The sequence below is a fragment of the Bidens hawaiensis genome, unplaced genomic scaffold (assembly GCF_021521415.1).
Source record: "Bidens hawaiensis isolate Kalapana, Puna unplaced genomic scaffold, B.hawaiensis_p1.1 tig00015256_1, whole genome shotgun sequence".
Classification (NCBI taxonomy): domain Eukaryota; kingdom Viridiplantae; phylum Streptophyta; class Magnoliopsida; order Asterales; family Asteraceae; genus Bidens; species Bidens hawaiensis.
Window position 1 is genome coordinate 341399 of NW_027492361.1, and position 72089 is coordinate 413487.

Below are 72089 nucleotides of genomic sequence, written 5' to 3' on the forward strand. Positions count from 1 at the left end.
TTTTGTATTACAAGAATTTCTTCTGAAGAAGAACCCCCCCCCTCCAAGGGATGGAATGTTTAAAGGTACCGCTTTCCATCAAATTTGCTTGCTACATCAACATCCCATGCTACAAAAGTTTTCTAGAAAGAAGAAAAAACCCCGTCTAGACGGGGATGACACACGTGAAAGGTCAATTCCACTTAGAAAAAACACCTTCCCTACATCAACATGGAGCTGGGGGACTAATTTGACAGTGCACCATTGTGTCGTGGGTTTTCGTCATTAAAGTCTCTTTACTAAGGCAAGGGGGACCCCATACATCAGCTTTTATGCATAAAGACGTATCTCATAAAGAAATCGCCATCTTAAAGAGACTTCCAAGAAAAATAGTCCCTTTCCAATGAAAGAGGTATTGGAAAGTCCTTTCCAAAGAATGAAAGTCTTCTACAGCAATGCCTCATGTTTCAAGAGTTGTCCTTTTAAAGAAGAAGAGTCCCATTCTGAAGAGTGACAAAGTCTCTATGAAAGGAAAAAGCCTCCTGTAATAGCACTTAACATCCCAAGAATTTTGCAAGGGGAAGAAACCTTCACATCAATATTAACTTTTGTCATAAAAGAGTGGGCCCCTCCCATTAGCCACTTCCATTAGCCCATTCCATCAGCCCTTTTCATCATGTAAGACTCCTAACGTATATTAAAAATATGTTTTTATATTTATGGCTAACAAATATAATTGGTCGATCATTACTTATGATTCCCCCATGTGGGATAAAGCCCTCTTTAAGAGGCATAATACTTATAATTCCTCCATGTGGGATAAAGCCCTCTTTAAGAGGTACAATACTTATAATTCCCCCATGTGGGATAAAGCCCTCTTTAAGAGGCATAATACTTATAATTCCCCCATGTGGGATAAAGCCCTCTTTAAGAGGCATAATACTTATAATTCCCCCAAAATGGGATAAATCCCTCTTTAAGAGGCATACATATAATTCCCCATAATGGGAAAATGACATAAATTCTCCTTCACGAGTGTGAAAGGAAGGCCCGGCTGAGGGGCTTGGATCCATATACAAAAATAACCCCATCCATGAGACTCAATACTTGTAATTTTGCCTCGGGAAAATAGCCCTATGCATGAGGCTCGGTAATTGTAACTTCCCCAGAGGGAAATAGCTCATTCTAAAAGATTTGGAACTTCCACCCCCTCCGCAAGAAAGAGGTATAGCCCAAATTGTGCTCAAATGCACCGTAGAGTCGAAATGCAATATCCACTCACATCTTTAGCACGATTTATTCACCTTAACCGACAAGAACTTGCATAAGAAACATATAGAAAGAATTAAAATCACCATGATTAATGCTAGTGGTTTGATACATTCTCATCATTTATTATCACATTGGAAATTGTCAACGCTTTAGTTATGGGGATGATTTTGGGCTTAAAAGTCCCTTATCCCAATCATAAATAATTAGCACAAGGGACTGGGGGACTTGAAGAGGTGATTCCAGGATTGGGCCCATTGTATGGGAATGATTTTAGAAATGTGTAATCTTTGTCTCATCCATGACTTCTCTATCTCGGCTATACTGGGTCCAAATTTGATAAGTCAAAATAGAAGAAGGACCGCGTGTTTCTATCAAGGTAGATTTAAATTATCAAGAGAATTGGATCAAGAACATGTGAACTACATATCATTTACCTCAACCAAAATATCAAAGGAGGATCTCACTCGAAACTGGTCCAATGAGTGGGTTTAAAAGCGATGAACCTATCCCATATGTGATAGATAAGCTAGGACTACATTAGTCTCTTGTCCAATCAGAATAAGGACTAGGGGGACTTCCAAAGCCTACTGTGAAAATAGGCCTCCGTCCCATGATGAGGTCCAAGTCAGAAAAGCCCAGAAGAAATCAAAATACTTAGGGAGTTCTAGTTACTCTAACCAAACATCCTACCAACCAGATAAGAAGGAGATAGGAAATGCAACTTTGAAAGTAAGAAAAGGGAGCAAGTAGTTATGAGAAAGGCTGGCGAGTCAAAAGGTGTTATCACATCTTTAGGGGAGCGTAAAGAGCTTTTTCAGAACTATCGCCAGTCTAGGTATGGGCCTGACGATGGTTTGAAAAGATAAAAGGGGGGTTGGATAATTTATGTCAATGAAAAGTCCGAGTTGGTTCATCACCCTTACCACAGATGGGGGAGACCTGATGAAGCTACCCTAAAAAGGAAGCCCAAAAGAAAGAGTAACCAATAGACCTCCCCAAGTAACTAAATAAAATTAAAGGTTCCAGAAGGAGTAAGGGCCTGTCCGACTAGTCTAAAGAAGTGGTGATATCAACCCGAAAGAAAGGATTAAAATAACACATGTTGCTAGAATGGATGGGGCCTAAGTTAAAGAGAACAATGGCTCAGAGGAAAGCTCGTAAGTCAAGAACCAGCATATAATAGTTCTGTGGATATTCTTTTGGTATCAAAGATACCCCTGGCCATATAAAGGTCAATCGAAGAATAAGGAGGATCACACAAGAGGTCAAGACGGAGGAAAAATAGAGACTTGTTGTGGTCCATTGTACTCGTCATAAATAACGAGCATAATAGACTGGGGGACTTGAAGAGCCTACCCATGAGATGGACCTCATGAGCAAGCTCCAACCCAGTAACAACAAGCCCAATAGTCCGAACGAGGCCCAATGAAGACAGGCCCAATAGCACAAGATATTCTAGAAGATGGTTTGGAGGGAAACCCTTTGCGAGGGAAACTCCATATAGCATGTCCGATCTAATGGGTGGCCCAAGGCACGCATAATCCGGGATAGGAGACAAGAACCAGGAGGTAAAGATCTTCCAGCCAGCAAGGCCCAAAGGAAATGAGGCCGGACCAAAGGACCTAGCCGGAATAGATAAACCGATATACAATATGTATTAATATATTCTCCTATAAATAAAGGAGAGATGGACAATGTATATTCATTCACATTGAAGACCAAGCACCTTTACTATATACTCTCACTTGATCTCAATTCTTGTAATTGTTAGGGACCTTCCCCCTCACTCGGAATAGGTTCCAATAGTCGGATTTGAAGAGATTGTGAGAATTGTTCTGTGAAGGGTTTGTTTGTTTGTGTTAACAGTGGATATAGGTTAGTTTGATGAAGGTGATACAAAACTGAAAGAATAAGTTTCATGGCTGTGGGATTTTATTTTATTTGGTGAAAAGACCCTTTGTCCATCATTTTAACGGTGTTAATAACGGAAAGATAACAGAGGGACTCATCCGGTTCACTTTTGGAACCATGGGAATTCAACCCGTTCAATTTTTTTTTTCGAGGACTCAATGTGACTCCGTCCTCATACCAAAGGGACGAAAATAGTAATTTCTCTTTGTTTTTATATGATGAAAATACCCCAAAAACAAACTTACAAAATTAATATCTTTAAATCAACGGGCCATTTATAACAACAGAAGGGTCCTCGAAGACTAACCCACAAAAATGTGATCTAGAGGCTAGATCCATAACTTACACAATAAGTACTAATAATAAAAAAAAAGAAAGAAAGAAAGAAAGAAGTAATTTACTCACATATAATCACATCTTTGTTGAAATCAGAATATACCAGATCTCCAACCGAAATTGGTTAGAAATTCCGTTATCGTTTAATTCTAAAGTTACGTTTGATAAATACAGATAACTCTTGGATAGAGTATTAGAATGAAAAGCTCCAGATCATGTTCACCAAGAAATGACCTGAAATTGAGTCTTGGTCTTTTTGGAAGGAACTCGACAGAAGGTTGGTTTGCAAGAAAGGTCTACCTATCCAAGTGTCAAGGTAATCGCAATGAATAGTTATCGACTTCGAGGAAAGGCTTCTTTTGCCGGTTGGTCTAACCAAGAAAGACATGGGAATTTTGGGCGTTGGATTCTTCTTTTATCTATGATTTGGTTACTTTATTTCTTATCCCTAAAATTCTATTCTAGACAGATTAATAATTAGAATAAATAAATAGGATTTGATGATGAAATAAATCTTAGACGACATAGAGGATATCGAGCTCTTGTTTGTGAGTCATTAGCCTGTTATCCCCGGCGTTCACCTCTACATAGAATATAAGGGGGGGGGGGGGTCCTCTCCTGTTTGCTCGACCTCCTAGTAGGGTGAAAAAAGTTATAACTCATACTTGAATCATAACTTTCAATTTTTGGTTAGTGAAATAGCAAATCAGGCTTGGTTAATTGTTTATTTGTTTAATGTTTAATTATGTGAAAGAGTTTGGTTAGAATTTGGTTAATTGGCCTCAATTTTTTGGCTTGACTTTTGGGTCGAGTTTTATATCCCTAGATGTTCAGTCAACTGTTGCGTCTTTGAGTTTTAACAAACGTAAAAGCCTTCAACACATTTAGTACATACTTATGCCTTGATACATATTGAAATTCCGGGTTCTCTCCCCTGAATCATAGTAATTTTGTGAAGAAAAAAAATAGAATTATCTCGTTATCTAATATACCTATGTATTGTAAGTTCAATTTTGTATATGTATGTAACCAAAATCATATTGATATACTTGATTACTAGAATTATTAAAACCGAACCATAAGTATTGAATTTTCTTTGATTATTCGACGTGCCTTATGATTCATTTAATCAATTTTTCTATGACATGATTGAAATCATTAAAATTATCTCCAAGAACGGATGTTGATATATATATTTTTGTTTATAAATTTGTTGTAAAATAAGTTATCATCTAATAATGAGTCTTGCATTATCTGTTAAACTATAAATTACGTTGTCAACTTATGTCATCAACAAACTATTTAACAATATATCGAACGCACGTCATTTTCATCATTACAATATTAGATTATTAGGCGCCGTTTGCAATTTTTGTTTATCGTTGCTTGACCTACTTCAAATAGTGGACCTCACTTTTTGACATAACATATGATATTATTATTTTTTTAAACAGTTATTTGAAATATTTACGGGCCACTGACTCGCTCAATTAGGGGTGTGCAAAGCATAAAACCAGACCCGAAACCGTCATAGACCGACCCGACCCGATGACCGAAACAATTGAATTTCTGAGACCGAAATCAGACCTCATGGAAATGGTCGGGTATTGGTCTGACATACTGTCGGTCTATCGGTTATTTGATGCAAACCCGAAACCGACATAGAACACTATCCAATCCTTCCTTCTCTACTTGATTACAGTAATCTTGTATCCTCTTTGTTCAGTTTTCTCTTGCTTGATTGAAGTTAACAATTGATGGAATACGTGCTGAATGAATTGGTTGATTGTATTGTATTAATAAAGAAGGCAACAGGGTTGAGTTGAATGGTTGATCGAATACAAAATACTCAATTTAATTTGTTTCCATACCTCCGATTTACGATGTTATTGATAATATAGTTTGTTACCAAGTTAATTAGGGTTTTAGGAATTGATTTGAGCTGGGCTTGCAGTTTGAACTTGATCAGGTTAATATGGTTTTCGTATCCGCGGCCAGATATTGTTTTATGTAGAGTTCGGTTCTATCGGTTCTCCATATGTTAAACCCAAGACCAACCCGAACCCGACCCGAGACCGATTATCTCCAAAATATAGGACCGAAATTAAACAGGGAATTTTAGGTTCGGTCCGGTTCGGGTTATTTAGGGTCGGTTTTGTCGGGTTTTTTGGTCCGGACCTAAATATGCTCACCCCTACACTCAATCATCTCCTACCACTTCTTAAACATTAGATTTCTATATTTGTTGATTAATTTGAAGCTAGTCTACTTGTATTTTCCAAAGACTTTTACGTTTTATAGCAATGATAAAGACTAAAAACATCATATAAATTGTTACATCATCATCGATTTTTAAATTTACTTTTGATAACCAAGTTATTATTATAATAAATTATTTTTTAATTTGTATAAATTTGACAAAATATATTAAAGATTAAATAGTTTATTAGCTCTTTTTAGAAAAGTAAACAGTTAGTTTATATATATTCGAAACCTAAAAACTTGTTATCTCTGTCGGAGAATTTCAATTTCCAAGTGGAAACCTTCAAATGTATTAGGCTGTAAAAGTAAAAAATAACTAGGCATAGGTATCCCTTAACTGGGTCTTTCGACCATGTTCCTCCACAATAACGAAAGTTCCCCAAAACCGGTTGAAATCTTCAATTTCAAACACGCACGTGTCTCTAAGGTTGGGAAGTGAAAACTGGATGAAATCGACATGGTTGAGGTGTAAGTGTGGTGACAAGGCATGAACACAACCCACCTACAAGCAAGTGTTGCAAAAACTACACTAAATTGATAGACCTATCACGAATTAGATTTACAACAAAGAATCAAAGTGGCATCATGATATGAAGCAGGAACACCGAACACTACATCCACCCCACCTCCATTTTCGAGACGAGTGGGATGACAGCTTTCAGCCTAATGCAGCATTCTTAGTGTGTATTATACACACACATCCTTTCGTATAATGTCTCAATTACTAAAGAAAACTCTGTAAATAATATACTTAGAAACATTCTAACTTAAATTACCGTGGGTAAAGTGTTAATAGTTTTCATACTCCACCACAAGTGGTTCCCGTTTTAAAAAAACATGTTAACAATTAGGCTAATTGATAAATGATCGAATTGTTTTGACCGGGTAAAAACAATCACGACTGGTTTAATTAGACATGTTGATCATGAAGTTGAGCTGACATTAACCCAAACCCGTTTAAACTAAATTCAAACCTATAGTTTATATATTATTACTTTGTATGTTGACAGACATAAATAACAAAATAAAAAAAGAGAATATTTATAGTTGTGTAGGCAGCCAACATATTTATGAAGAGAAGAGAAGAGAAGAACGAATCCAACAAAACCCACCAAATGAAGCTACCCTCTCTCTCTCTCCTCTATTTAGTTGATGTAATCTGACAATATCCTAGATCACCTTTGGAGCTATTATTAATTGCTCCAAAATCAATCAAATCAAACCGTTGTCATGGTGGGTCTGTTTTCAAGATTTTCTGTAAGCAGAAACAACGGCCATCGTCGTTCCCAGAGTGCACTCGTAAGAACCCACCCACATCTTTTCTTCTTCATTGTTTTCTCTTTCTTGCTTGCTTGCTTTACCAACTACTCAGTTTCTCTTCTTTCCGCAACTCGTTTTCATTCATATTATTATTTAACTTATTGTCTTATTGGAGCTCTTTTATTTGGAATATGTATGTGGGTCTGGATGGATTGTTTGTTTGTTTTTGAGCAATTTGCGTTGACATTTAAGATTTGGAAATTGTGGGTTTGACTTCTGATGCTCAAATCACTCTAAATCTGAAATCAAAATTGATAATAAATGTTTCTTTATACAAAAAAGATAAAAAGCTGCATGTAGCTATGCAAAAATATAACATTTTAAGGTAAAACAAACACTGAAAAAATAAAAATTTCATCTCAAATTTGACTTTTGGAAGCGTTGACTTTTACTGCCTGAACTCAAAATTTGGTTCTCTACTACTCTGTTTCAAGCTATTGGTTATCTGATTATTATCATTGACAAACAATTTTTTTAACGTTTGAATAAATCTATTTGTTGACTTTGTTTCCGGTTGTGTGTTTGTTTGTTTGGTTAATCCGGTGAAGGACGAAAGGGATGTTGTTCCAACCGATACAGTTGCAATAGAACCCACAGGAGTTATGTCATCTTCTCATCATGGAATTGAAATAGCAGTTGAGTTTAAACCGGTTGAGCATCCTACCGAGCCAGTTGACATAGATCAACCCATTCGGTGCCCGTTGCCCGAACCCTCAATTCTCAATGTAAGTGATCATTAATCTGGTTTTCTTGCATTTTTGATTACACAAGTGTTTAGTTTTCTTGATATGAGAAAGATGATGAAGAACCATTATGAACACTAGTAGTTGTATGTGTTTCTCTTGATATCATTTGGTTGGATTTTAAAGGTTTTATTCTTTTATATGTTTTTTCTTGAAAAAAATATCCATTTATAGATTAATTTACTAATTGAGGCTCAATATTTTGTTTAATTGATTTTTATTTTGTTAACATTGCAAATCAACACCAAACGATAAAGTAGTTTCGTATCTTGTTTAAACTGGAACAAAGCCAGAGCAAGAATCATAAAATAAATCATTAATTTTAAATAAGTAAATTATAGGAAAATGTTTGAAATGCAATGTTTATTTATCGCTTCTAGTAGTCTAAAAAATAGTCAACTTTTGTTTATTTATAGAAACCACACATGTATAGTTAAATGTTTAAAAATTAAAAGAAAAACACATAAACAAATTAGTTTAATGGTTTTTTATGCACATTACATACGTATTTGTATGTAAGAGGTGGTAATATTAAAAATATGAACCACTGATGATAAATTAAACGATTTAAGTATGTTATTTTTGCTCTCAATAACTAAGTGTTTTGTGATGAACCTTATCAGATGTACGCATCTTTGAAAACTACATCCCTATATATGTGTGTGTGAGTGTGTCAGTATATGTAATTTTTTAAATTATTTATGACTCTATCCAAACGGGTCCAACTGGAAGACAGCTGGTCCTGTTGTGAAATATTTGTACCTATGTCTGCTTGGAATTTCATTACTGGATTGTATTTGCTGACCTATTTGTTTTGTGACATAAAAAGGACGGTAGAATATGGAAAGAGCGTGTGACTGCTGGGGCGCAAAGGAGGGCTGACTTGCCAATAATGCAGGAAGAAGCGGGGGCCCCACCTGGACCCGAGACACCTAGAACAAAGTCACGACCTCGAACCAATCGGATGATATTGCCATCAATCAGTGCACCTGAGCATAACATTCTTAAACTCCTTGAAGAGTCCGGGATGTAATGTTATGTCATAGGTTGCTCAAATCCCTAAAGCATTTACTGTGTTTAAGATTTCCAACATTGGTGTACATTTGTTCGATATTGTTTCTATATATAGTATGAAGACATGAACACAAGGCATTGTATGTATGTACATACTATAAAGGATCTTTACTGCTCTTTACATATAGCTTTCCATGCTAGTAATCCACACATTCATACTTACTAAAGCGAGTACTTTTGGGTGAAATTAGGTAAAATCGAGATGCAATTTATTCATCGGTTCTTGGCAATACGTACCAAGTTTTGAATTCCTAACAATGGGGCTCTTCTTTAATGTTTTCATTAGTCGATTATTAAACAATTTTTTGAGAATATTTATTTGTGTTATCTTTTAAGCTTATGCTCCGCATCAAGGATCTACATATAGAGTTTAATAGTACATAATATCTATAAGACTATGATAATTATAGTTAAGTATATAACGAGTTTAATACGTCAGCACAACCAAGAACGAGGAATGACCTATATTTGGATCACATAAAGAGACATCTAAGAGTTCAATTCACACAAAAAAACTCCCTACGTAACCTTTTCTCTAATGAAATGAAAATCTATTTCCACATGCTTTTGTCCCAACATGTAAGATAAAACAAAGATGCACCTAGATTGCCCTCGAACAATTAGGGGTCATTCATGCAAGGAAGTTGATTTTATCGTGAGTTACGACGGTTATGTGCGGATGCACATCGAATGCAATTATTGTTTAATCTTTTAGACTTAGGTTGGCTTCACATACAACCCGAATGGTGTTGTCGTTGCTCTTTGTTAGCATGTAGTTGCCATGATCAAACACACAAAAACTATTGTAAACATATAGTAGGCAGTTGCAGTTTAGACCATTTGTATCTCGTTTTAATAGGCGACTAAGGTTATGGCATGTTATATATATATATACGACTTGTGTAGGTTTTGCTATCAAATTGGCTATAATAGGAGCTCCATATAGAGTTTGATATTATACGCGCAAATCTTTTTAAACTATGATGCTTATAACTAATTACATAAACCATTGCTCCACTGAGCTTCAAAGATCCCTAATATTCCTCCTAATCACAACGTCGCATCTTAAACCTGTCCGACATCCCGACCAGTTGATTCATATAATATCCATCGAGTTCTACATTTTATGAGAGTTCTCGTTTATGATCACTGTATGGGTGTTAACATACGTGTTCTTCACATTGATCTCTTCTTCATAGTCACCAACCATCACACAGACTAAGATTTACGCGATAGTGGATGGGATGTGAGGTAAAGAGGCTGCCAGATGAAGAAAATGGTGACATTTACGGTTTATACGGGTGGAGCTTATTACTATTGTTAGTGCACTTAGATGTATCTTAGTGATTACAAAGGTTTAGTTGTAATAATTCTTGTCGATCATGTGAAGATTTCACAAAAATGAAAGTGTAGTAAAAGCAAACGTAACTTTATAAGTTTAAATGATTAAATGGCATAACAAAAACCATATACTGAAAAGGTAAAAAGGTAAAAGTATGGGTGTACAAACGGGTTAGACCCGTGAGATCCAATCCGGACCCATTTAATAGTATTCTCAGGACCAGAGGCAAAACCTTATTGTATATAACTGGGTTTGATCGGTTCGGTCTTACCCCGATTTATATAAAGAGAAAATGGTCGACCTGTGTAATGGTATTATAGAACCCGAGACCCGACCCCTTTATAAATAGCCGGGCCGAGTTTCGTGGGTTTTACCCGGTTTATGCAAAGAGAAAATGGTCATACCCATGAGACCCGACCCCGAACCGTGTAATGGTATTCTTAAGACTCAGGAATTGACCCTATTGTAAAATAATCGGGTTTGATCTGGGCCGGGCCTCAGTGTTACCCGGTTTATGTAAAGAGAAAATGGCCAGAGCCGCAATACCCATCCCAGACTGATTTAGTGGGTGTTTGTTTACCACTTTATAGAACCATTTAGATGCACCCGTGTGAATCACATAGACATAAGGGTGTTTGGTTGTTTTAAAAATTGCATCTGAATCTGAATGGAAAATAGAACCTGTTAATCATCGGTCAGTGGGTTTTTTAAGCTGAATGAAAAAGAGGAACCTAATCGATCCTTCCTCAACCGAGCTGCCCTTCTATCAGATCTGCAACCTAATCGATCCCTACCCGGGTAATAATTTCTCTTCTCTCCAAGGTGCTATATCTCTTCATCTGATATGTTAATTTCAGTCTATGTCCCATATTTCTTAGATTTTGAATGCCATTAAAGATTTGATAAACTTTTATGTAATGTTATAGTCATATTGAATGATTAACATAACAAAAAAACTCATGAACTGCATGTTTAGTTTCGCAATCTGTTGGTTATCTAACTTCAAACAACTTTAAATTATCAAATTTGTTCTCCACTGTATCATTTTATTGGTATAAATTTTCAATTAGGGGTGTTAATGGTATAGGGTTACACCAAAAAGTCCCGTTTTCGCCCGTCTGGTCTACTGAAAGCAGGGATTGCGTATAATCCATGGTTGGCCGGGGCAAAATTCTTCCGTCTGTTCTAATGAAAGAAGAAAGTATAATTCACCAGTTGGAAATGCTTATAATCCACCAAGTGAAAATAGGGATGAGCAAATTCAGTACCGGTACCGAAATCGGTATCGATTTGGTACCGTCAGTATCGAATCGGTATTAAAGTTTTGAGTTTCGGTACAGTACCGTACTGTACCGTACCAGTACCGAAACGAGTATTTCGGTACCGGTACCGGTTCTAGAATTTTGTAGTTTTCGGGATCGGTATTTTCGGTACCGGTGCCGGTCAGCTCATCCCTAGTTGGAAATGCTGCCTGAGGTAACAGATACAAATCAACCTGCAAGAAATTGTTTTTTCTTAATCTTCGTAGCATAATATTTAACAATCTTGTAAAAAACAAGGCACCTTGAATGAATGATTCACATATTCAAAGGCCAATTGTAAGCATGTTGATCATTAGATTTCTTTGCTCATGGTTGAATTTGTAGCTCTTCAATCCACTTTTTGATAACTAACTTTGCATCTGCTGTTAAATGCATGTATATCAAGCAGTTGCAAATATAAGTCTGTCCTTTTTTTCCCTTGGTGCTGGTAGGGCATCCGGGTGGTCCAGCGGTTTCACCTGGTCATAACTAGCAAATGATCATACTGACCCATGTATTCATAATTAGTATATCACATGAAACTAAGCAAAAATAATTCTTACAGCAAGCATGTCATCCATAAAGTACACATCAAGGTTTCCTTTAAGGTAGGGAAATGGATTAGCCAAGCAGACCATATCAGCATCATGTACATCACATTATATCCAAGCTCTAGTATTTTAAGTAAATGGCGAGGTCTTCTGGAAGTGAAGTTAAAGAATCGCTGCAAATGAAACCAAAAGCTGAAATTAATAATACAAATATACATGCCATAGGATAGTGGCATACTGTGTTAGAGTTGAGAGGTGTCAATTTTGTTTCGAGTCAAAAGTGTTTCCGACCAAAATATTTCATCACTAGACATTTTAGGGGAAAAAAATGTGTCGGTGAGTTCACGCGTTATAGTTACTTAACGTGCCTAAGCAGATTATTTCAGCTTATTAAATATGATTAAAAAAAGTATATAACTAAAGTTATAATCTACATATAAATGTATGCATAAAAAATAGACTTTTGACATCTTTGATCTCATTTGGCCCGTTTGAGGCAAAACACAACCCGAATATACTCTTACCCAATGGCACTAGGTTGTAGGATTTATTATCTCATTTTTGTGTTTATAGAATTATAGTGACGTGCAGGACAATATTATTATGATTGAGGATGTTTGTATGTTATGTTCATTTTTGTGCTTGTAATATCCCCTAAGTTGTTGGTTGTTTACCTTCGTTGTGGTAATTTGTTTTTTTAGAAATGGCTCAAAAAGAAATGGCACGAAAAAAGGGTAGAACCCATTGGAGTCACGAGGGTATTGACAAAACATTTCTTGAAGCATGTCTTTATGAAATAACACTCCATAGAGTTCAAGGAAGCAGCCTTAAACCAATATCATAGAAGAATGTAGTGGAGAAATTGAAAATAGAACACAACTTTATTGTGGATCAAAAACAAATGAAGAACCATTATGATTATTTTAAATCAAAATTTGTTGCTTGGTCAAAGTTAAAAAACAAAACCGGCAACGTTTATGATCCCGTAACAAACAGTTTTAACTTGTCGGAAGAAGAATGACAAATTGAGATAAAGGTATTTTCTTTGTATAAACAATAATTATTATTACATTTTATTAATCTTAGTATTTTATAATATTTTCACACAGACCAGCAAAGTCGTAGAATCTTTGAGAAGTGTGCCACTTCTTTATCCCGAGCTTTGTATTCAGTTGTTTGAGGGCAATACTTCAAATGGCTTTGACAGTTGGGGGCCATCTTCTACACTTCCTCATCCTTCTGAGGAAGTGTCTACCCAAAATTTAAATGATCTGGAGGATTTCGAATTCACTCAAATGGAACCCCCGACTCAAGGTGTTAGTGAGGAGTCATCCAATCGGTCGAGGGAAAACGTAAAGTTAAGGAAACATTTAATTCAAAGCTAATAGAAGTTGGGGACCATATTACCAAGGTGGCAAAGATGTTGATTGAAAAACACAATCTTTCTAATGACATGGATGCATGCATGGAGAAGTTGGAGACATTGGGATGGGGAGAGCTTGATGCCAAATATCAAACGGCGCTTTTGCTTTTTGGTGAAAGTGCTGATTTGAGGAAAGTGTGGCTACGAATTCCACCACACATTTGTGAGCTATGGGTTAAGAATGCGGGATCGAAGCATGGATTGTTTTAATTTCACGTGTCATGGATAGGATTTTATTTGGATGTTATGTTATGCTATATAGGATTTTATTTGGATGTTATGTTATTGTTATGTAGGATTTTGTAATGTGATGATGTTATGCTAGGATTATTTGGATGTTATCTTATGGATTTTATTCAAATGTTGGTAATTTTTATGACAGGTTGCTTATGGATTTGGACGATGAGATTATAGTGTTCATATTCCTTTGTTGGCATTGGCTAGGGTTAAGCCTCGAGAAGACTTGAAAGGATAAGAGACCTGAATTCGGCATTGACCGGTTATGCATACATGCAAGAATTGTTGCATGGATCTTCTACACAATGTTATGAGATGATGCGTCTTTCACGTGATGCATTTGTACTATTGTGCAATCATTTTAAGCAAAGAAATTGGTTGCAAAGTAGTAGGTCAATAAGTTTGGTAGAAAAGGTGGCTATGTTTTTTATTGTTATAGGGAATAATGAGCGTTTTCTAGTGGTTAAACGAAGGTTTCAACACTCAACGGAAACGATCCATAGATGTTTTCATGAAGTCCTAAACGCAGTGATGAATTTCGCAAGAGAAGTTATAATCCCAACCTCTTCTAATGAATTAGCAAATACTTCAGAGCGACATAGAAAGCTAAAACAAATATTTCCTAGAGCAATAGGTGCATTAGATGGAACTCTTATACATGCGGTTGTGCCTGCTGATCAACAAACTCGTTATAGAGGAAGAGGAAAAGGTGAATGCTTTCAAAATGTCTTAGCAATTTGTGATTTTGATATGATATTCACATTTGTATGGTCGGATGGGAGGGCGTTTCACATGATTCCCGAGTTTTAAAAGAAGTTTTATTTCCAAATTCCGCCTTCCCTTTCCGCCCACCAGGTAATTAATTATTCTTCAACTTTTATTATTACACTACATATTTTTTTTATAATAGTTTTGATACCAATGTTACAGATAAATACTACCTTTGCGACGCTGCATACACAAACACTCGTGGATTTATGGTACCCTATCGTAATACAAAGTAATACAAGGTATTGGTTAGCCGATTTTTGACGGCAACGTGCGTTAACTAGGGAAGAAAAATTCAATCATGCTCACGCACAACTCAGAAATGTTATTGAGCGCTCATATGGTGTTTTGAAGGCTAGATTCCCAATTCTAAAGCAAATGGCTCCCTTTTCTTTTCCAATACAAAGAGACATAGTGATTGCTTGTTTCGTTGTCCATAATTTTATAAAGAAATGCAATATTCATGATCAGTTATTTATTTATGGACTACGATGAGAACACTATCTTTTCTGATATACAAGGTGGAGAAAGTGATGGCCAGTTAGTTCATGACATAGAATGGGGTTCACAAGGCATTCAGTATATGACTACTTTGCGTGACGAGATTGCTAGTCAACTAATTTCAAATTAATAAAATTAATTTTGTATGTGAAGTATTAACTTCTATATGGATTTTAAAGTAATAATGTGTAATTTGGATTTTCTGTGATGTTTTGTATTTTCTTTTATACTTATTTATCATTCGGGGTTTTAAACAAACTAGGGCTGTAAACGAACCGAACGAACACGAACAATGCCTTGTTCATGTTCGTTCGTTAAGTAAATAATGTCTTCACGAACGGTTTACGAACACTTACCGAACGAGATTTTATGTTCGTGTATGTTCATTAAGGAAATTAATGTGTTCACGAACGGTTCACGAACACAAACGAACACAAATAAAATCGGCAGAGCCTAGAGAGTGAGACCGATGTATCCATCAATGTGAATAATGAAAGCCTGTAAACGAATCGAATGTACAGAACAAGGGCATGTTCGTGTTCGTTCATTTAACTTTAAAAGAATACAGACACTTAATCGAATAAATATTTATGTTCATGTTCGTTTATTTAAAAATAGACATTTGTGTTCGTTTGTTTAAAATCTAAACTAACAGAACTGAATAAAGATAAACGAACATGTATGAACAAACGTAAATGAACACAAAATATAAACGAACTTAAATGAAAACACATAAATAAACACAAATTAACAAATATAAAACCTTTAAAAGGATGACTTATCCAGATAATATTTAATTATTTTCTATTAATATTAATACATAAATAAACATAAATAAACAGACATAAACGAACATAAATGAACGTTCATGTTCGTTCGTTTATTAAATAAACGAACATAAACGAACTTCCTGCCGAACGGTTCACGATAGTTCACCGATTGTTTGGTTCGTTTACAGGCCTAAAATAAACAGATACATTTCATTCGGCATAAATTAGTTAAGAGGGTAATATAGTCATTTTGTATAGTTATTCAGATGTTTAACCAAACAGACTTTAGCTTGTTCAAATCATACTGGCACAGACTCTCTTAATCATTCAGACCTATTTATGATTCAACACTTAATGATTCAGTAATTGCCAAACAGCCCCTTAATGTTATTCTTAGGACCCGCCTGTAATATGGGTTTGAGGGGGTCCAATTTTCAGTAACCGGGTCGGGTGAATATCATTATCAATATTTAAACTTAAAACAAATGGATTCATCCCAAATCGATCCTTGGTTTCTTTGAGGAAAAGAAACCTCAGGCTTTGAATCAAACACACACACAAATCCTCAATCCTCAACACAGTCGCCGTGAATCAGTGTGGCGATGGCAGCTCTGGAGTACCTGGATTCTCTTCGTAGCTCTCACCCGGAGCTATCCGATTGGTACAACACGCTTGCAGATCTCTACCAAAGGAAGCTATGGCACCAACTCACTCTTAAGCTCGAGCAATTCGTCGCACTCGCTGTTTTCCAGGTCCTTTTTCATATATTGTTTCTTTGATTATTAATTGAGCTTATTCACTGTTTGTATTACGTCATCCAGGATTTTATTTTGGTGAGATTTGTGGTAGTGTGTATAAATTTAGGGCTTATATGGTGTGTTTGTTTGACTTCGGTGTGCTTTATTTTAGGTTTTTGGCACTATAATTGATATTAGTTTTCGAGTATTAGATGTAAATTTCATAACTTGATCATACTTAGGGCCAGTGTTGTAGAAATCGCTAGTCGGGCGAACTAGCGATTATTCGGATTGAAGTTTATATGTAAATATACATATATATACCAAATTTTATATATAAAATTTTCGGTTTTGACCGATATTGAGCAGATAGCGATTAATCGGTGGGGCACCGACTAGTGATTAAACGGAACCTACATGGGATTTTTACAACAATGCTTAGCTTGGGGCATATAGTAAAGAAGAATGCTCGAATCAACTCTATGCTGTAATGAAGTATATGAATGCTTGATTCCAAAATGCCATGATTTGATGATTTTTAAGATTTAAGAACAGAGGTTGAGTTTCTGTTTTAGCGTTAAAGCCAAGTCGACAACCCAATGAAAGAAGAAAAGTATCTTGTTCATATATTAAATGTTTTATGTGGAAAATATTAAAAGGTTATACATTATGCTTTATTCCTTTATCTGGTATATCTAATTATCTATACGCATATAAAACTTCTTTGTGAAAACGTAAGACAAATATACCTGTTACTATACTTATTTTGGTATAAGAAATTAAGAATTAGTTTTGCATTGTTAATAAAGTGAAAAAGGTTCCTTTGATTTGGGAATGTGGGTGTATGATAATTCCTGTGATATGATATATCTTCTATGTAGCTCAGGAGTTGTAGCAACCTTACATCTAAAGCTTCAACAAGTTGCTTAAATTATAGAGATCCTAGATACAATATAGGGGAGTTGGGAAAATTGAATACGAGGCTGTCACACATTGTAGCTTAGATGCAAAACATGTCAAAACAGCATAGTTTGATTAAGTTACATCAAACTATGGGATTTAATATAGTGTGTGCAAACTAACTTGCTCATTTCACTTGCGGTTGATTGCAATCTATGCAATTGATATATTTTCTTTGTTGATGTTTTATAACCTAAAAGTGTCGTCTTGCTTTTTCATAGCACTCAAAGTTTCATTTCTTATTAACCACCTTCATGAATGAAAATGTACAAACACCATTGTACAAGATACTAAGAAAAGATGCAAGAAAGTGCAATTAGGGTTGCATCATGCATGCACACCAGTAGCTGGAAGTTTTTGTATTGGGTAGTGGTCGCATAATTGGCCTGCATATATATCATTTCTGACTTGATTTTGAAGAAGAGTATATATGATTTGGAAGACAGCTTGACTTTTTATTTGAAGAAATTTAATTAAAACTATGTAGTTCTGATTTACTTTAACCAAAACAATGTTTTACCTTCAAGTAATAAACATATCCATATGCAAGTCCATATGCTAAAACAATGTTTTTACTTTCAACAAAACCTCCTTCATCCTATTTCTTCTTATATTTTGGGTTTGGTTGCACTAAATGTTCATAACCATGGGAACAACCAACCAATCAATTTTAAACAGTTACAATTCATTGTAAGCTTATTTGTAGCGTTTGGGTATCATTATATTCTAAAATCAAATCAATATTATTAAAGTTAGTACTTGGTAGTTAGTAATGCATACTCATGTACTTCTTGCACTTTCTTCTTTGATTTTTTAGGTTGACAGTTAACTGTTAGCAGCTTTAAAAAAAAAAATACAAATAAGCTTTATTTCTCTCTCTTTTTTTTAATTTCACATTTATGCTCATGAACTCCTTTGTTATTTGTATTTCAGGCTGGCGATGCTCTCATACAGCTATATAATAATTTTATCACTGACTTTGAGACTAAGATCAATCTTCTCAAGCTTGCACATTTTGCTGTTATAGTGTCTCGTCAGTACTCAGATAAAGTTGATGCCATCAGCTATCTTGAAGGAGTGATTGAAAAGCTCAGAGCTACAAAAGAGTCGCGCATAGAGGAACCAATCCTTTATATTAAGATGCAAATAGCAGCTTTTAATCTTGAAAAGGGCGATCAAAAGGAGTGCAAGAATCTTCTAGATGATGGGAAGAGTACACTTGATAGCATGACTGACATTGACCCATCTGTGTATGCTAATTACTATTGGGTGTCGTCTCAGTTCCATAAATCTCGCCAAGAGTTTGCTGAGTTTTACAAGAGTTCTCTACTTTATTTGGCCTACACCTCAGTGGAATCTCTCTCAGATTCATTTAAACTGGTATGTTTCAATGAAATTAGTTACTTAAACATTTGATTCTTAACTTTTAGTTTACTGATTTATGTTTGTGTTTACAGGATCTTGCATTTGATCTGTCTTTATCTGCTTTATTGGGAGATAACATTTACAACTTTGGAGAACTACTTGCACATCCAATAGTGAGTACCACTTGTTACCTTTTGACATGATATTGTCCTTTTCTTATGTGCTCCACAACTTGGTTTTCTTCAAACCACATTTATTTAGATTGATGATTTATGAATACAGCTATCCAAAAGCTTGGTTTTCTTCAAACCATGATATTGTCCTTTTCTTATTGTCCTTTTCCTATGGTCTATGATAAATTTTATATACATGCTATCCAAAAGCTTACATATTATGTTTATATGTGATTAGGATATAAACCCTCATTGTAGCTTCTAAAGTCTCAAGGAGAAATCCTATTTGTTTGTGTATATGTGTGTGTGTGTATTGGCAACTTATGCATTCAACCGCAATGTACATGTGTGCATATGCAATTATTAGCTCAAGAAAACCCTCTGAGTAAAAACCTGACCTGGAAGTTTCAAGGAGGTTATTTTATTTACTCACATGATGTAACGAAATTCCTTTACGAGCTCAAAAGGTAATTACATTAATTTGAACATGTGCAGATTAAAAGTCTACTTGGGACAAAGGTTGAATGGCTCTACTATATTCTTGAAGCATTCAACGCTGGAGATCTTGTTCGCTATCAAGAATTATGCCGTGTTCATGCAGCGTCACTGAACGCCCAGCCTGCTTTGGTGGCGAATGAGAAGAAGCTTCTAGAAAAGATTAACATTCTCTGCTTGATGGAAATTATCTTCAGGTTTCTAATCTCTTTGCAAACTTCTTGCATATTTTAACTACAGAAGCTGTTTTTAATACATTCTTTGTGTGCATGCAGTCGGCCATCAGATGACAGAACCATTCCATTGACCATCATTGCAGAGCGGACTAAACTGACAGTTGAAGATGTTGAATATCTTCTCATGAAGAGTTTATCCGTAAGTCTGTTTTTTCTTAATTTATAGAATATCATTCTTGTCCAACCTAAAAATGGCAATTGATAATGAATAGAATAGGCTGTTGCGACACATGTACTAAGTGTGGGTATCAACGAGCCGAGCCACTTGTGAGCTGCTAGAGACTGGCTTGCTAAAAGCTCTTTTAATAAACAAGCTCGAGCCAGAGCTTCATATACCGAGCTTGGTTATGTTTGCGGGCTTAAATGGGCTTATTTTGTACATAATAGTATTATAGTAACAATTTTGTTTAATATAATATAATTTATTTTTACATAATAAATGCTATTACATAATATAATATTATGTTTATTGAATCATGTATATACTTAAAATTATAAAAATAGATTATATACATATATATGTTTGTGTGTGTGTGTATGTATATGCAATAAAGCAGTTAACTAGTAGTAAAACTATCTGAGCTGGGCTCGAGCCTGTAAAATTAATCACGAACATAACTATTAAAAATAGTAGATGCTTGGATGGTAAATGATGGGTATAGGCCTATAGAGCATAGGTTGAGGCGACACAAAAAAAATAAATAATGAGTTTGTGAATGAGTATAGATACATGGTCTTATAAATGGGAATTTTAAGTTTATTATTCATTATGGATATGGATTATGTATATTTTGCAGGTGCATCTTATTGAGGGGATAATTGATCAAGTTGAAGGAACAGTTTACGTGTCATGGGTGCAACCTCGAGTTTTGGGAATAAGTCAAATCAAATCTTTGCGTGATCGGTTGGACAACTGGGTTGGGAAAGTACACACTGCTCTGGTATCTGTTGAAGCAGAAACACCGGATTTAGTTGCATCTTAAGTTTTGTATTTCGACAATATTGTTTCTTGTTTTGTAATACTTATGAGGATAGTTTGTTACTGTGTCGATGATGATGATGAAGTTATTGTGTGGTGGGTTAATTTTGTGTAAGATACCTATTTGTTTTCGTTTTTGCTTTGATGCCAGACTGCAAGCACAAAGAATCGTTGTGGAACGTTTGTTGGACCCAAATCGTTTTAAGCTTATCAATGATCTACTGTTTCACTTTGTTGCATTTTTATTGTAGAAATAATGCACCACCTAGGGACGTACTATAACATGTACTTATGCAGTATAGTTGAAATGTAAATAAACGAGTTCAGGTTTGTTTAAACCTGAATCTGGCTTGCTTAATTTTAAAAGATGTTGACGTCATCTGGTTAAGAGCATCTTATTGACCTGTTTCTCTCATTTGGATGTGGGGTATTTGTAGGGCCTATTATAAGAGTATTTTTTTGATTGAGAGAGAGCTCTGAAAAGATAGATTACCTGCCTTTTTCTTTTATCTCGGGGGAAATACGATATGGAGGGGTTAATTCAAAATCGTCTGGTACATTAAGGTAGTGCTTGGTATGCAGGAATGACATGAGGAATAAAATGATTTATTGCGTGGGAATGAAAAAAGTGGTGTTTGGTTGCTCAAAAGAATGGAATCATTCATTACGCATGGAATTCCATTCCATCAAAACCATTTCTTCTCACCCCCTTCTATTTTTTTCATTCCATTTCTCCTTCACCCCACTTTCTCAACAACACCATCACCTAACAAGAACTACCATCGGCACCACTACCTCCACTGCCGCCACCGCCACCTTACCACCGGTGTTACCACCGTCACCGCCGCTGCCAACAACGTCGTCATAACCATCGCTGCCTGACCATCACCGCCACCACCAATGTCGTTGCCTGACCACCACCACCATACCATACTACCATTGCCATCACTATCAATTCTACCACCATCACCCCTGCCGCCTAACCACCACCACCATTTTTGTTGCCGGAGCTATCACCATCGCCATTATAGTTTTTTTTTTTGATTTTTTTGTAAAAAGTATTTTGAGATAGAATGGTTTTTATTATTTCCATTTCATTCCTACAATTCTTTTTTTATTCCAAACAAAATAAACTAATAATTCATTTTATTTCCGTATGTTAACCAAACAAGACAAAAGAATGAAATAATCTTTTTCGTTTCATAGTCCAAAAAATAATGAAAACACTAGAGTGAAATTCACCCCAGGCTTGTGCCCAGAGAGGCTCGAGCTCTCGAGTCTCACCTCAGCATAACAGCAAAGTAACATTAATTAATTTTATAATTTTAAAATAACATTAATTAATTTTAACAAGAATTATGATAACCACCGAGCCTGGCCTCCTCCAGAGTTTAAACCTGACTTAACTTTCTGCCTCCTTAAACCCCCCTACCACCACCACCACCACCACCACCACCACAAATCTATCTGCTCACCGTCATGGAATCCAACCTCCAACTCCAACCACCACCACCACGCCAACCAAAACGCTTCATCAAAAACCAAATCCCAGAGTCCATCACCAACAACCCAGCCCTCAACGCCGCCATCTCCCTCCTCCCTTCCAACTACAACTTCGAGATCCACAAATCCCTCTGGCGCGTCCAATCCACCCGCGCCAAGCGCGTCGCCCTCCAGTTCCCCGAAGGCCTCTTGATGTACTCCTTAGTCATCTCCGACATCCTCACCACCTTCGCCGACATCGAAGCCTGTTTCATCCTCGGTGACGTCACCTACGGTGCATGCTGCGTCGACGACCTCTCCGCAGCCGCTCTCTCTGCCGACTTATTAATCCATCACGGCCACAGCTGCCTCGTCCCCGTCGACCACACCGTCATCCCCTGCCTTTACGTCTTCGTCGATATTAAAATCGACGTCCAACGCTTAATCGAAACCGTAAAATTAAACTTCAAAGCTTTTGATTCGGTTCAGGTTGTGCTCGCCGGCACGATACAGTTTGGGACAGCGATTCGAGCTGCGAAAGCGGAATTGGAAGGTTGTGGGTTTAGGGTTTTGGTTCCGCAGTCGAAGCCGTTGTCGGCTGGGGAGGTGTTGGGGTGTACTGCACCTACTATACCAATTATACCAATGAGTCAGTTTAATAATGTAAGGGAAGTTGTTTTAGTATTTGTGGCGGACGGTCGGTTTCATTTGGAAGCGTTTATGATTGCGAACCCGAGGATTAAGGCGTTCCGGTACGATCCGTACATTGGGTCGTTGTTTTTGGAAGAGTATGATCACAAGGGGATGAAAGAGTGTAGGAAGAATGCGATATTGAGGGCGAAAAACGCGAGAAATTGGGGGATTGTGTTGGGGACGTTAGGGAGGCAAGGGAACCCGAGGATTCTCGATCGGTTGGAGAAGAAGATGGAGGAAAGGGGTTTCTCGTGGACGATTATTTTAATGTCGGAGCTATCGCCTGCGAGAATTTCTTTGTTTGGTGAGTCGGTTGATGCGTGGATTCAAATTGCGTGCCCTCGGTTATCGATTGATTGGGGAGACGCGTTTGTGAAGCCGTTGTTGACTCCGTTTGAAGCGGAAATTGCTCTTGGTGATCTTCCGGGTTGGTGGGAAAAAGAAGATAATAAGAAACATGTGGTTAATGAGAACTCCGGTTGCGGTGAAGGTGGTGATTGTTGCGGGAAGATGGGAAATTGTTGTGGTAACAATAATAATAGTTTGAAGGGTTTAGAGGAGAATGTTGCGGATTATCCCAATGGATTATTATTCTCAAGACGGAGGAGAGTGGAACTCTTGCTACTCAAGAAAGCCAACGCGCCCTTTGCGTAGGAACACTGTTTTGAAGTGATAAGTTATCGATTACATGTTTTGATTTTGTTATATACAAGAAATGCAGTCTTGGATGCGGATGGTGGACTAAATCGAGGCGGTTTCTTTATAAGTTTTTGCCTTGCATCTACATCCATGTGAGTTCTCTCCACTTTGTGCTGATATTATTAGGTGGTTCTGTATGTTTTTGTTCTTTTTATTATATTAGTAATTCATTGTAGCCTTTAAATTTTGTTCCTTTAATATGTGGCTTTACTACCAAGATTTTGATTGTTTGATAGTATTACTAGGAAGTCACAAATTATTTACGGAACCTTTATTCTGTTTCGTAACTATAGTTATCAAAGTATAAGGTGTAAAATGAAGGATTGTATCTGTGATCAGTTTTAGCGGCATTTTAATGAATATTATGAGATCGGTCGTTTTTCAATCTTGTAGCCTAAAATGGTTTAGGCTTTTCGTGTTCTCGGTCGTAGAATGAATTTAAATTCTTTTATCTTGTTTGCTTTGGAAATTAAGGGAGTTGATATGGAGTAAGTTCTAACAAATTACTTCAACCAAAGGAATTTAGCATTCGATTAGAGTACGAGCCTATGCTGTTTACTAAAATGCCTTTAAAACTAATAATATTCCCATCTTCATATTTCTCCTGACATCCCTCCTCCCTTAGTTTTGCAACTAGACCTTTTGAAATTAAACGATAACTGATTAAACCGACATACCCATCTACGATTCAGGTAGATCGGGTTTCGGGTATGAAAAATTGAGTAACCTGCGTTATTTTTGGTTTGGGTATATGTATGAATTTTACATTTTTTACTTGAATACCCCTTTTTAAATGTAAGTATAACCCACATAACTTGGTTTATTCCCAAAACATCGGTTCAATTCAACCCGATTCCTTTCCTATGTCGCTTATTATCAAAACAAGTTGATACCTTCGCATTCCCCAAAACAATCAATTCTCATTCAACAATCAGTCACTCTCAAATCTCAATTAATTGATTTATTTCCAAATTTAGGGGTGGTGTTTGATTATTTTAATTGGGTTTTGGGTTTCAGGGGGTTAATCGGGTCAGGTTATTTGGGTAAATTATCTGAAAATGTCACCCCAAACCGAATAACAACTTTGATGTTCGGGTTTCAGGTTAATCGATTATCAAGTTTAAAAACCATAAAAAATACAATCCGTATTTCGTAATTTAGATCTACAATTGCTTCAAAAGGATACATTGCCTTGCATAATGTAAGTTCATACACAACCAATATCAAATCAAACCAAATATGTAAATACAAGTCAAATCAAACCATTAAACATATCTAGGCTTCATATTGAGATGAAATGAATCATTATTTTGTGTTGTTTGATAGACGGGTAAAGACGAAAGAATGGAATGCAATTCATTTAAATGACAAAAATACACCACCCTTGAAATAAAGAAACTTTACCAAATTCGACAACATTATCCAATTAAAGTTTATATTATTGAAAATAAAAGATTTTAAAATAATAAAGTTTATAAATTACATAAAGGATTCCAACTAAACAAATTCATCCAAAATTCACCGCTAAAAATTAAAAATAATCCAAAATTCGTCATATATCATGTCAAACAGAGTCGACAACCGTATTTTCTACTCATCCAAGTTTGTGGTCTTTTAACAACCTTAAAAAGCATTACCATCGCTTCCTCATTCCGTTCGAGCTTACTTACGATATTGTCACACTCACGAATAGTCAAATCCTCAACTTTGTTCATCTCTGTCACACAATTCCTCTCTATTGCTCTATGTTCCATAACTTTGTTGAGTGTATTTGTAGCCTCGACAATACGCATACGCGTACCAGTTATTTCCGCCGACTCTATCTCTATTCATTAAAGGATCACATCTACTACATCTTGTTTTCTTTTGTTGTGTACTAGAAGCATATATATGAAGGGTTGTTTAGTTGTTGATTAACATCTATATAATCTCATTCATCTTCGGTAACCTCTTGTGCTTTTCTGCTTAACTCGGATTTAGCAGTTGTTTAACCATCTTTTTCACTTATATGATCTTGGCGAAATTCAATACACAAGTTCTAATAGTGGGTGGTTTCTTTTCTATCCATTTGCTACAATTTTGTGCACATAGCAAGCCACAACATCATGATCAAAGTTAAAAAGAATATAAAAAATAATAATATAGAAATAAAGTATTCACATCTCGCAAAATAAACCAAAAAGTGTTGCATTTTATAGGATTTTGACTAGAAGTCTTTTCTATACTTGTATATAAGCTTGCCCAATAGGTTGGTGAGCGTCAGTCATGCTTATTGTTGTATAAGCCAAACTTGCTTGGATTGTTTTGACGTTATTTTACTAATCTCGTGAAAATAACGTTATATGTGTGAACCCTTGGGTGGGCAAAAGTAAAATTGCACTAATTTTGACGTTATTTTACTAATCTCGTGAAAATAACGTTAAAAGTGGCGGAAGGTTAATCAGGCATCATGTGGTGGCGTTGATAGCCGAAAGACAACGGTACATGCACCAATCAGCCGGTGTCCCGATGATTGTGTCTTATGTGTCTTATGTCCAAGGCTTGATGCAAAACTACTATCGAGTCGGGGGTCTCACCGGAAGCAGCCTCTCTATCCCTATGGGGTTGAGGTAAGGTTGTCTACATCTTACCCTCCTCAGACCCTACCATAGCTTTGCTATTGGTGGGATATACTGAGTACGATGATGATGATGATGATGATGATGCTTGGATTGTTTTCTTGATAGGATATCATGCACGACAGACTAGTCACTCATCATTGTTTTTGTATGTGACACATATATTGTTTTTTATATGTGACTCTATATGCGGTTCTTCTTTTATTCTAGTTTTGAGAAGTGATTGATAGTTTATCGAAGCTAGATAATGAGTTTGAACATGTCTTCTTTAATGTTGTGGGTTTGAACATGACTTTTTCAATGCGGGAGAGTAACAACCAGCAATCTTATTTGTCGAAATTGGCATAAATGCAAAGCCACATATAATGTCACGATTAAAGACAATGAATAGCGATGGGTCTCGAGTGCATGATATCCTAGGCTCCTAGCATAGAACAATAAAAGTGGTTTTAGCTAGTATTACAATAAGGACATGCAAATGCTTCCCAACCTATTTGACAAGCTTATATACAACTACTTTGTAAATCACATATGTTTGTAGCTTTTTATTTGAGATATAGAAAAGACTTTTGCCAAAATCATATGAATTGCAACATTTTTTGGTTTATTTTGCGATTTGTGGATGCTTTGTTTCTATTTTATTATTTTATGAACCTCGATCATGGTGATGTGGCTTGTTAGGTGCACAAAAATGCAGCTAAATGGAGAAGAAATTTCATCACTGCTAGGTCTTGTCTATTGTATTTAGTAAGGATCTAATAAATGTTAGGATTAAACGCGCAAACGAAACCGAACACACACACGAAAGCAATAAACGAACACGAGGATTTAACGTGGTTCGGTCTAAACTGACCTACGTCCACGGGTGGCAACTAGGTATATCTTTATTGAGTGACCGAATATTACAAGTACATAATGTTGTTTATATAGAGACTGAACTAGGGTTAGTAAATTATTATGCAAGAAATCTAAACCGGGCCGGGCTTGGGCCCGACCGCCCACACCCGTCTCCTCTTTTGACTTCATATAATAAACCGGGCCAACAAGGCCTACGAACCCAACAATCTCCCACTCGGAGGCCTTGAGTACTCTCGTCTGCACTCCTGATTGTACTTCTGTAATCTGAACATTAAACTTCTTCTAGTTGCCACCGCCTTCTCATCAATTAACCTGAAGGCCCGTTGAAGCTCCCCGGAGCTCCAACACGTCAGTCATGGCTGAAACTGCCCCTGACCCGTTCTCTGTCCCTACCGGCTCCCACTGTAACGAACTACCGGATCCTGAGATAACCTGAGAACAAACACTCTCCATATTCAGCAAGTAATTCATTGGAGAGACTTTTACAGCTGGAATACTGGTTTTCTTAATCCACTGTCGACCTGGAACTGTAACTGAAACACGACCTGTGCTCCCACTGTCACGATGTCCCCCAACTGATTTAACCTTCCTAGCTCGTTCATCCTGAATCTTCACTTTGGCTCTGGGTTTGTTACTTGCAAAACGAACCTTCTTCTGCCCACGAGATTCTGTGAACCGGATTTTGTCTTTCACCAAAACTGGATCCACTCCTTTCGATGACATATCGACCATATACAACGAACCCATTTTCTTGCCACGAGCAACAACGAGATTCCCTTTGACTACTTTCCACTGCCCATTCCCGAACTTAACATCGTGCCCCTGGTCATCCAACTGCCCAACTGAAATCAAACGTTTCTTCAAACTTGGAATAACCCTCACGTCTTTCAAAGTCCAAGAAGTACCGGCTGAAGTTATCAAATCAACGTCTCCCATACCCGTAACCTCTAAAATATCATCATTCGCTAGTCGAACCTTTCCAAAATCCCCAAATTTAAGACTCTTCATCGTTTCACTACAGTGAGTGGCATGAAACGATGCACCAGAATCCATCACCCAAGCATCAACGCTACTCTCAACACTACAAACCAAAGCCTCATCACTACTGACCCCGTCATCTGTGTCGTCTTCTGTAACGTTCACCTCTTTCTTACCATTCGGACACTGATTCCTGAAGTGTCCTTTCTCTTTACAACCCCAACATTCAATATCCTTACGAGTCTTAGACTGACTCCTCTTCCTGCTCCCACTGCCTCTACCTTCTGTGACTAGCATATTGCCTGATGATTCACCTGAATTTCTGCGTCTTGAATCTTCTCCCAGAATCAGATCTCGAATCCCATCGAAAGTAATATTTGTAGACGAACTACAAACTGCAGTCACTGTTTGCGACCAACTGTCGGGCAAAGAGGATAATAACAAGAGGCCTTGAACTTCATCATCAAACTTAATGTCAACTGACACTAAGCGGGACAAGATCGAATTAAGATTATTGATATGAGTTGTAACTGACCCACCCTCTTTCATTCTTGTTGTCACTAGCTCTCGGATAAGATAGACCTTATTCGCTGCCGAAGGCTTCTCATACATGTTGGATAGCGCCTCCATCATACCACGTGCTGTGGTTTCTTTCATGATGTTAAACGTCACATCTTCCGACAACGACAAAGTAATACAAGCCCTAGCTTTCTTGTCTAACTTATTCCAATCTACTTCTGACATCTTTTCTGGTTTTTCATCCTCAAGCACTACATCCAAGTCTTTCTGACAAAGTAGTGCCTCAATCTGCATCTTCCACCAACCGAACTTCTGTTCGTCAAACTTCTGTATCGAAACCTTTCCGTCTTCTGCCATGGCAATGACTAAAACGAAAAACTGGATAAAACAGAGACAGACACAGCAACACGAGCCTGAACTTAACGATTGTTCTACTGAACTCTGTTAAAAAATCAACCTATTTATACGCAGCGGAATATCGAACTGAAAATCAGAAACTGAAACTTTAAACTGAAACGATAAAACCTGACAAACGCGGTTGGCACTGGTTCTCCGTTTCTTTAACGCTTCTTCTGACTTAAAACTGTTCTTCAACGAAAAATAGGATCTTGATTCAACTATTCTTGACTCGTACTTTGCAAAATAGAATCTCGACCCTTGCTTAAATGGATCTCGGGCCCAACAAAATAAACAAGCTAGACCCTCTCAAAAAATTAAACAATCTGGATAAAGTTGGTGGCCATTGAACTCCCTTGTCAACAAAATAATATTGTTTTTCCTTGTCTTTTCCTAGTCTGGCATGAATCTCAAGAGAAAAATAATAATACAAACCCTTCTTTTCTTCTCTGTTCAAACGCCACTAGCGGAAACAAAAGAGACAACCTGGAATCGAACAATACGATGCTTACAGCTTTCAAACGGAACCAACAAAAAAACGCAGATCGCGCGGGCTGGGTTTAGTAGCGGAGAAACGACGGCGGAAACCCTAACGGCGATCGGAAAACCGTAGGCGGCGGCGGAACCCTAGCGCAGTAGGGTGGCGGCGGCTGGATGGTTTGGCGGCGACTCGGCTGGTTCAACGTGTTCTTCGCGTGATCTGAACCTAAGCTCTAGATACCACTTGTTAGGATTAAACGCGCACACGAAACCGAACACACACACGAAAGCAATAAACGAACACGAGGATTTAACGTGGTTCGGTCTAAACTGACCTACGTCCACGGGTGGCAACTAGGTATATCTTTATTGAGTGACCGAATATTACAAGTACATAATGTTGTTTATATAGAGACTGAACTAGGGTTAGTAAATTATTATGCAAGAAATCTAAACCGGGCCGGGCTTGGGCCCGACCGCCCACACCCGTCTCCTCTTTTGACTTCATATAATAAACCGGGCCAACAAGGCCTACGAACCCAACAATAAATAGAACAGATGTTCAAATAGATGCTGATATTTTATCTTGACATAAACAGAAAAGTACGAGAGGTACCTAAGATGGATTAGATGATATAGACGTTATCTAGCAACTAAACAACCATTTATATGTTGCTTCTATTACATAACAAAAGAGAACAAGGCGCATTGGTTGTGGTTCTCTAATGAACAGCTTGGCAAATTCGGCGGAAATAACTGGCACATAGCTTATGGGGGCTACAAATACACTTAAAATGTTTTTGAAATAAAGATTAATAAACATGAACAACGTACCAACCTTTTTTCGGATATAAACAAAGAAGAGGGTTTCACTATTCGAGAGTGTGCCAAGGCCGAGTGTAAGCTCGCACAAAATGAGAACTTGATGGTAATGTTTATTAAGATTGATTAAGGCTGCAAATTTAGATGAGCAAAAAACACGGTTGCTAGTTCTGTTTAATGTGATATATGAAAACCTTTGGATTATTTTTTAATGTTGTTAAATTCCGATTGATTTTTAGTTTTTTTCTAGCTGGAAACTTTTGGATGGTTTTAAAATTTGTATAATTATTTTTTCCCTTAAGATTGTAGTTTTAATCAGATAATGCTATGAAAATCGGTCAATTTTCATTATTTCGAGGCAATAGTATTTTTGTCATTTTTAATAAATTGTATTTCATTTATTCATATTTCACTCTAAGGTAACGATTAATTATTTTTCCATAGGGTAACCAAACAAGATAGTAATCAGTTGACCAAGTCACTCATTGTTTTCATTTCTCTAAATTGGAATAACTTATATTAGCTGCTTAATTTTATAGAAGTTTATAATGGTGTTTAAGTATTTTCAAAATTAATTAAATAAGGAGACCATAACTTCTTGCGTCCCTGTGGTTTTGGGACGGGCCACATTTGCGCATCTGAAAGTCAAAACGAGTCCCGCGACTTCTTGGCCCATCTTTATGAGTCCCTCCGCTTATTCATTAACAGTGTTACTGTGAGGGGCAATATTGTCTTTTCACGTTTACAATATATACTATGATATATTTCACCTTCATGTTTTATGTTCACACACTATGTGCCCCTCAACTTTTCTTCCTATCACTTGAAGGCCTTGCACAAATCACAAATCATTCTCCTCTTCATTGTCGCGAACCCTAGATCCACCTCCTCCTCACCATCGTCCTCGCAATCATCGTTACTCTTCACGATCGAATTAGTGTTCAATTTTAATGCCATAGTTCAGTCGAAGTCCATAAAATGTAAAGTATAGTTTGATTCAGGTTGAATGGTTCTTTGGTTATATATAATTCGGTTCGATTGGATGAGTTTTGCTGATAACTTTTTAATTAATCAAATTTTTTGTGTAACAGGATTCTGTGACTGTGACAGCAACCCACCTGACGTTGGATGTCATGGTGGGCTTGACTATCTTTCCAAATAGTTACTAATATTTGATGCATAATTAAGTCTTACAAAGAATTGATCAAGGTTTGTTTTGCGGATTAAATGTGTTTTTGTTGATTAAGGTTTCCTTAATTATTGTTTTCATTAACCAGTTTCACTATGTATAATCAGCTAGTTTTTTTGTATGATTATGGACGATTTTGCTTATGCTATGTTAATTTTTGTATGATAATGGATGGTTATTAAGATATTGGATGATATGGTTTTTTTTATGATACTGGATGATTAAAATGTGAAAATTGGATGGTAAATGATTATAAAAATTAACTTTTTTAAAAAATTTTGGATGGTAAATGATAAAACAAAATTTGATTTTTTTCTAAAAAAATATCGTCCGCTTGAAACCAATGGGAAACAAATATCGCCTCTTAAATAAATAATTATACTTTTCTAGTTTTTCACTAAATTACTCAAAAACTTTTTTGGTTCATTTCCAATTTTATTAAAAAAATATATAAAACATGTAAATTTAAAAAAACAATTAAATTACTAGAATTGCACCCTCCATGGCATAAAGATTAGAAGGATTCTCATATGGATTAACGAGGTAAGATGACAAGGTTTCCTTAACTAAGGATGACAAACCAATATAATTTTTTTTAATTTTCATGGAAAAATCGTTAAATCTACTTTTGGTACATTAAACTATTAAAATTCCTCAGGTTGTAATAAATTGTTAAGTTATACAAAGTTTGATAAACTGCCAATGTTTAAAAAGCATTATCCTATCCTTTATCTACATACTTTCTTTGGCTGATACTTGCTCTAAATCTCACAGATGAGATTCCCTCACCCCAAGAAAAAAAAAAATACAAAATCACCATCAGTTCCTAAATTAAACTCCTCCTCATCAACACACAATATATGCATAGCTAACATAATAATGGCTGGGACATCAGTCCACCACAATCTACTCTTACCACAAGAACATCACCATCACACAAAAACAATTGATTTCACTTCAAGAGAGCAAGAATGGATCTCCCTCATCAAAAACTGCAAAAATATTCAAGAATTGAAGCAATCCCATTCACTAATCCTCAAATTAGGCTTAAATTATAGTTCTTTCTGCACATCCAATCTTCTATCAACTTGTGCTTTGTCCAGTTGGGGCAGCATGGACTATGCCCAATTGATATTCCAACAAATCGACGGTCCGAATTCGTTTTGAATTCAATACAATGATCAGAGGCCATATTATTAAAGATATGAATCTAGATGAAGCTGTTATGTTATATAACCAAATGCTTGAAGTGTGAATTCAACCAAATAACTTCACATATCCATCAATTCTCAAAGGGTGTGCTTATTTACAAAGACTTGAAGAAGGGATGCAGTTTCATTGCCATGTCATCAAGCATGGGTTTCAAGATGACGTGTTTGTGCAGAACAGTTTGATTAATGTGTATGGAAAGTGCGGTAAATTAACAGAATCTTGTTCTGTTTTTGAACAAATGGATGATTTTGATAAAAGTTTGGCTACGTGGAGTGCGATAATTGCAGCTCATGCTAGTAAGCAAATGTGGAGTGAGTGCATTACCTTGTTTCAAGAGTTGACTAGTCAAAGTTGTTGGCGGGCGGAGGAGAGTGTGTTGGTAAGTGTCCTATCTTCATGTACCCATTTGGGTGACTTAGATTCGGGAAGGTCTACACACGCGTTTTTGATAAAGAACTTAAGTGGATTGAATGTGATTGTAGAGACTTCTTTACTAGATATGTATCTAAAATGTGGATCTTTGGTCAAAGGGCTGACCATATTCGAAAGAATGAAGGTGAAAAACCAATGGTCTTACAGTGTCATGATATCAGGGCTGGCATTTCATGGTTATGGCACCAAAGCATTAAGGGTATTTTCGGAAATGCTTGAAAAAGGATTTGAACCAGATGAAGTTGTGTATGTAGGTGTGTTGACCGCATGTAGTCAAACAGGTCAAGTTGAAAAAGGCCTCGACTTTTTCAAGAAGATGACCGTTGACCACAAAGTTAAACCCACGATTCAACACTACGGGTGTTTGGTGGATCTCTTAGGTAAAGCGGGAAAAGTCAAAGACACGTTTGACCTCATTACAAGCATGCCAATGGAAGCAAATGATGCATTATGGTACAGTTTACTTGATGCTTGTAGGGTCCACCAAGATTTAGAATTGGGAGAAAAAGTTGCAAAAAAGCTACTAAATTTGAACTCACAAACACCTAACGCGTACGTGATTCTATCAAATATGTATGCAAAAGCCCGGAAATGGGAGAGTGTGGCGTTGACCCGAAGAGAAATGGGTCAAAAGGGGTTGATGAAAACGCCCGGTTTTAGCTTAATTCAGGTGAAAAGAAAGGTCTATAAGTTTGTATCGAATGACATAAAGTGGGCCCACTGTAAAGAGTTATCTGATATGATTTACCAGATAGAATGGCAGCTTAAATTTGAAGGGTACTGTGCAGACACATCAGAAGTGTTGTTTGATGTAGATGAAGATGAAAAGAGGGAAAGATTGAGTAAACACAGTCAGAAATTGGCAATAGCATTTGGGCTCATTAATACTTCACATGGTTCACCAATTAGGATAGTTAGAAACATGAGAATGTGTAAGGATTGTCACAATTATACCAAATATATTTCATCAATTTTTGAAAGAAGAATTACTGTTAGGGATAGAAATAGGTTCCATCATTTTGAGGATGGAAATTGCTCTTGTAAAGATCATTGGTAATTGTTAAATACATTTAATTATTTAGATTTTCAATGCCAAATTCAGTTTTTATTTATTTATTTACCTATTGTTGAGTTGTGACAGCTGATGGGAGAAAAGGGCAGACGGCTCTAACTCTAAGCTATTTTCTGCGGATTACTTGTATTCGGAGTGTTTCTCTTGCCCTAAGTTTTAGATTAGTAAAACTGTTTTAGCATATATATATACCCCCTATGTAATTGTAATACTCACCGAACCACTTAAATCACTCGTGTCACTTTATTTTTCTGTTTGCTACGCATTTTGCAGTTGTTGCCAACCCTACTGTTGCTACCAGCCTTCCGCCAGGCAACAGTTGACCAGTTAACGCTGGTCAAACAAAAGTCGGCAACAGCAGATCTACTGCTTCAGTTTTGTTTCTTCCTCTTTTTTTGGACAGCCGTGTTCAATGCCAAGTTCAAAACTTGATTATTTTATTTGTGTTTAATAATATTTGAAAAAAAATAATACAACAATATGGTAACCATGATGCATAAATTAAAACTACAAATGACAGCTCACGCGATGCTAACTGAAGAAATACCAGAAGTAATTCGACTGGTTCTCGGGTCAAAATTCTCTATAGAAACGCCACGTGGATCTTTTATGAGCAAGGCTAAAACATTATGTGAACTCCATGTTTTAGCCAGATTATTTCCTGACTCGCCTAAAGTAACTGCAAATACAGCATCAAAGCCTCCTGCTCCGGGAACACCTGCCAACAGGACTCCACATGTGTTCATGGTAGCATCTAGCAGCTCGGTTTGTGAGTCGGGCTCTATCTGCAAAGTAAAACAAAAGTTATCAAGAATTCAAGTGATATAATGTGCAACAAAGCTTGGCTTGTTATCTAAACGACCTGAATGTTGAGCTCGGGCTTGGCTTGTTTAGAGCTCAAGCTAGGTCGTGGCTCGTCAAGCTATATTAAAATTTGGGCCATAATTTAAACGAGCTGACGGGCCAACTAAACAAGCTGAGCTTACCATGGCTCGGGTTCGACTCCTTTACAAACGAGCCAATTTTGAGCAAGCCACGAGCTTTTCTAACAGCCCTAATTCCAGGCCGTTTGTACAGATTGGTCCACGCCTGTTATGTTTTTATCTCTTATAAAATCATACGAGTATAATAAACAAAACTATCTGAAAGACAAAACAAGCCAAAGGCACTTTTTAAAAGTATTTGTTGTGAATGATTCGATGATGCTTTTGATTGATAATAATAATCCCTTTATATAGGGAGAGAATACAATCACAACCTATCTCTAATTGGGAAACATAATCACCATACAATTACAAAAGATAAATACTATCTATACAAATATACTATGTCGGCTAAGACTCCCTCGCAGTTTGAGCGGGCGTAGGACAGACGTTCAAGCTGGAACGAAAAGACTGAAACAATTGACGGCACAATCCCTTGGTAAAAATATCCGCATATTGCAAAGGTGAAGGGACATGTAGAACGTGAATATCCCCAACACGAACTTTTTCACGAACAAAATGAATGTCAATTTCTATGTGTTTCGTTCGCTGATGTTGGACCGGGTTATCTGACATGTATATAGCTGAAACGTTGTCGCAATAGATTACTGTAGCTCGACTGAGCAAGAGATATAATTCCAGCAATAAGTTGCGTAACCAAGTAGCCTCCGCAACCGCATTAGCGACGCCCCTATATTCTGCCTCGGCACTAGAACGTGAGATGGTGGGTTGACGCTTGGAGGACCATGAGATTAAATTATCCCCAAGAAAAACACAATATCCACTAGAAGAACGACGGGAGTCTGGGCAACCTCCCCAATCAGCATTTGAATAAGCAACCAAAGAATTGGTAGTAGATTTGCGAAGCCAAATGCCGTAGTCGATAGTGCCTTGTAAATACCTTAAGATGCGCTTTAAAAACGCAAAATGTAGGTCACGAGGGTTGTGCATAAACAAGCAAACCTGCTGGACGGCATAAGAAATGTCGGGACGAGTAAATGTCAGATATTGTAAAGCACCTGCAAGGCTTCGATATAAAGTAGGATCAGCAAATAGTAGACCATCCGAAGCACTAAGTTTGGATGATAAGTCAACAGGGGTGGTGCATGGTTTGCAAGAGGACATAGATGCATGGGAGAGAATGTCCTTTACATATTGCGATTGATCCAAGAATAACCCGTCGGATTGTTTTGTTACCTTGATGCCCAAAAAATGATGTAACTGACCCAAATCGGTCATGGAGAACTCTCGTGAGAGCATACGAATGACTTCCTGTAAGAGGTCATTGGTCGAAGCGGTTAACACAATATCATCAACATATAAAAGAAGTAAGCTGTTTGAGATCCCCGTGAAAAAAGTGAAAAAAGAATGTCACAAATGCTGCTTCTAAAACCTTGCGATAATAAAAATGTGGCAAATCTGGTGTACCATGCACGAGGCGCCTGCTTAAGGCCATAAAGAGACTTCTTCAACCTGCAGACAAAATTCGGATAACGCCGGTCCACAAACCCTGGCGGTTGATGCATAGATACAGTCTCATTTAACGTGCCATGCAAAAAAGCATTCTTGACATCTAACTGATGAATTGGCCAAGAATGAGAGACAGCAATGGAGAGAACGGTGCGTATTGTAGCCGGTTTTACCACCGGGCTGAATGTATCATCACAGTCAAGTCCCACAGTTTGTGACTTACCATTAGCCACTAGTCGAGCTTTGTAACGCTCAAGTGACCCGTCAGATTTAAATTTGTGGCGAAAAAATCCACATGCACCGGATAACTGGCCGATCGGCCGGTCTCGGTCTGGGGACAAGTTCCCATGTCTCATTTACCTATAAAGCGCTAAACTCAGCCTGCATAGCAGACATCCAATTTGGGTTCGCAAAGGCTTTGGCATAAGAGGTTGGGACAGGGGAGATCGTTTTGATCACAAAGGTACAGTGGGTTTTGGATCGGGTGGTCATTGGGTGTATGTTTGTGGGTTGGGGGGGGGGGGGGGATACGGCAGGTGGTGCATGTGACGACGGGGGTGGGGGCTGATGTGAGGTTGTGGCTGTCGTGGATGTGCTGGGAACTATGGAAGGTGATTGTGGTGGTTTAGGACGAAGAATGTACGTACATCCGAATGGGGAGGTGGAGTGTAAACGAGCGGGTGGGCAGGCTGAGGTGGGTGCGGGTGGGCTAAAGGTGAACCCGGGGGGTATGGAATCATCAAGGAATTAGTAGCGGGATGTCGGTGTGGGGATGGTGTATGGGAAGGTGTGCTAGTCAAATGTGACGTGACGAGAGATGGAGACCTTTCCAGTGGTAGGGTCAAAGCACCTATACCCACGGAAATCAGGTGGGTACCCGAGAAAGATACACCGCACGGCTCGGGGGTGTAGTTTATGTGGTTGGGTGGCTGATGTGTTAGGGTAACATGCACATCCAAACACTCGTAAGTGGTTGTATGTAGGGTGACGAAGGTATAAGGCAAATGTGGGAGTGTAAAAATTTAAACGTTTAGTAGGAAGTATATTGTGTAAATATGCGGCGGTGTGAAGGGCTTCTACCCAAAATAGTAGTGGGAGATGGGCATGAATGAGTAAGGAGCGTATGATGTCATTAAGTCGACGAATCATTCGTTCCGCTCGGCCGTTTTGGGAAGAGGTTTGAGGACATGAAAAACGGAAGAGGAGCCCATGTTGGTGAGCAAAGTCTTTGAAGGCATGGTTATCAAACTCCCCCCCTAGGTCACACTGAAAGGTTTTGATGCACCGGTTGAACTGGGTGGCTATGAGGCGGTGAAATTTGGTAAATGTGGTGAAGGTTTCAGATTTATATTTTAAAGGGTAAACCCACACGAAATTTGAAAAATTGTCTATTAGTACCATGTAATATTTAAAACATGTTTTACTTGTAATGGGAGATGTCCACAAATCACAATGTATGATATCAAAGGGAGCAAACGTAAATGAATTAGATTCATAGAAAGGTAAACGTTTACTATTGGCTAAATGACAAGAATTGCAAAAAGTAGAAAGCTTGTTCGAATTACATGGTAAATTAAAATTTCTAAACAAAATATCAAAAACTTGTTTGCCAGGGTGGCCAAGACGGTCATGCCAAGGTAAAGTAGCAGCGGTGATGGAGCAAGCTTGTGGTGGTAATGTTAGAGGAGTGACTGGATAAAGATCGCCCGTACAACTATTGTGGCGGGAAAGGAGTCGTCCCGTTTTGAGATCCTTCAATGAAAAACCAAAAGGATCAAATTCAATAGAAACATTGAAATCACGGGTAAACCGGCGGACGGACAATAAATTTTTGATAATATGTGGGCTATAAAGTAGGTCAGGTAGAATATAGGTACGGTTGTGTCTTGGTATTGTCCGTTGCCGACTAAAAGTTTAGTGTTAACAGTAAATAAGTCAGGGCGATGGATCATACCTTGGTTGTCAGTGACGTGACGTGACGCTCAGCACCTGTATCCATATGTGGAGTCGGGTCCGTGTAGCCGAGATTAATGTTGTTCATGACAGCACTTAGGTCGGATGGACATAACGCATTGAAGCCAGGAGGGGCTGCCATTTGTGGGCCGTAGGTGGCAGGATGCGGGTAACCCATGAAGTTGGCTGAGGGTGGCTGCTGAGGTGTATTGGGCCACCAGTTGGGCTAGGTCGGGTAAGGGCAGGGCGGGGTATTCCACCAAGCCCATTGTGGATAATTTTGTTGGCCCATAAAGTTTTGAAAAGCCCAATTAGAATTGTTACCTCTGTAGCCTCTCCCGCGTGAACCTCTGCCACAAGAAGGTTGATTGCTGCGGTCCTCGACCACGACCACGGTATGGAGTGCCAGATTGTGGGTGCGAGGTGTTGACTCGGGGCTGTTGATTTGGATTTTGGGTATCAGCCGGGTGTTGATTTTGAGGCGCGGCGGAGGTTATGAGTACCGTGGAAGACTGCTGTTGACGTGCTGCCTATCGAATGACTTCGTCATTCAGCATTGAGATGGTCGTGTCCCAATCGGCTGCTTGAGAGTTGATCAATGAAGCGGTTGTGTCGAATTCCTTAGGCCACGAACAAGTTGTAATACGAGACATTCTTCGGATATTTGTTGGTCCACATCAGCGAGCTGATTGGCAAGATCTTTGAGTTGTTTGCAATAATCATCAACGGAGCTGCAAGTGGAAAGCTGTTATGTTGTGGTCTCCGATCCATCATGGGTTGGGTCCGGTTTAGACGAATAGACAGAATTAGGAGTTTAAGCTGTTTGAGTTTTGGCCAAGCCCAAAAGCTCTAATCAGGCCCAGTTTAGTTAAAGGGTTAAACCCTAATTGTCTAGTCTATATATTCTCTCCTGTACTTGTAAGTTTGTATCACTCAATAATAAGAAAACCCCAGTTATCGACAGTGGACGTAGGTCATACACCGTGACCGAACCACTTAAATCCTTGTGTCTCTTTCATTTATTCTTTCGGTTTTACTATTGTATTCGTGTTTGTGTGTGACTCCGAACCTAACAATTGGCATCAGAGCCTGGTTCTCGATTATACACACAGTTCCGCCGCCGCTGCTCCGCTGCTACAGTACCGCCGCCGCTACAGTACCGCCGCCGCCGCTACAGTACCGCGCCGCCGCTACAGTTCCGCCGCCGCCGCTACAGTTCCGCCGCCGCTGATTAGGGTTCCGCAGCTGCTGGTTCGTTTTTTCTGATCAGTTTCCAGTCCTTTTATTCCTTGGGTAGTTTGGTTGTTTGCTGTAATCAAAACTCAGTTTGGATAATGGCTGAGGACGGAAAGATCAAGATTGAGAAGTTTGATGGTCAGGATTTTGGATGGTGGAAAATGCAAATTGAGGATTTGCTATGTCAGAAAGACTTAATGGAAGCACTAGAAGAGAGGAAACCGGAAAGTATGAAAGATGATGAGTGGAAGGTACTTGACAGAAAAGCCATAGCTGTTATTAGACTCTCACTAACTAAGAATGTGGCATTCAATATTGTAAATGAAACTACCACGTATGGTCTTATGAAAGCCTTGTCAAATATGTATGAAAAGCCTTCTGCATCAAACAAGGTATTTCTGATTAGACAGCTAGTTAACACCAGAATGAAGGAAGGGGCATCTGTTACCTCTCATGTTAATGACTTCAACACTATTATTTCTCGTTTGTCTTCTGTTGATATCAAGTTTGATGATGAAGTTCAAGCGTTACTCTTGTTATCCTCGTTACCCGAAAGTTGGTCAGGGACTGTTACTGCAGTTAGTAGTTCTTCTGGGAATACTAAGCTTACTTTTGAAGGAGTCCGGGATTTGATTTTAGGGGAGGACATAAGAAGAAGGAATTCTGGTGAGACATCTAGTTCTATATTGAGCACCGAAGGGAGAGGTAGGAGAAGAGAGAAAGGTAATGGCAGGGGTAGGTCAAAGTCTAGAAGAAGAAGTCAGTCAAAGCCCAGAAAAGACATTGAGTGTTGGAATTGCAAAGAAATGGGGCATTTCAGAACCCAATGCCCTAACCCCTCAATTTCAAAAGAAAAGAAAGAATCTAAGAAGGAAGTTAATCTGGCCACCGGTTCAGATGATTCAGAAGGTTCAGAAGAGACTCTTATCTGCTGTGTTGAAGAATCAACAGATTCATGGATTATGGATTCTGGTGCATCTTTTCATGCCACTTATATAGCACGAAGAAGATGAAGAATCTCCGAACAGGTAATTTTGGTAAAGTTCGTTTGGCTAATAATCATGCTGTTGATATCACGGGGATGGGGGATATTGAACTAAAAACTTCATTGGGCACCTCATGGACTCTAAAGGATGTTCGGGTCGTTCCTAGCCTTAGAAGAAAGCTAATTTCTGTTGGGCAGTTAGATGACCAAGGATATGATGTTATGTTTGGTGGGGGTCAATGGAAAGTTGTGAAAGGGAAACTTGTGATCGCCAGAGGTAAAAAGAAGGGCACTTTATACATGGTTGAAATTCCAGCTGATGGGGTAAATGCAGTGACCAATGGACCGAGTCAGTCTAGTTTGTGGCACCAACGACTCGGCCACATGAGTGAAAAAGGGATGAAAATGCTCGTTGCTAAAGGAAAAATTCCAGAACTGAAGAAGGTTGAATCTGAATTTTGTGAACCATGTGTTTTCGGTAAAAAGAAGAAAGCATCTTTTGTGAAGACCGGAAAACAACCGAAAGCTCAGAAATTGGAGCTTATTCACTCTGATGTCTATGGACCAACTTCAGTCTCTTCTTTGGGAGGATCGCACTATTATGTCACCTTCATTGATGATTCGACACGCAAGGTATGGGTTTACTTTCTTAAAAATAAATCTGATGTTTTTAATACTTTTAAGAAATGGAAAACTGCTGTTGAATTGGAAACTGATTTGAAGGTGAAATGCTTGAAGTCGGATAATGGTGGTGAATACGTTAGCAAAGAATTCCGTGATTATTGTGAAGAGTACGGTATTCGGATGATCTTTACAGTCCCTGGCACTCCTCAACAAAATGGAGTGGCAGAACGAATGAACAGGACGTTAAATGAAAGGGCAAGAAGTATGAGACTTAATGCCGGACTTCCAAAGACGTTCTGGGCAGATGCAGTTAACACTGCAGCTTATTTAATTAACCGGGGATTGTCAGTACCGCTGGGTTTCAAGACACCAGAAGAAGAGTGGAAAGGTAAAGCTGCAGATTATAAGCATTTGAAAGTCTTTGGGTGTAGCGCTTATGATCTAGTGAAAAATGACAAGCTTGATGCTAAAGCTAAAAAATATGTTTTCATTGGATATGGGTCAAACGAAATGGGCTACAGGCTTTGGGATTTAGAAAGCAGAAAAGTAGTCAGAAGCAAGCATGCAACTTTTAATGAGGCTGAGTTATACAAAGATAGAAACACTTCAAAATCAAGGGTTCAGAAAGAGCAGGTTGAATATGAAATTGATGCTCAGAAAAAGACAGTTGAGTCAGCTACCGAACCCGAGACAGAAAATGAAGAAACCACAGTTCCTGAATTTGAAAATGATGATATTGGTGGAAATGAAGAGTCAGAGGGAGTCTCTGACAGTGGGAGTTCAGAGTCTAAGGATGAACAGTCTCCACAAGAACCTGACCCGCCTCAGCACTGGGTTAGGAGGTCCAGCAGAGTTTCTAAACAGCCGGTACGTTACAAACCTTCAGTTAATTATCTCCTTTTAACTGAAAATGATGAGCCAGAGAGTTATTATGAAGCACTTAAGTTGAAAGATTCGCTCCAGTGGGAGCATGCTATGAAGGAGGAGATGAACTCTTTGAGTAAAAACCAGACATGGGTTTTAACCAAGTTTCCACCAGATAAAAGAGTTCTACAGAATAAATGGGTCTATAGAGTCAAGGAAGAACATGATGGGTCTAAACGATACAAAGCTCGTTTAGTGGTCAAGGGTTTCCAGCAAAAGAAGGGAATTGATTATAATGAAATATTCTCTCCAGTTGTGAAGATGACCACCATCAGATTGATCTTAAGTATTGTTGCTGCAGAAAATTTACATCTAGAGCAATTAGATGTTAAGACAGCATTTTTACATGGTGATCTTGACGAGGAGATCTATATGGCACAACCTGAGGGATTTCAGGTTGCCGGGAAAGAAAAATGGGTCTGCAAATTGAAGAAAAGCTTGTATGGTCTGAAGCAGGCACCTAGGCAATGGTACCTAAAGTTTGATGATTTTATGGTGAGAACTGGGTACAAGAAATGCGAGGCCGACCATTGCTGCTACTTAAAGAAGTTTAAAGGCTCATATATCATTCTACTTCTTTATGTAGATGATATGCTAATTGCAGAATCTGATATGAAGGAGATTCGCAAGTTGAAGAAACAGTTGTCTGATGAATTTGAGATGAAAAATCTTGGTCCAGCCAAACAGATTTTGGGGATGAGTATATCCAGAAAGAAAGATGGCTCCATAACACTATCCCAAGAGAAATACATAGGGAAAGTGTTAGAAAGAGTCAGGATGAATGATGAGAAGACTAAACCGAGAAACACACCTCTGGGAAGTCATTTCAAACTTACCAAAGACCAGTCTCCCAGAACAGAGGAAGAAAGAACAGAGATGGCTAAAGTTCCGTATGCATCTGCTGTTGGCAGTCTCATGTACGCCATGGTTTGTACACGGCCAGACATTGCTCATGCTGTCGGGGTAGTTAGTCGTTTTATGTCGGATCCGGGAAAGGAACATTGGGAAGCGGTGAAATGGTTACTCAGATACTTAAAGGGTACTTCCAGTTTGGGGTTATGTTTTAAGGGGAAGGATACAATTCTCAGGGGTTATTCAGATGCTGATCTGGGTGGATGTAAGAAGACGTTTAAAAGCACTACTTGTTATGTTTTCACAGTTAGGGGGACAGCAGTATGTTGGATGTCCAGACTTCAGAAAAGTGTTGCTTTATCAACCACTGAGGCAGAATATATGGCAGCAGCCGAAGCAAGTAAAGAATTAGTATGGTTGAGAACTTTTCTTGAAGAGTTGGAAAAGAAACAGGCAGAGTTCTTATATTGTGACAATGAGAGTGCAGTGAAACTTGCGAAGAACCCAGTCTATCATTCGAAGACTAAGCACATCGGGAGGAGATATCACTTTGTCAGAGATTTGATCAGTGATGGTGAAGTTGAAAAATATCTCAGGTGCTAAGAATCCAGCAGATATGTTCACCAAGCCGGTGATGCTGGATAAGCTGAAGCTGTGCAGAGCTTCAGCAGGCCTTCAGGAATAATGTTGAGAAGGCGAAGGGTAACTAGGAGGTGCAAAACCAGATGGGTTTTATTTTACATGTACAAGGCAATGCAGGTGAAGACATTTTACGTCTCCAAATGGGAGCAGGTTGAAATGTTTGACGCATCCAAGTGGTGGTTTAGAGAAGATGTCTCGAAGCCCAAGTGGGAGATTGTTATGTTGTGGTCTCCGATCCATCATGGGTCGGGTCCGGTTTAGACGAATAGACAGAATTAGGAGTTTAAGCTGTTTGAGTTTTGGCCAAGCCCAAAAGCTCTAATCAGGCCCAGTTTAGTTAAAGGGTTAAACCCTAATTGTCTAGTCTATATATTCTCTCCTGTACTTGTAAGTTTGTATCACTCAATAATAAGAAAACCCCAGTTATCGACAGTGGACGTAGGTCATACACCGTGACCGAACCACTTAAATCCTTGTGTCTCTTTCGTTTATTCTTTCGGTTTTACTATTGTATTCGTGTTTGTGTGTGACTCCGAACCTAACAAAAGCATGAGGTTAACAAACTGAGTTTCGAGCGCAGCAGCTTTGGCGCGCTTATTACTAAGAGAAATCTTTTCTAGTTTCAGCCATGTTTGTCGAGCCGAAGCATCGGTGTCCAAGATGCGCTGTAATAAATCATCTGATACGCAACTGCAAATCCATTGCGAGACCAGCGCGTCCAACTCTTTTCAGGCTGGGTATGTAGGATCGGTGTCAGCTGGAGGAGGGGTATCATCGAGATGATTGAGCACCCTATAAGCAGTCGCATGGAACTTGAATAATTTGATCCAGGTTGAGTAGGTCACGGTAGTGCCATCAAGGGTTCGGATTTTGGATTGAATGTTGTTTACTGAATATGCTGGGTGTAGAGAGGGGTTCGGGTTTGAGTTGGAAGAGGTCGGCGCATCTGGTTTTGTCATGGCAGCCTATTATGGTTTCTGGAAGAAGAAAAGAAAAGAGAGGGTATTCAGAACCAAGGCTCTGATGCCATAAAAGTATTTGTTGTGAATGATTCGATGATGCTTTTGATTGATAATAATAATCCCTTTATATAGGGAGAGAATACAATCACAACCTCTCTCTAATTGGGAAACATAATCACCATACAATTACAAAAGATAAATACTATCTATACAAATATACTATGTCGGCTAAGACTTTTAATGCAATAACCTGATGTGTGTAACTATGTATTCTATTTTTGTAAACTTGTTCTGTTAAGCACGTGCAAAATGTCTAAAATACCCCTACACTGACTCAAGTTAACACATCCACTCCAGGTACATTGGCTTTGCATCTTTACAAACTATTGGTTTAGAACTGTAATTTTTCAAAATTTGGGAACCAAAGTCGCAATATGGCCAAACCACAGGGACCATCCAAGTAACTAATTCTTAAAATTATGAACATGGTACATTTGAAGAGAACAGAATTTACCGGAATTCCTGCAGCCATCCCCATGAGTTTCATGTGGGACCTAATATTAAGCATCGCATCACGCGCCCCAAATAGCGCTTTCACAATTTCTTGGCTGATTGTTTCACTAGCTAGCTCTGTCCACTGCCATAAAAAAACAACATTAATAAAGACATTTTAATATTTAATAACAATTAATAGGCTACCTTCTCTGGTTGATGCATGCTGCAGCTGTAGATGACGCTTCTATATATTTCCCAATATTCTTCTGCTAATTTGCTCAATAGTTTGAATTTTGCTTCCAGTGTTGCGTTCGCCTCTGATAACTCTTTCCATGTATGTAACGAATTCTGGGGGTCGGATTTTTGCCAGTTTTTTACAGCACCAACCATGGATGGAGTGGATGATCCTCCGGTACCTGGTTCACCTAGTAACTATAATGGAGCATTGTTAAAGTTCACAACTTTGATGTTAAAATGTAGGAAATGAATGTATGCATGGAATAAGTCGGTTATTTACCAGATTCATTAGTGGTGGCAATGAAAATTTGGTCCTCTCATGATCCCAGTTTCCCTTTAAGACATCAGCAACTACTTCTAAAGGCAAGGCTCTTATTGCATTCTGCAACACATAAACAACAAGTAATAAAGTAATCTGAATTATTCCAACCAAAGAAAAACATATATTTTTGTAACTCAGTTCACATGCAATGTCCAATTCAGGGGCAGTGCTGTAAACAAGCTGAGCCAAGCCTAGCCAAAATGGGCTCGGTTCCCTTATCTTAACAAACTGAAATGTCAAACTCAAGCTTGACTCGTAGAAAACACGAGCCGGCTCATCGAGCCAGCACATTTATTTAATAAAACAAAAAAAGTAATATTTTTAACATATTCATACGTATTAAAAAAATAATACATTTAAGTAGTAAACTACAAAATTTATAACTTATATATATTAAAATTTTGGCTTATGAATTTATATGTAGTAAAATTTGGGTTTTAATTCAAACGAGCCTAACAAACTGAGCTTAGCTTGGCTTTGGTCTAGGCTCGGTTACCAACGAGCCGATTTCGAGTGATCCACGAGCTTTTTGAACAACCCTAATAGGGGATCTAATGGCCAATTTAGAAGAATCATTTTCATGAAAAAAGGCTCATCTTAGGGTAAAACAAAATTACCAACGAGCTGATTTCGAGTGATCCACGAGCTTTTTGAACAACCCTGATAGGGGATCTAATGGCCAATTTAGAAGAATCATTTTTATGAAAAAAGGCTGATCATCTCAGGGTAAAACAAAATTACCAATTTGCCCCTTTTAACCTAATTTGAAGGGCTCCTTTTCTAATTATCGCGTATTCTTTAAACGAAAACAATTCTCCATATACATAAACATCTGATTTTTCTGATTATTACAACTTTAAACAGAAAAAGCACATCCAAACAAAATTACCAATTTGCCCCTTTTAACCTAATTTGAAGGGCTCCTTTTCTAATTATCGTGTATTCTTTAAACGAAAACAATTCTCCATATACATAAACATCTGATTTTTCTGATTATTACAACTTTAAACAGAAAAAGCACATCCAAACACTATAAAGCGCCGCTCCTGTTTTGTTACACTTAATTATACGGTTCTGACTCTTCACACATGAGGACTATCAAAGCATAGACACACACACACACACACACAAACAAAGAGAGAGAGCGAGAGAGTACCTGAGCAGAAGAAATAACTTGGGGAGAAAACCGTACATAACGGTGACTTCCATAAACAGCTGAACTGACATCAAACCCACTGCCAACTTTCCCTTGGGCCATACAATGAGCTGTTTGGGCTATGATATGCACCACATCTAAATTTTCTTCATGTCGGGGTCCACTAAAAGACGAGAGATCAACAACCCCGAGGTAGTTAAGCAAAGCAGCAACAACTGCTGTTGTCATAGCTGCAGAAGAACCCAAACCCGTTTTTGCAACTTCAGGCTTCGAACTTTGACTGTTTGACTCTTCAGTATTGAATGTAATGCAAGAAAAAGGCGGGAGAGATGCTAATGATTCTGGGGTTGGTGGGAGCCCACGTGCTTCAATCTAAATGATAATAATAAAAATAAAACAAGATTTAACAGCAACAGATGGGAAAATTTAAACAATCAGTTGTATGCATTATTAAAGGAAAAGCAACCTCATTTCGGTAGGAGTAGAAGCCATTATCCCCTAAAATTGTAATATCGAAACCTGCTCAAGTAATTGCATATATAAGATATTAAATAGTAAAGAAAATTTTCATCAATGCAAAATAATAAGAGAGAGTTTCAAAACTTACCTTGCAAAATAAGTGTTTGCAGTAAATCCTTCTTGCTGTTATCAAATGTAGCGTATGCTGCTGCAACAGCATATTGCACTGCATATTCCACAAAAGGGTTTCTTGCCTCACTGAAAATATAAGACATAAGTTGTTAATGATGCATAAAAGTAGGGGTGTAAATGATCCAAGACATTCCAAGCTGCTCGTGAGCTACTCAAGGTAGGCCTTGCTATAAGCTCGAATCGAGCCAAGCTTAAACGAGGGCATGGGCCTAAAATTAAGCTTGTTTAATAAACGAGCCTGAGCCTGAGCCCAAGCTTCACTTATAAAGCTTGAGCTGGCTTGAGAGACTTAGCAAGCCTATTATTTATATAATATTCTATTTAAATATATATTTTAATAATAACTATTATTATGTATAAAACTATGATCACTTAACTAAATTATATATAATGTTACATATAACAGCTATATTGAAAAACATATAAAAATAATTATAAATGTATATAATAATAATGAATAAATAATCAACAAGCCGAGCTCGAGCTTAGAAATAGAGCTCGAAACGAGCCAAGCTCGAGCTCTTGTAAGTTAAACGAGCCAAGCTCAAGCCTAGACAAGTTTGGCTCAGCTCTGCTCTGCTCAGTTATTTTACACAAACAATACTTGCCTTGAAGTGCACTGAAGAGCAAAGTGCTTTAATGACATTTTGTACATAGTTTCACGGCCCATTTGAGGAGAAGTTAACTTTATATCTGACCATGACTGAAAAGAGACACAAAGAAGATAAATATAGAACCATCAAACCGTAATGTCTGCTGAATGGACACATTTTGAAACAAGATATATTCATCATAGTAATTGAACTCATGTAAGTAACAGTTGAATAAACAATCTTCTAAGTGATCAAAAGAAGCAACAAAGTTGAAGAAAGAAATACACACCCAAGCCCAACTGTCAGGTCTAAGTTCATCATAAAGTGGCTTCACGATTGCATAGAATCGAGCATTCGTACTTAGCACAAGACCAGCATTAGGCCTCTCCAAGATCAAATAGCCTCCTGTAATCAGAACCTTCCCAGGAGCAGATGCAATCCTATTAAAAATAATAATAAGCAAACAAACTTAAGTTATGCCATCAAAACCACAACCAAAAGCACCGTTAACTATGAATTGTACTAACTTCTGTATTCATAAGTGACATGCCCCACAACTATCACCCTCTTCATATCAAAACCAGACACATTGTTCTTCAAACTAGTCATTTTCTTGATTCAAATCAATATAAATATGCTTGTGTTCTCATTTATTAAGTGAAACAAAATTGATTACTAAAAAATGAGTCAAGCTTATACGCACACCATTGACATACTATCCACACACCATTGGCAGGTTGTATGAGCTGTGTGCCTGCCGTATAAACCTTTTCCACATATCATATGGTCCGTATAAGGTTATATGAAAATAAAATAAGGTTTATATGAACTGAAAACCGACGAACCGAACCGAATTAACCGAAAAGCGGTTATCAGTTATTTTTTGTACCCTAGGTTAACCGAAATTAACCGAAAAGCGGTTATCAGTTATTTTTGTACCCTCGGTTAACCGAAATTAACCTAGCCGAACCATTCATATTTTCATATATTTCTAGTTTTTATACCTCCATTTCATGTTTTATACTACCATTTTTTGTATATATACCTCCATCTTATGCATTTATATCTACATACATATCATGTATTTATGCCTTCAATTTCAAGTATTTATGCATCCACCTCCTGTATTTTTAAGTAAAATTTTTAGCCGTGTTATTTACCAAAACCGAATAAACCGAACATAATGAATTAAAGTTGGAAAACATATGAATTTGGGATTCAAAGATTGGGCAAAAGTAAAAATGCATCATAAGTGTAGAAAATGAATATGGCATAACAGATTGCTAAAGTTATCAATTGTAACAAGAGATAAAGATTCTTACACTGCCATTTCTTCTTCGGGAATGTTGAGAACCCTAGCTGTACAAGTAAGATCAAACATAATATAATAGATTAGATTAGATTAATAATAGATGATAAGGCTCAATATACCTACAGCAGAAGCAGGTACAGTGAGTGTAGTAGCTGTGAAGGTGAGTGAAAGGGGCCTCCAATGGCGGTCAATCGGAGGTGAATGATCCCATGGTTTGGTTTGGCCTTCTTATTTTTATCACTAAGCTTTTTTATTTTAATAATCATCATGTGATGCGTTACTATATATTATCTATTTTGTGTGTTGATTGATTTGTTTATCTTGTTTGATTAGTAACCAGGTTATTAGCCGTGTATCACACGGTCGAAAATTAATAAATTCGTCAGGTAAAGATGAACATATATGATTGTTTATTTGAATAAATATAAAATTATGAATTTATGTGTAAAAATGGTTTTACATAAATATTATGTTTTTTTTGTATTTGTAATAAATTGGTTGAACAGAGAGTTATGAGAATTGCAGGTTCACTATTTAACAATTTAACGTATTTGCTAGTAATTTATTATTAGGTGTATAAGATTAGAATATCACATAATCGTTAGACGCAAAAATTTGTATGAGCTATTAAAATATCATATTGAAAAATATTAAGTTACAAAATATAGTGAATCATATAGTATGATGGAAGTTATTGGTCGGGTAATTTATGAAATTGCGTTTTACAAAAATATATGAAAGCCATTATGTTTGATAATATTTGGTGAAGAAACTTGAAAATTGAGGAATAGCGTATCAATGTCGATTGTCTTATACGGTGAAATGGCTTTTGATTTTCTATGTTTGCTATTTAGTAACATAATTTATTAAATTATAAGTAATTTATAATAGAGGTTACATCCATGTTATTAGCTGACTAATTATAGAGGGAGTAGTAAACAAAGAAACATATTAGAAAATATTTAATAATTCTAATTTAAATTACTTAATTAAATAATTATTAAAATTGGTAAGGGTGTGTGTGTCATTCTAAGTGAACATGCTAGAATGGTGTCATATGTTAACATAGTTTTGCTTTAATAGTATAGTAAAACTAGTTTAACTTATTTTCTTACGGTCCACCAATAGGGTCGTCATTGAGAACTCGTAACAATTTCGGGGCGAGTGGAAAGAAATAGACCCCTAGAATAATTTAAAAAATTAGTAAAACTTTTCACTAGATGTGAACCCAAAACTTTTGTTTTAATGGACCAATACTCTTTCATTGTATAAAAGAACCGTTTTATAATATATGTTTAAAAATAAAATTTGTTTGTGTACTTTCTTTTTACGTTTATGAGCCCCTAAGGAGAGCAGACTTTGGGCAAACCAATTCGATACGTTTAAAACTTTAAATAAATTGATAAATCTCTTAGTACACGATTGCAAGCATGCGCATTTTAGGATTAACGTTTTCTTACACAAATAAAATATTGCGTGTTCAGGTTGAAGAGCTTAACTTACCATGATAAAATGCCCCTAATTTAATATATGGTGAATTTCATATTATGAACGCTAATTCAAAGTTTGATTAGATTTTGGTTGGACATAAGAAATTGAAATTGTTATAAGTATTTATAGGGATGAGTAAAAATCGGTATGGCACCGATTGATACCGGTACCGAATCGGTACCAAGGTTTTGAGTTTTCGGGACCGGTACGGTATCGATATGTCCCGAATTTTACCTTAAATACCGGTACCGTCCTGGTACGGTACCGAACCAAACATTTCGGTACCGGTACCAAAAATTTGGAATTTTTGGGATCGGGATTTTCGGTACCGGTACGGTACCGGCTCATCCCTAAGTATTTCTACTAAATTCATCAAGAAAAATATGATGTGCACTATATATCCAAGAATAATGTTTCATGATGAGCTGGTGTGACCTAGTCGTTATCAAGCCCATTTGCGTATACAAATTTAATTAATGCGGCTAATACTCGTTCACTGTCTTCATGCACATCAATAATTGAATAAAATCAAAACACAACACTGGTCATCTAGTTGTTGATTCAAAATCATTAATGTTCACCAACCATATGTACCACACTACCACATATGCAACGAAAATAAGCTAACTAATGCATCTGTATGTAATAAAATACCGACAAAACGTACACGACATACAAAACATTAATATTCGCACGTGTATGTGTATGGTTAGGAAACATACTTTTGACATCATAGGAAGATAAAAATACCGTTTTTGAGCGTCTACAATAAGTACCACCCATTTAATATTTTCTTCTTTCTATTTCTATATACGGTTAAGCCAACATATGTCGCAAGTGGAGTATTATACGATGCTTAAGCATTGTCTCATGATTCATCTATTTCTGGTTGATCATATTTGTCTTGTTTGTAACAAGGCATTTTTGGGCTCCTTTGGAGGGCACACCATATATTATAGAGAGCTCTCGGTGTTCAAGTACATACACAATTTGGTTAGAGATGTGCTCTTTGACATATTCAGGCACACCGTGATCTCTATTAAGAAACAAGCACCTGTGAATTTTTTGACTAACCCGTTGGATGAAAGGTCAACTCCTAGACCAGTTGACACTTTGGTCTTTGGATGGATATAAGAGGAACACACGTGTGCATCTCAAAGAGGTTCTCTCCTTGTGGACTTGGGTAGTAGTGTTTTTATGGGGGTCAGGTTATATTAAAAGCTATTTTATGTATAGTGACCAAACACAAGAAAGTGTGTCTTCACAACCAACACGTGTCTATACTTTATACCCTTCACGCAACGCATTTGATATTTTTGGTTTCCTAGGGCCCGAGACAGTAGAGCTACCTAGTCGTGCCCAACGGGGATCATGAATAGTAATGTTATGACCTAAGTTCTATGAGTGTTATTTTTAAACGACTTAGTTTTACTATTTAAAAATAGTTAACGGCGTAACTTGTTGCCTGCTCGCTTTCTGTATCGATGCAAACACTATCTTTAGCACCAAGTTCATGATTTCTTTATATAAATTAGCTTACTTTACCAACATCATGATTCCTAGCCAACTTCAAACAAAGTGAAGGTACAGACAGATTCATGAAGGTCAAAACAGTAGGTTTCTAGAATATTTTACAAGCAAACGAGCATACATAGCCATTTAACACCAAGCCTGGTTAACAATACTCGAATAGATTAGGTTTGACAGTAAAACATGATGACAACTTATAAAACACGGCCAGTCGCTCGTGTAGATGTTTAACGGTCAATCTCCGCTTGCACAACCCTTGCAACCGCAGTGCACACACTCGATCACCTTCTCCTCCCGCAGATGCTTTGGAACTCTACAAACGCAAGTCGTCTGGAAGTTGTGATCACGCGGTTGAATACATCTTAAACAGCAAAGGCGCTCATATCCGGGCTAAGAAACATAAACAAAATATTAGAACGCTTTAATAAAATTAAAATATTCCAAATTAAGTATGCTCAAACTGAGGGTGTTCAAAAAACGTTAGAACCGACTGAACCGCCCGAACCGAAGCATGTCGACCGGTTTGGCCAATTCGGTTCACGATTAGGTTTTCGTGGCTTGACTCGTCCGGTTTAAAACTTGGAAATGGTTGTTTGGCCTTTAATGTTTATATATTTCATTTCAGTCATGGATTGTGCATATGTTCTATAATCATGAAACATCTTTAATTCTTTTATCATTTATACATATTTTAATACAACTAATGATTTTGAAAAAAAAAATCGGTCCACACCACCAAAACTAGGGGTGTAAACGAGCCAAGCTAATCGTTAGCTACTCGAGATAGGCTCATTGAAAGTAAATGATAAATAATCCCAAGCATGAGCTCAAGCCTAAAAAATAACTTTGTTACAAAGGAGCCCGAGTTCGAGATGGCTCATGAGTTGAACGAGCCTATTAGTCTATTACTATTATATTGTTTAACTAATAAATTATTATTATTATTATTATTATTATTATTATTATTGTTATTATTATTATGCGTAATTATGATACAGTAACTAAATAATACATATTATGTCATATATAAAATCATAGTTAAAATAAACATACAAAATAAATAAAATTTATATAAATATATTAATAAATGATTAACGAGCCATGCATCGTTTACACTCCTAATCAAAGCCAAAAAGTTAAAACCACCAAAGCGGTATAACCGGACGGTCTGGCCATCCAACCCAGCCCAATACGTCCGGTTTGGTCTGTTTTATCCCAAAACCGTAGTTAGTACTTAGCAGTTTGGCCCAAAATTTTTGTCAAAACCAGTGAACCATACCGTTAACACCATTAGCTCAAACATGCAACTTACTGTATTAAAAGTTTTAAAGTAGAATTGGACAAGATAAAAACAGTCACCTTCTTCCACTTAGCAATGATATTACGATCAGCATACCCTTGATCCAAGCAAAACTCAAACAACTCCTTTGAAATTTCTTTCCTACGATGGTAAAGATCATAGATGTACCGACTCTTCTGGTGTGAAATCTTGAAAATAGGCCACAGTGCCTCACATTTTCTCTTCCCATCGTGTGGATCATTCTCAGCTAACATTATATAAAAGTGTCTCATTAGTACAAACAAAAACAACCGAACTACAAAACTTCAAAAATATATAAAGAAAAGTGAAACAAACAAACCTTCTCTCATCTTTCCTTGTAATTCACGAAGAGTAGGTTCTATAAGCTCCCATCCCTCCGGGTATTTAACACGGTTTGTCTTCACCTTAGGCATTCTTCAACCTGAAGTAAATTAGTTGATCAAGTTATTACAGTATCAGACGCCATAAATGATTAAGATAATCCAATTGTTGCTATAAAGTAGCGACCGGTTGCTTCTAGTGTTCTACAGCTATGCTTTATAATGGCTGGAATAACCGATAAATAACTCCAGTGAAACATAAAAACAAATCTAAATAAGAACATTTTAGCTGCACTGTTTATGATATGAATTTATTATCCTCTTGTAAAAATTAAATCACCAAATTCAAGTGTTGGAGAGTTGAGGAAAGGCGAATAGCTCAAGAGATCAACAAAAACAGAGATAAAGAATTGGATGATTCTAAACCCTTGATGCTACTTTATGCATCGTAAATTAAAGGACTACATCAATTACATAATCATGATTTAAACAACCAATTGGATACTGAACCCTAAATAGTGAATCAAAACCCTAAAACTAAAAAGGTGAAATTGAAGAATCGTTACCTTGATTATGCTCCGAATGTCAATCCAACACTATCTTATCAATCCTTGCGTATAATGATGATCACAACTCAATCGCAAATGATTTAGCGTAGCTATATAACATCAAATCAGCCTTCCAAAATAAATAAATGGGAGAGAATAATAATAAGCCTCTTTTATATCTCGGAAAGTTTCCTTTGTTCGAAGTTGAACCCCTAACTTACGAAATTCACACTTTCAACTTTCTACATTGTTACAAATGGACGTAAATACAAAGATTGTCGTTTATGTTAGCATTAAATTTCATCATCGTTCGTCCTTTATCTTAAAAATTGAACTGATTTGTACTTTACATGTCCAAATACTACATCGTTTGCCATTCAGCCGTGACCCAGTTAGTTATTTTCGTTAACTCAAGTCACTTGCTTTGCACGTGAGAGAAAATTAGACATTTTACTAATTTATGAAAAAATATTTTAATAAATAAACTATATACATCCACGCACATACAACACACACATACACTCTCCCTCCCTCCCCCTCTCTCTCTCTCTCTTTCTTCTTTTCCCGTAAAACTCAAACCACAGCCACCACCCCACCCTCATCCCAAAATCCATCTTCGCAACCACCACCAATCTAAGTGACGACGGCGGCTGCTAGGGTTTCTCCTAGCATATGCTAAGTTGAGTTTTCAATACACCAGTAGACATGATTGCGCTAAGGGTTCACAATTATCATAAAACTATCAAATGACTGATGGATTCAGGATCAATTAAATCAATTTATTGAAGAATATATAAGAAAATCTAGTGGATTTCCCCATGGCCCCATGAATGTCATATTAGTGTATGAGAATGCAATGTAGGCTGTTTTAGTGAAAAACGGGGAGGAGATTGGAGATGGTGATGATGGCTGCAAAGATGGTGGCTTAAACAAAATTGTTCATCTACAACCTTAAACCGACCCAAATAATAGTTGTGGTTGTCTTCTTCTTTGATCATATTCAACTAGTAACCCTAAACTGGTCCCAATTTCGTGTTTGCCAAAGTCCGATTCAAATGGATATGTGAGGTTTTCCAACAATTTCTATTGATTAAGATGCAAACATGAGACTTACATATGGTGATTGAAAGGGTTTCAGGTGGTGGTGCTCGTGGTGGCAGATGGTGAAATAAAACGCGAAAATAAAAAGAGAAAAAAAAACAATACTTTTATCTTTCATCCCGGTTTCATAAAAAAATAAAAAAAATATCGGTTTAGCAAAACTATATATATATATATGTATGTATTATACTTATTTTTTAATTTTATACATGTTATTCTTTATACACATTAAAATAAATAATAATATACATATGTGTACATGATGTAAATGAAGATTAAATATATATATATGTGTGTGTGTGTGTATAATTATTTTTTTTATGAAACCAAGATGATTTTTTTTTGTTTTTTTTACTTTTAAAAAATTTTTGTTTTATAATTTTTTAAATATGTTTTTGAATGTGTTTTGTTGTTCTCCAAAATTGTTCTAAAAGTTCTTAATTTCAAAAGATTCTGTTAGGATTCTCACCCTATATATATATATATATATATATATATATAGACACACACACACATACTTAGTTTATTTATTAAAATGTTTTTAAGAGATGTGTAAGATGTCCAATTTGCCATCATGTGCAAGGCACGTCATCTGACTTAATGAGAAAAACTAACTTGGTTAGAGTCAAGGACAAACAATGTAGCATTTGGAAATGTAAAGTATAAATCATGTTAAATTTGAAGATAAAGAACAGGCGATGAAATTTGATACAAACAAAAAGGACAATCTTTGTAATTATGTCTTATAAATGGGAATTTTGCATATAGGGTTTTTGGGTAAGTTAAAATGCAAATAGAGACAAAAATAAGAAGTGGGAGGAGGATTCTAGTCACATAAAAAACCCCTAAAAAATTTAAAAAATAATAAAAAGATCACAACTCAATATATAAATAAAAAACGAAAAAAAATTAAAAAAACTAAAATGTTTCCCCCATCATTCTGTTTTCCAAAAAAACGACGAAAAAACACAATGGCGAGAAAAAAGGACACTTTGCCGAAAATGAACAAACAACACAAGAATATAAAAAGACACAATAGATCGTAAAATATAACACAATTCTGAACAAAATATGACACAATCTTGAAGAATATAACACAATATCAAGAAAAAAAGACACAATCAATGACAAAAATAATCACAAAACAAAATGATAAACAAAAAGACACAATGATCTTATCACTCATCATTGCGTCTTTTTACGAGATTTTTTTAGAACGAGAAAGACGGTGGAAACATTTTTGTGTTTTTACATTTTTAGTTTTTGTATTAAAATTTGAGTTACGATTTTTTTAATTAATTTTTCATTATTATTTTTTAGGGGTTTCTTTTGTGACTACAAATTCTTCTTATCGTTTTTTATTTTTGCCCCTTTTGCAGAATAACTTGACCTTTACATATATCATTTTATTAAGATGTCTTATTACATATTTACCTAAGCTTAAAATTAATTGTATATTTCCCTTCTCACAATAAAATTACCCCATTACCCTTTTGTGATTCTTATCAAAGGGCACTCCAAACATACGATTATCTTGGTATTAAGAGCATCCACATCCTATTCTTTATTTTTAATCATGTAATTTAACTAAAAATCAACTTTTATCTTAAACTAGCTTTTGTTTCCCATATTACAGGGTTGTTTTACATTATTCGTTTATAATATTTATATATATTGTTTGGATTTTAGTTTTATTTATTGCAAGGAAGTTAATAATATATACTTAGGATTTGATGATAAAAGTGTTTTACAAATAAATGAGATGTTATAATCCGGTTTAAAACTATCTAATTTGGTGAGACCACTGACCCGCTTACTTTTTTACTATAAAATTGTTTCTTAATTATAAGTAATATCTTTCTTTAAAAACTCAAATATTGATTTTTAGTATATCCCTATTTTATAGGATTTCATACAAATATTTGGTGAGATTAATTTTTAATTTAATGAGATGTTATAACCTGTTTAAGGGCTATCTGGGTTTTGTGAGACCCATACCCGTGAATTCGGGTCAAATGCATGAGAAACTTTCATTTACAAATAAAGTAATCTGGTGGCTTGAGAAAATTTACTAAGCAACTAGAAAGCTTTTAAATGTTTCATTTATATATATTTAAGATTTTGTTGATCTCTTAAAAAAGCTTCACATTTTGTCCCTTATATTTATCTTTATATTCAACTAGATAATAAACTTTTTATTAATTATATGGAATGGAAAGTGAGATCGTAAATATAAAAAATCACTATTTAAATCATATATATATATATATAGTTCATATAATTATGGATAAGGAAAAGTAAAAAGAATGAGATAGAGTGAGCTGATTTCTTTTTAATGTTTTTCATATATTTTAAGAGCACGGAGTACTGTAAAGAATGAGACGTGAATGCTTTAAGTTATGTTTTTTAAAGAATGAGACGTGAATGCTTTAAGTTATGTTTTTTAAAGCTTGGCCCCTTGCAATATTATGGTTAGAAAAGTTAAAGCGTACATTTTTTTTCGTTAGGAGGTTGCAACAGAATTAACAAAGCTTTGGTACTTGCTGGATTCGTAATATGGAAACTTAATGTACATATTTCTTTGGTTTCAATCACGTAGGTGATAATTGGCTTTGGGTTGTCGTAATTCGAGAATCTTCTCAGTACAGTTTCTAAGGAAAGTAATGCACGGTGTGTAGGTCCCGAAACCGGATCCGACAACGAACGGTTTTGTTCTTGATAAACGTGCGAGACGGGTGCGATAAATCAAACGACCGAACAAATAATAGAAAATGTAATAATGAACAATCTCGTTATCGGTTGAAAGATTTACAATAAACGCACGAACCGACCCCACCCAAGGTGAGCTCCCCTTGGGTGGGTGATTTCACCTAACAAAACACACACATAAGCTAACAACAAATGTCCTATATATAGCAAAACAAAAACATAATCTAGAAGCTTTCCCCCGTTGAAGCTAAACGTGTGCCCGAAGTTCTCGTCTTGTGTCCGAAATTCTAGCCCACTCTACTTATTAACTTGACCGTAAATATATAACGGGTTTCATACTTTGATATCGCAAGTCACATTTTTGGCCTTACACGGTGCTATCTGCCTTATTAGACCTGGCTAAATATCTCAAATGGTTCAATTGGATTACCATAAAGGTGATATGTTTTACTTGGAGGATCTTGTTAGATAGAATTCCCTTATTCTCTAATTTAGTTGTCAGGGGGTCAATTTCCCATTCTCATCGTGTCAATTCTATAGTTTATAGATTGGATCATCGGACCATGTTTTCCTTCGCTGCTCGTACTCCAAAGAAGTGTGGAGATGTGTCTCTTGGTGGGGTGACAAAGATTTTCATGTTCCTCTTCTGTTCACTCTCTCATGTTCGAATTAGTGTTTGCTCCAGTCTCAAAGGATGGAAAGAAGTAAAGAACCTATGGTTAGCGATTATCTATTATAACTTTGGTTTTATGGATCTCCCACAATACTCTGGTGTTTAAGAGGGCTAAATGTTTTTTTACCCAAGACTTCAGATGATTTAAAAGTTCAATTGTTCTGTTGGGTTCGTCACAAGTCAATTTGTTGGAGAAATGGAGCCCTTTCTTGTTTTCTTGGTTAATCTTTAGCATGCTTTGATTCTTCTGTTATTTCTTTGTCTTTGTTTTGTGTTTGTATCTTGCCGTTCTAAGGTTTTGTGTTTAATAAAATATAAAATGCAACAGTTCGTATTTCTTACTAACGATTATAATGTAATTTTCTTGAATGTATGAACGAGTCTATACATGATTTTCATATTGAATTAAGCGATAGTCAATACTTTGGAAGGGAGTGACACCTGTTGAATAAAAATTTGAGAAAAAGTGAAAAAATTACTTTTCTAAAGTAGCTAGAACTTGTTTAAAAAGCTTAATCGATTAGTTTGTTTTCTGAAGACCTTCAACGAACATGTTTTTCTAAAAGTAATTAGTTTTATTTAAAAGATGTAAATAGTTTCTTAAACTTGGCTAATATTGTTAACTTGTAACTTGTAAGGCCCCAACCCAGACATCTTACTTTAGTTGGAATGCGTATTTGATATTAATTTATGGTCAATTTGTTATTCTTTATCCGTCTTTATGAATGTCTTTTCATGTATGGATGCATATTAGGTTGCTTATGGTGTGTTTGTAACTAGCTTATGGTTAATTGCTAACATATTTCATAGGAGTAGTAATTGAGGGTTTAGAGATACCTAGTATTCTGCCACTTGACAGATCGGGAGGTAATTAAGTGTCGTCTATTTTGATCTTTTGCGGGTTCGAGAGTGATTGTGCGAGAGTGAGATACCCTCGATTCCTTAGATTCTTTAGGTCCGAGTCATAACCAAATTCAATACGAATACCCCTTTAGGCCTTTGAATGTATTGTGATTAGAGAGACTGGGAGACGATTTAATCTTTAGGTACCTTACTATAGTTAGGTAAGGTGAGAGCTGGAGGTGAACCGAACCATTAAAAAAGCAAAAACAAAACAAACAAGTCAGCTCATCGAATAATAAAATATATTTTACCTGCTTGCTTGTAAATATTGAGAGGTGTAAGCCAACTTGATTGAATATAATCTTTGATATTCCTTCCGTGTACCTTGTAGGCTAAAACCCCTCCGGTTGTGATCTTCCCCTGACTTGCGTTTTTCCTCCAAGCTAACAATAATTGTAAAAAATCCCTTTTTATTATTTTCTGGCCCGTCTCCCTTTGTACTTACAGCTTAAGGGATTTAGCTGATGTCACACCCCAGCTTAATGACGGAACATGCTGGAGGTGACAATATTTGTATCATAGCTCAAAAGACAGTATTCGTCAGGGCCAACGGGCCTTTTTTTCCGGCTCGACCGAGACATATAAATTTCAGAAGAGAACGAGATGTTGATATTTAAATTTCAAAGTTATCATAAGTATTTTGTTGTTAGACACTTTTATAATATGTCATAAATTAGTTATATGGAGTATTTGGAAATTTTAATGATGACTCGTTTACATTATTGGGTGTTTTTATTTGGCGATATACGGAAGCAATAATTCTTGAAGTTAATGAGTCTTGGGTTCTTGTGTTGAGATATCGAGTCACGCCCATTGGAAATTATAGACATGTGGGTCGAGCCTAATTTGATGATTTTTCTAGATATGGGCCAAGCCCATCTTGTGCTTTCTAGGTTGTGAGCCGGGTGTGCTTCTTTAACCCATCAGGTCAAATTAAGGTTGACTAACAAAACATAAACGTGTGCGACTTACGGCTATTCTAAGTTTAGCAAATGTCGAGTCTTGGTTTGTCACATTAAGGCTCACTTATAAATCCTTTTTTAAACCTTATATTTTTAGGGTTGTCATTAAAAGAACAATCTATCCGGTAATGCATGTCAAACATCCCCGGAGTGTGAAACCCTTCCATGATTATGATATAGACGTTTATTAAAAAGATTATAAAAAACCGTATGATTAAAAACATCACATTTCAATTTTATTACACAAATTTGAAACATTTCTCTCTACCAATAATTAAATATTTCTTATCACTATATCATGCTATAGATCCTGATCTAGATCTATATTACTCTTGAAACGTAAACCGAGACAGATATGCGGAGTGAAATCAAATAAATAAATAAATAAATATATATATATATATATATATATATATATATATATATATATATATATATATAGCATATTAAAGATGTATAGCCAAACAAATGTTTACATTAAGAACCAAATGATTACAATTACCCAAAAAGTATACACCTATCAATTAAGCACCATTCCACAAAAGGCTTGTTGTTCAGCATCCATACGTTGAAAACTTGATTTCTGGTTGATGCAAATATCGGCACAGAACTGTTGAACACTTGCCTCGTGTTCTTCCTCAATGTGCACCCCTTTGCAAAAGCCAACATCCGATCCCCCGGTGAACTTGCTATGTTCCCAAGCGCAGCCTGTTAATGATTTGCCTTCTTGTTTGCTGCTTCTTTAACTAAAATAACAAGATCCATATCAACAAGTTACTAAATAAGAGTATGAACACATATTAAGAAAAGGAATGTTTAAACAAGATTACAAGAACAACATGCCTATCCACGGTGACTAGATTCTGGAATCTGATTAGAAACCGTTTCCTATATAAGCTGAGTTCCTCATGTATTGCACTACGAAAGTCATCTGGCTTGCTGCCATGTAACCGACTTTGTAACTGAACACATATAATTAGTTATTTAAACAGTGATTAATATATCATTCATAACATAACCGATATAAAGGACCAAGTTTGTAACAGTATAAGCCTCACCTTTCCAAGTGGTCTAGAAACGGATAAATCATCCCATCCTTGATCCATACGTATTCCTAACACAAATGAAACAACATAATCATATTCAATAAATATTTAATAAGACAATAAGAAACTATTAAATGTAAAAGGTAACCACTGATCAACTCACCCACGTTACTAGAAGTTACAACAACTTCAACGTCGGAATGAGCATCATCTACCGTTGCTTCGGTGTCAAATTTGCAGCGCAACCCTAAATTCAGACCATAAGATCAACATTCGATCCGTTAGTAAATGAAGAACAAAATATGAAAAGGAATCGGTTTCCATTTTGAAACACTACCACATGATATACAACGAGAATTAAAGAATGTTTTAACAAAATTACCTGAAAGATATGATGCGTGTCCACTATGAATAATCAACATGTTGCGATTAACGTCTGCTGTGAGCACCCTTCAACACATAAATTAAAGCAATCGTCAGAACATGAATTAGGATATATATATATATGCATAAAAAAAGATCAGATCATATCAGATCGTTAATTAAATAACAGATCGACGAAAAGACGTACACAAACTGATGAATTAGGATTGGAGCACCGATCATAGCTAAGCGGCCGTCAAATGAATTGAACATGAAGTACAACCCTAGCTATATATGTCTATATATATATATATATATTATACATGCAGGCGAAACCCTAATTCTTAGAAAGTTCTAACTGTATGAAAAACAATAAACTGGACCTCTTTTATTTGGGCTTATCGATTCGACAGGGCTAAATAAAATGAATAATACTAATAGTCAGTTTTTGAACAAAAAAACAAAACACCATCAGTCTTGCAATTACAGATAATTTATTTTTTCCCGAACAATTAGAAACCTTGTTCGTTATAGAAAATCTAGCAAAAACCGGGTATGTTCGAATATAAATATGGATATATTTAGATGTAAATATATCTCGTACTCGTATTCAAGGTAAAATCTATTATAACAGCATCTACGATAATGACAAAATCCACCCCATATGAAACTCATATTTTATAGATTCCAAATGCGGGGTTAACTTGTCACTCTAAATTTGTGATGAGATCATGGAGAAAATTAAAACGCACTGCAAAAATTCAAAGATATACAAATAAATAAGCAGTGGCGTAGCCACCCTATGGTCATCGGTCAAACCCAGTCTTTTTTCGGTTTTATATAACCTATAGTATCGAGCCATTGAGCGAACCCATTCTTTTTCAACGAGCGAATCCAGTGTCTTTTTAAAAAAAGTATTCGAACACATTAATTATATATGAAAATTTTTGTTCAAATTTAATAATGAATAGTTTTTTTTATAAAATATAAAAAACTTTAAAAATTGCTAACAAACATTATAAATGGGCCAATAATAACCCATATATAGATTATAAAAAAAGGTCCAAATTATTCATATAATTGTCCGGTAAACCCAAGCTAATTAGCATTCTTAAACATAATACCTAAGTGAAAATTAAATAAAAAACAAACACAACATCCATCGCCTCAGTGACCAATAAATTATGTTTTTGTCGACCAAACGACCATCGCCTTGTTTCCTTTGCCAGTACGGCTTCAATCATCGCCTTATCTGCCGCACTTCAACCAGATGACAACAACGATCGGTTGATTGACTCTTCTTTTGATGAGCCTTCAATCGATCCAGACCTCACGACAAATCTTTCTTTGATTTTGCGGAATCAGATGGGTGGCGACTATATGTGTGTGTGTGTGTTTGTTATATTGAAATACAAATAAACAAGAACATAATAGTATGCTTTAACTTTTAAGTGGGTTATGGAGGAGCTGAATCATCAGCGTGTGAGCTGTGAAAGATACAGATTATGGGTGTGGGAGTTGTTAACGGAGCTGGATTATCTGCGTGTGAGCTGTGAAGGAGCTGAATTATGGGTATGTGAGCTGTGAAGCTAGATTATTAGAGAGTGGCTATGAGGGATCAGGATTGGCAATGACTTTTACATTTTTTAAAGATTATGGAGAGCTAAATTATCAACGTATGAGGTGTGAAGGGCTAGATTACGAGAGTGTATATTGTGAACGAGTAAGTACAACAATATACACTATTTTCCCAAGAATATAACAAAGAATTAGTAAATCATGTATAATGAAATTATGTGTGTTTTGTAAGGTGTAAATCACCCACCCAAGGGGAGCTCACCTTAGGTGGGGTCGGTTCATTTAATATTATAATCTTTTGCAACTGATAATGAGATTGCTTCTAATTATATTATCCGTTTATTATTTACTAGATCGTTTGATTTACCGCACCCGTCTCTGTTGGACCTCGTTTTGTATTAAGTCTTTTGTATTGAAGTTAATGTATTTGGGCTTGTATTTTGTAGTTTGTATGTTTTATGTCGTTTGGGCCCAAGGCCTTGTAAAGAAGCACAATGGGCATATTATAATGAAAGTATTCTCATGCATGCTTCCTAGGAAGCATGGCATGAGAACAACAAGCTTTTTGTTCAATCTTTCTTGCTCTCTTTCTCTCTCACTCTCACTCTAGAAAACCGAAATAACTCTCATAGATCCTAGACCAATGGTAGCTTGGTGTGATATTTCGCTAGCACCAAGTTTGGTTGATCCAAGACACGTTGTTAGATTCGACCCCGTTGGGACCTACATTTTGGTATCAGAGCTTCGGCTCGACTAGTTGAGGTTTTTGGATCACAACCTTAGGTTTTGATCTTGAGAAAGAACATAAGTGTTGTTTTAAAGTTGTGTAATTACAGGTTCTTGCAAAGAAAACTACAAAAATACAAAAAGATTCGGGTGTAAAAGTTTCACAAAATGACTTAAAAAGTGTTCTTGGTAGAAATCATAAGCATAAAAGTGTTAAACTCAAGCAATCGGTTGTTAAAATTGTTGAAAAGTGTGTTTATGTTCTCTTTCGCATTCGCATGTACCAACAAAGTGGTTGTACTAACCTTTGACAAAACTTGTTAGGTGAAGTACAAAACAGATCCAAAAAAAGATTGTTTCTAGAAGAAATTATGAATTCGCATTCGCATGAAAATGGCACACGCTTCGCTTAAGGTTTCGCTTCGCATAAGAGGATTTCGCTTCGCTTGGTAATTCGCATCGCATCAGAAATTCGCATCGCTTGAGAAAGGTTTTCGCATTCGCACCGGTTTTCGCTTCGCTTAACAATTCGCATCGCAAGACAATTCGCTTCGCATAACAAACAATTTGCATCGCACACTGATTCGCATAGAAAATTCATGCGAAGCGAATAACTCTATTCGCATCGCATTCAAATCATTCGCTTCGCATACCGTGTGAATAGTTTGAAAGTATTTTCTATTCGCATCCTTTGCGAATTATTTGTTCTGTACTTGTAAAATTTCATCAGTTTGAAGACATTTGGTGTTTAGAACTTTTTTGAATCATGTCTACCGCTGATTCTGAGTTGCTAAAGAGCTACAGGCTGCTTGAGAATCAAGCAGGAACAACAACAAAACCTCCAAAATTCATGACTTTAGAAGATAATTTTGTTGATTTCAAGTGAGGGTTTATGAACTTCATCGCTTTGACTGACTCTGACCTACTGAGATGTTATGAAATAGGTCCTCATGTTCCTATGATAGTCACATCTAATGGAGAACAACCAAAGCCCATTGAAAGTTATGATCAAAATGACAGGACTTTGGTGGAACAAGATAAGAAAGCATTTCTCACACTGACTGTTTGTCTCTCAAATGAAATCATAGAAACTCTTCATGAGCATACAACTGCCAAAGGGATAAAAGGGATATGGGATGGCCTTGTGGAGAAAATAGAAGGAAATGCTGAGATTACAGAAAACAAGAAGGCATTGTTGAAAGAAGAGTTTGATATGTTTAATTATCGTCTAGGAGAAACTGTGGGGGACTTAATCAAAAGATTTGAGAAATTGTAAGTAAGAATAAAAGTTGCTGAAGTGAATATCATGAATTCAAAAGTAAACACAAGCTGATGAACTCCTTTCCATACTCCTGGAGCACCAATACACTAACAATTAAGAGAACAACAAACTTAAATGCCATCTCAAACACTGATTTGATATCCACTATCAAGTCCTTTGAGATGGATGAGCAAATGAGAATGAACAATCATTTAAGTTCTCTAAATCAAGCTGGAATGAGTTCATGGTCAACAAGGTCTACTGCTTTCATAAGCAAGTCCCAGCAGAATATGTATCCGGTGACCACTCCAAAGTACTCCTCATTAGTGCCTCATCAGAAAACAACTTTTATCTCCACTGGAAATCAGTCAGTATCATCAGGTTCCAGTTCATTTCAAAAGACAGTTGACAGTGCAGTAGAACAAGCCTTAAAAGCTCATGGAATCAATTCATCTTCTAAGAATATGTCAAGTCAAAATTCAAGCTACTATGATGCATTTCCAATGTTGAATGACTCAAATGTAGCACTGGTTCATGCGTTCTTGTGAAGTCATGAAGAGTTACTGCAAGGAAAGCTATTGCCACCACAATTTGAACAAGGAGATCTAAATGACATCAACAAGAAAGATCTCAAGAAGATGGACATCAAATATCAAATGGCAATGGCAGTGCACAGGGCAACGGACTTCATAATGAAGTACGGAAAAGACAGTTTCAAAGATTCTGACAAGAAGAGAATTGGGTTTGATAAGGAAAAACTCAGGTGTTACAACTGCAATGAATTGGGTCACTTCTCAAGAGAATGCACAAATCCTCCCAAACCAGTAAATGACATTCGTGTACCAGAAGTTTCTTATGATGAAAACAACAAGTCAGCTGGGAAAAAGCATGTAGTTCAAAAGCCAAGCAGTTCAGTTCCAAGAATCGGAAGTTATCCACACAAGGGCAACTCAAGTTCAAGCACAAGAGCCCTTGTCTCTCAGGCAGAGGTCCATTTCGGTATGGATTAGGATGAACAGTTTTAGGAACTAAAGAAACCTCTAAATATGGCAGGCATGGCTTTCTCTTCAAACAATGAAACATCTTCATCTTCAGCTGCAGTTTCTAATACATCTCCTGGTGATGAGGTATATCACAATATTTGTTCTCAAACATGCATCAAAAAGGTTGCATTTTATGGACACAATCATGATGAGGTTTTGAAATAAGTTTCAAAACTTAAGGAATTGAATGCTGAGTATGTAAAGGCCGATAAGATTTACGTTGAGAAGATTGAAACTCATAATGATGATGTAGCAAATCTCCGACTTAAAAGTTTTCAAACTGAGCAAGAGGTAATATATTATAAAAACATAGTTTCTAAATTAAAAGGTGAAATTAGTGATTTAAAAAATGAAGTTTCTGTTAATAAGGTACATGAAAAGATAGTCGAGAGATTTGAAACATCATCCAAACAATTAGATGATATAATTGGAGCCCAGAGAAGTACTAAACTAAAGGCTGGGTTAGGGTATGATTATACTACTGTAAATCCTCCTTTGAATGACAATTATACCAGTCTGCCCTACTTTAGCTATAATACTTCTCCTGAGGAAGAGTCATATGGGGTTGGTAGAATACCAAAACCTGTGAAATTTGTTTCTCCCGTGTCACAAACTTCTGCTCCAGTCCTAACATCTAATAAATCTAACCTCAATGTATCTTTTGAAGCAGGTGATGTAAACAAAAGTGGATGTGGAAAAGTTTACATGGATTATATGCAAAATGAAGTTTTAGAACCACGTTTTGAATCTTGTGTGGGACTAATCAAATCCATTAACAACCCAGTTTGTAATAAAGCCTGTGAATCAATGTTAGAGAATTTGAAGTCAGGATCAAACTTTGTATTTTGTGAAAATCTGACTAGTGAAAGTTGTAAAATCAATTATAATGAAAAGGAATGTTTATCTTCTGACTCTGATTGTGAAACAGTTTTTGATGAAACAATTGAAGACAAGGTTGATGGACAGAGAGGTCCTAGCTACTCATCAACTGGTCATCATGTTAAGGATTTAAGAGAACAGAAATCCCGTTTTAAGAATGATAAACCAAGCACATCTTGTAAATACGTGCCACCTAAGAAAACTTTATTTCCTCAACATTACAACCAATCTGATAGTGACTATTACTACTCTCGTCAAAAACCCAGGCAGTCCAGTTACTTTCATGCTCAAGTCACTAATGATCATGACGTACTATAGGACAGATAGATATTACAGACATGTTAACTCCCCTACATTAGCTTATATGTCAGATCACGCATACTTCAGTAAAGAAAATGTCTATAAAACCAACTCTAGAAAATGCTGTTTTGTTTGTGGAAATCCTTCTCATCTTACAAGACATTGCAAGAACTGGCACAAACAACAAAAATATTTAAACAGTAAGTTTCGTCAGTCATTTCCCAAGGTTGCTTCTAAACCTAAGATAATGACTAACCAAACTCATTTCTCTACCAGTGAGACGGATTCAAAGTTCAAAGGAGAAAAGAAACCATTTTGGTTAACTCAAAGGGAGAGAAAAAGGTTGGGAACGGGTTTAGAAACTGATAAATCTAAGAACCAGCCAATGGTCTTCACAAAAGGAAAATCTGAGGACTTTGTGGTTAAACCCAAACCAAAACAAAGGCAATCCAGAAAACTCTTTCAAAACCGAGGAAATTTCAATTCTAGTTCCTCGAGGGATTGTTCTTCAGATTCTGATCCACCAAAAGATTATATTTTCAAGAATCATAAAATTAAGCTTGGTGATTTTTTGTTTAATTTTCCCGAAACAATCAAGTCTCGGGACCCCACTGCTAACTAGCTGTTCATGTGTATAGGGTCAGTCAGGAAGGCCTATCAATAGTTTGGTACTTAGACAGTGGCTGTACCCGACACATGAATGGAGATGAGTTATTGCTGTTCGATGTTAAACCATTTGACGATGGGCACGTCTCTTTTTCCGGTGATGTGGGAGGAGAAATAACGAAACAGGGAGAGGTCTCAAACAGTACCCTGACATTTGATGAAGTCAATCTTGTTGAACAACTAAACCATAATCTCCTCAGTGTGCCACAAATATGTGATAAGCATTATTCCACCCTTTTCACTGAAAATGAGTGTTTTATATTGAAACCTGGATTTAAGGTCCCAGAGGAATGGATTTTGATGCATACTCCGAGGCATAATGATGCATATATTCTGGACATGAGAAGCAATTATTCAATGCGTGCTACTTTGTGTTTATTGTCCAAGGCCTCGGAGAATGACTCATGTTTATGGCATCGTTGCTTGGGTCACGTTAACTTTAAGAACTTGAACAAGTTGGTTAAAGGTGACCATGTGAGGGGTTTGCCTGTCAAATCTTTTCATTGTGCTGAAAAATGTCTTTCTTGTTCAAAATGCAAACAACACAAACTCCCTTACAGGCCAAGATTGTAAATTCCATAGATTCCATTCTTCAACTGTTACACATGGATCTGTTTGATCATATCCAACCACTGGCAATAGGTCGAAAAGCCTACTGTCTAGTTATTACTGATGATTTTTCGCGTTTCAGTTGGACTTTTCTTCTAGGTCACAAGGATGAGACTGCTCAATTTCTCATCAGGTTCATCATTCTGGTTGAGAATCAAACAGACAAGTGAGTCAAGTGTATCAGAAGTGACAATGGAACAGAATTTTTCAACAAGGTGGTAAATGAGTTTTGTCACAACAAGGGGATTCTTCGTCAGTTCAGTGCATCGTACACTCCTGAACAAAATAGGGTGGCTGAAAGACGAAACCGTACATTGGTAGAAGCTACAAGAGCAATGTTGTCATACTCAAAACTTCCTTTATTCTTATGGGGAGAAGCCATCAACGCCACTTGCTTTACCCAAAACTGAGTGTTGCTGAACAAGAGATTGAACAAGACTCCTTATGAGATCTTCTATGGAACAAAGCCAAGGGTCAATTTCTTCATAACGTTTGGATGTCCTTGTACTGTGCTCCAAACAAATTCCGTCTCAACTTCCAAGTTTGCTGAGAAGGCTGATGAGTGCTATTTTGTAGGCTATGCAGCTGACAAAAGTGCTTATCGGGTATATAACAAGAAAACTAGAGTAATCTTGGAATCGTTTAACATTGATTGGCAAGAATTGAATCCTACTGACGCACACTCCGGTCCATTGGATGTTTGATTATGAATGCCTGTTCAAGCAATTTTAGGGAATGTATGTAACTCTCGTTGTTTCCCCTGTTCCTTCTGTTGTTTCTGCATCTATCCATGCTGGTGATAATCAGTCAATCTTGATGCATGCCGTGTTAAGAGGACTAGATGATATTCAAGTAGCTGCCCCTGCACCTATACTAAATACTCCACCAGTGGATAATCAACCGGCCGCTGTAAATGAAGTGCCCCCAGTCAAAGACATTATTGGAGATCCATCGGCCGACATTCAAACACGTAGCACCTCTGGTAACATTAACAGATGTCTCTTTGCATGTTTTATGTCACAGGTTAAACCCAAAGACTACAGAGTTGCTTTGAAGGAAAATTCTTTGGTTGAAGCCATGCAAGAGGAACTGTTGCAGTTCAAGAAGCTAAATGCTTGGAGGCTAGTCAAGAAACCAGAAAATAAGAGACCAATCGGAACAATGTGGGTGTTCCAGAATAAGAAAGATGACAAGGGGGTAATCATAAGAAACAAAGCCCGGCTTGTTATACAAGGTTTCTCGCAACGTGAGGGTCTTGATTACGATGAAGTTTATGCACCTGTAGCCAGATTGGAAGCAATACGTATCTTTTTGGCCGACGCTTCGTACATGAACTTCAAAGTTTATCAAATGGACATGAAGACAGCCTTCTTGTACGGAAAGGTGAAAGAAGAAATTTACGTTAAGCAACCTCCAGGTCTTGAGGATCCAGATCATCCTAATCATGTTTATCGTCTTGACAAGGCACTTTATAGTCTTCACCAAGCACCTCGTGCTTGGTATGCCACTCTGGTTGACCATTTGGTGAAGAATGGGTACAAAAAAGGTATTGTTGATCAAACACTCTTTGTCAAGAAGGTTCAGGGTGATCTGATTCTAGTCCAAGTGTATGTTAACGACATCATCTTCAGGTCTACGAATGAGAATCTGTGCAAGGAATTTTCTGAGGTCATGCAAAAGTGATTCAAGATGAGTTCTTTGGGAGAAATGACTTTCTCCCTTGGTCTGCAACTTGAACAGAAGACAGATGGAACTTTGATTCATCAAGATAAGTAAGTTCATGACATTGTTCAAAAGTACGGGTTCAAGGATTCATCTGCATTTATGACACCAATTGATACACGACCAGTTCTCGCTCCTGATCCATTGGGAAAGCTAGTCAATCAACACCCGTATAGGTCTATGATTGGCTCACTGATGTATCTCACTGCAAGCAGACCGGACATCATATTTCATGTTTGTCAGTGTGCCAGATATCAATCCGATCCAAGAGAATCTCACATGACCGCTGTCAAACGTATTTTCAGATACCTGAAGGGAAGACCTCGATTGGGACTCTGGTACCCAAAAGAGTCCCCTTTGGAGCTTCATGCATTCACTGACTGCGATTATGGGGATGCAATCTAGACCGAAAGTCAACATCAGGTGGATGTCAATTTCTGGGTGATAGGTTGATTTCTTGGCAGTGCAAAAAGCAAGTCACCGTGTCCACTTCAACTGCGGAAGCTGAGTACATAGCTGCATCCAGTTGTTGTTCCCAAGTCATTTGGATCCAGCATCAGCTGCTGGATATGGTTTGAATTTTTATGATACTACGATCAAGTATGATAATGAGGCTGTCGTTGCGATTGTTAAAAACCCGGTCCAGCACTCTAAGACAAAACACATCGACATCCGAATACACTTTATTCATGATTGTTTTGATCTTAAGCTAGTCAATATCAAAAGGGTCCATACTGATTTTAACTTTGCTGATCT

General features: G+C 36.9%; 4 protein-coding genes and 2 pseudogenes across 5 annotated transcripts; 4 read left to right on the forward strand and 2 right to left on the reverse strand.

Moving 5' to 3' along the window:
* The first annotated feature begins 6975 nt into the window (after positions 1-6975).
* On the forward strand, positions 6976-8949 carry LOC143548828 (uncharacterized). The gene is made up of 3 exons (XM_077039899.1): positions 6976-7059; positions 7629-7805; positions 8653-8949. The coding sequence occupies exons 1-3, from the start codon at positions 6991-6993 to the stop codon at positions 8854-8856; spliced, it is 450 nt and encodes a 149-aa protein (XP_076896014.1). The 5' UTR covers positions 6976-6990; the 3' UTR covers positions 8857-8949.
* Positions 8950-16325: 7376 nt separating this feature from the next.
* On the forward strand, positions 16326-20936 carry LOC143548837 (26S proteasome non-ATPase regulatory subunit 13 homolog B-like). Its single transcript, XM_077039905.1, has 6 exons — positions 16326-16542; positions 18421-18867; positions 18945-19025; positions 19521-19717; positions 19796-19895; positions 20554-20936. Exons 1-6 carry the CDS (start codon positions 16393-16395, stop codon positions 20737-20739), a joined length of 1161 nt encoding a protein of 386 aa, XP_076896020.1. The 5' UTR covers positions 16326-16392; the 3' UTR covers positions 20740-20936.
* A 1278-nt stretch (positions 20937-22214) lies between these two features.
* Positions 22215-23746, forward strand: LOC143548829 (uncharacterized; annotated as a pseudogene).
* Positions 23747-32330: 8584 nt separating this feature from the next.
* Positions 32331-34217, forward strand: LOC143548830 (pentatricopeptide repeat-containing protein At1g31920 pseudogene; annotated as a pseudogene).
* Positions 34218-34706: 489 nt separating this feature from the next.
* On the reverse strand, positions 34707-49603 carry LOC143548838 (phosphomevalonate kinase, peroxisomal-like). Its single transcript, XM_077039906.1, has 10 exons — positions 49593-49603; positions 48560-48710; positions 48286-48380; positions 47634-47743; positions 47493-47545; positions 47027-47398; positions 45829-45930; positions 45516-45743; positions 45331-45453; positions 34707-34970 (listed from the first exon to the last, which is right to left on the reverse strand). The coding sequence occupies exons 1-10, from the start codon at positions 49598-49600 to the stop codon at positions 34707-34709; spliced, it is 1506 nt and encodes a 501-aa protein (XP_076896021.1). The 5' UTR covers positions 49601-49603.
* A 3075-nt stretch (positions 49604-52678) lies between these two features.
* On the reverse strand, positions 52679-54897 carry LOC143548831 (protein BUD31 homolog 2). Of its 2 annotated transcripts, none has more exons than XM_077039902.1 (4): positions 54822-54897; positions 54244-54347; positions 53963-54150; positions 52679-52993 (listed from the first exon to the last, which is right to left on the reverse strand). In XM_077039902.1, the coding sequence occupies exons 2-4, from the start codon at positions 54335-54337 to the stop codon at positions 52838-52840; spliced, it is 438 nt and encodes a 145-aa protein (XP_076896017.1). In that variant the 5' UTR covers positions 54338-54347; positions 54822-54897; the 3' UTR covers positions 52679-52837. The 2 variants fall into 2 exon arrangements, with proteins under 2 accessions (XP_076896017.1, XP_076896016.1); XM_077039901.1 differs by having other exon boundaries at positions 54244-54345; positions 54811-54842.
* Positions 54898-72089: the final 17192 nt, after the last annotated feature.

What these genes read in the sequence shown, in the direction of transcription:
- LOC143548837 (XM_077039905.1), top strand. Translation starts at nt 16,393, where the DNA reads ATGGCAGCTCTGGAGTACCTGGATTCTCTTCGTAGCTCTCACCCGGAG. An exon ending in TCGCACTCGCTGTTTTCCAG is followed by an intron (nt 16,543 to 18,420) that starts GTCCTTTTTCAT and finishes TTTGTATTTCAG; the next exon opens with GCTGGCGATGCTCTCATACA. An exon ending in TCTCAGATTCATTTAAACTG is followed by an intron (nt 18,868 to 18,944) that starts GTATGTTTCAAT and finishes TTGTGTTTACAG; the next exon opens with GATCTTGCATTTGATCTGTC.
- LOC143548838 (XM_077039906.1), bottom strand. An exon ending in GACCTGACAGTTGGGCTTGG is followed by an intron (nt 48,381 to 48,559) that starts GTGTGTATTTCT and finishes GTCTCTTTTCAG; the next exon opens with TCATGGTCAGATATAAAGTT. An exon ending in GCTCTTCAGTGCACTTCAAG is followed by an intron (nt 47,744 to 48,285) that starts GCAAGTATTGTT and finishes TTATATTTTCAG; the next exon opens with TGAGGCAAGAAACCCTTTTG.
- LOC143548831 (XM_077039902.1), bottom strand. Translation starts at nt 54,337, where the DNA reads ATGCCTAAGGTGAAGACAAACCGTGTTAAATACCCGGAGGGATGGGAG. An exon ending in ACAAGGAAAGATGAGAGAAG is followed by an intron (nt 54,151 to 54,243) that starts GTTTGTTTGTTT and finishes ATATAATGTTAG; the next exon opens with CTGAGAATGATCCACACGAT. An exon ending in TCATTGCTAAGTGGAAGAAG is followed by an intron (nt 52,994 to 53,962) that starts GTGACTGTTTTT and finishes TATGTTTCTTAG; the next exon opens with CCCGGATATGAGCGCCTTTG.
- LOC143548828 (XM_077039899.1), top strand. Translation starts at nt 6,991, where the DNA reads ATGGTGGGTCTGTTTTCAAGATTTTCTGTAAGCAGAAACAACGGCCAT. An exon ending in GTCGTTCCCAGAGTGCACTC is followed by an intron (nt 7,060 to 7,628) that starts GTAAGAACCCAC and finishes AATCCGGTGAAG; the next exon opens with GACGAAAGGGATGTTGTTCC. An exon ending in CCGAACCCTCAATTCTCAAT is followed by an intron (nt 7,806 to 8,652) that starts GTAAGTGATCAT and finishes TGACATAAAAAG; the next exon opens with GACGGTAGAATATGGAAAGA.